Source organism: Ceratotherium simum, chromosome 6 (genome assembly GCF_057802395.1).
Source record: "Ceratotherium simum simum isolate JZ-2026a chromosome 6, ASM5780239v1, whole genome shotgun sequence".
NCBI lineage: Eukaryota > Metazoa > Chordata > Mammalia > Perissodactyla > Rhinocerotidae > Ceratotherium > Ceratotherium simum.
The window spans coordinates 18692366-18764454 of record NC_141905.1 but is presented as its reverse complement, the minus strand read 5'-3'; the positions used below and the strand labels follow the sequence as shown (position 1 = coordinate 18764454).

General features: G+C 42.7%; 1 pseudogene; it reads left to right on the top strand.

Annotated features, from left to right (window-relative positions):
- Nucleotides 1-54096: 54096 nt before the first annotated feature.
- On the top strand, nucleotides 54097-59398 carry LOC101399399 (splicing factor C9orf78 pseudogene; annotated as a pseudogene).
- The last annotated feature ends 12691 nt before the right edge of the window (nucleotides 59399-72089 follow it).

Below are 72089 nucleotides of genomic sequence, written 5' to 3'. Positions count from 1 at the left end.
TATTTTGTGGAGAATTTTTCCATCTATATTCATATGAGATATTGGTTTGTAGTTTCCTCATGATGTTTTTGTTTGTTTTGTTTTCACGATAATACTGACTTCATAGAATGACTTGGAAAGTGTTCCTTGCTTTAGTAGTTTTGGGACTAATTTGTGGAGGATTGGTGTTAATTCTCTTCTAAAGGTTTGTTAGAATTACCACTGAAGGCATCTGGATCTGGGCTTTTCTTTTTGAAGTTTGTTTTTTCTTACTAACCCAATATCTTTATTTATTCTAGATCTGTTTAGATTTTCTATTTATTTTTGACATAGAAACACAATGTTCCCCCTCCAGGCTGCTGGGCTACTGATTTTCATGGATATCTTGATTGAACATCTGTTGGCTTTCAAGGCTACACAGGGCTGAGGAGAGGGTTCTGGGAAAAGGTCAAGTTAAACCACCATAAAGCTTACTGTTTTTATAGTAATTCAGTGTTTTTCCTGAATAATTGCTCTTCATACTATTGCAAGCCTTTAATTAATTTCCAGTGTTCTCAAAAAGTCTATGTGACATTTTTTCCAGTGTTCTGATTGTTTTGATAGAGGAGCAGATTTTGGTATCGTCTTACTTGGCCATTCCTACTTACATCATTCCCCCCAATTTTTTTTTTTCATGTCATAGCTGGAAGTAACTTTAGAATTTCATCCACTCTACCTCTCTAATTTTACAGATATACAGCTTAAAAATAGAAGATGTGATTTCTCTCTTCTGAATTTAAAAGGTTGCAAGATTTGCTCAACTTTAGGATCCATAATAGCAAGGACTTTTTCTTGCTCATTGTTTATCCGTAGATCCTAGTACCGGGTGTGGCACATGTCAAGGATGCTGAAAACATGTTGACCTGGTTGTTTTACACTTGAATAGTCTCCTCTGCCCTGTGCCCTGCAGTTTGTAATTCAACTGGAAAAGGGAAGGTCCCTGGTGCCAACAGTGGGCTGTGCCCGGGGTTAAATTCTGTTAGATACTAGGCAAACTGCCAATTATGTGTGGAAATTTTACAGATTAATATTAGCTCAATTTCCTAAATCTCTGAACCATACATTTGCAATAACAGTCACTTTAATAATGAGGTTGAAACCCTTTAAAAGCCTGAAATACATTCTGAAATATATTTTAAAAAATAGTAGAGGGAAACTATTTCTTTCAAGATATGGTTTGTTATAATTGTCTTATAATTGTTTGTGTAATAATTCTTTGATAACTGTTAAACTATTCACTCATTATTCATTTATTTATTTAACAAATGTTTATTGAATATTTACTCTGTGCCAGGTATTATGCTAAGTGCTGGGGATATAGTGGTGACTAAGACAAGAATGGTCTTCCTCCTTAGGAAATAAATGGCAACTCGAATCCCGGCAGAAAATGAAAATGGAATCATCAGTGCCTCATTCACAGCCATTCTGGACAAATAGATATATACTCCAGGAATATCACTAGAATATCCTCTGGCATATGGCAAGTTCTTAGGCATACACCTCTTAGGAGAGGTAGAAAACATTTTCAAATAATTTCTCTGTGTTCCTCTCCTTTTTGTTGGTCACTTGGTATCTCATTTCTCCAAGAATTCAGGCGTGGACTTTCCACACCTTCTGTAGACTCTTTTCACTTTTCCCATCTTTTCCATTTATTTTGTTCTCCCTCATTCCCTCTAAGAAAACCCTGATGGCATGTTTCCTTGTTTAAGTGGTTTGTTCCTTAAATGTGGAGTGCAGAGTAAGATGTAGGAAAATATAAAGAAAGCCATCAAGGGAATGTACAATTTCAGAGATTCCAGGACTTCCCTTCCTCATCAATGCCTGATATTTCATGGTTAGAGATTTTTGTTTCAGAAAGGCATGGACTCTGGCTAAAATGTAAATATTCCTGGGGAAATAATTGTGGGGATTTAAAAAAAAATTTTTTTTTTTCTGAGGAAGATTCACTCTGAGCTAACATCCGTGACAGTCTTCCTCTATTTTTTAGTATGTGGGCCACCAGGACAGCATGGCCGCTAACAGAGTGGTGTAGGTCCATGCCTGGGAAGTGAACACTGGCTGCCGAAGCAGAGCTTGCTGAACTTAACCACTAGGCCACCAGGGCTGGCCCGGAAAATAATTGTTTTGAGTCTTATAAGTCATTTCTATATTGGGGTGAGTGAGTTTATTTAAACCTTTTCCGAGAATAGGTTTTCGGTGGAAAAGAGAAAAACCATGAGCAGTAGGTAACTGAAATTTACTGGAGGAGGAAGTAGAGAAGAGAGGTTGAAGATACCACCATTACAAAGGAGAAACAAGCCAGCTTTTCAAGCTGAACTAAATTACCTTACTTTCACACTGTATTGCTGAGTTGCTTTAAAATGCTTTTGAAACATGAAATTAACAATTAAATTTAGCTTAATGATAAGTATTCAAATTCCACTGAACATAACACTTGGGATAGAATGAAAGGGGTTATACGAAAAGATTTGGAATTCCTTGCTATATATGCAGTGCCTCTGATGTATTCCTTCCTGGAAACCCCTTCCCACCCTAATCTTAAGGGTGAGGATTCTTGGCACTCTGAATACAGAGCACTGAAATCAGTGGACTCAAAATCAAGATTAAAGAAAAACATAAAAAGGGATTTTGGAATGATCAAAGAAGCATTAAGATTTAGAGACAGATCACTGGTTAAAATGGGATATAATTGGTATATATTCTGCCCTTCTCATGTCAATTCCTGCCTCATACACGTGAACCTAGATGTTTCTGTACAAATATTCTCACTCTCCTCAAGAACACAGCTCAGGTTTTAGTCATTAATTATTCTCTAGTTTCAGTAAGACTGTTTTAATAATTTTTTCAATTTTAACTGATTAATTTTAATAATAGATTTTACAGTCATATTAAACAATAAAGTTTTTAATATGAAAGAAATGCTTTAAGTGAACGCAGCATTTAAGTGAATAGCAGTTGTGTAAAATTGTGTATGATACTATCCAATATAGAATATGTGGACATAACAATTACAGACCATCTGTTAGACTGGCATCTTCCTTGTACAGGAATGAAATTTCAATTAAGTTTTATTATCAGGAAGTGTAAATGACAGATCCCATACAAAAGTCCATAGCCAGTAAACTGTCTAAATGAAGAGTGGGATGTCACACAGTTAATGAGTTGGATCAGGTTCCCTGATTACATACTTTGTAAATAATGTGTTTGTTCACCAGCTCTTGGAAATGAGTACTGCTGCTAAGCGTGGTGGTTGTTTTTAAAGTGATGCCCATATGGAAGGTAAATTGGAATGGTTGTACAGCACAGTCCAGAGTCATCTGGTTAATGTTGATTCACCACTTTAGCTGGGGAGCTGAAATTAAATCATTCATGTGATAAAAGGATGATGTGAAAGGGGAGAAACAAAATTCTTATCTCAAAAGTCACTAATAAATTTTGATTTGCTGGAAGCCATATATCCATGGCCTGAAGATCAATTCACAACTCTAAGGAACTGATGTCATGATCCAATGGTGGTTCAGCTGGGGTTTTGAATTATCCCAGGAAGGAGAACATCTAACACTATCAGCAGGTCTCAGGACGAGGGTGTGGGTTATTAACAGGAGAATGAATGGGCTTATAGCTTTTAACAGTGAAATGTATCTCATAACTCATAGAACAACATCCTCATTTTCTAATCTGTCATCATTATTATTATCTATTACTGCAGAGGATAGTCAAGAACGAAGAAATCAAAGCAAAATTCTACTTGCTCAAGTAGTAACTTGGAGAGTTGTCAGAAAGAAGTCTAATTTTCATTCCCATAAAATAAACTAAAAATAATCTCAAGCCATTTCTCTTCAGTGCACTTCTGAAAAACATATAATTAAGTAGAGCTCTAATTCATCATAGAAGGCATAATCTACAGCTGCAGACCCTTGGAAAGTTATTCAAACTCTTCCAGAACTTTTGCTGAGTAATGTCTGTGTGATTCGGTAGCCACAATCCAGTACTGGACAGGATTTGCCGGAGGCATCTGCAAGCTGGGTGACCTGTCCCCTCAGGGCCCGGATACTTCCACATTTCATGGTTACTGAATGGGTATCATATTTCAGAAAGTGAATTCATCAGTGACTTTTACTGTTAATTCAGCTCGTCTAGCTTTTAATGGAGAATGGCTTTTTCTTTTTCTTTTTGGTATTACCTTTTGAAAAAGAATGGGCAGACGATAAGATCAGGAAAAGTAAGCTTTTATTTGGATTAAGGCTAAGTCCACATGTTTTTTTGGAGGCAGAGTAGAAAAAGTCTTATGCTGTATACGTGGCACTAAGGCCATGACTAGCATTGAGGTGCACCAGAATAGCAGGCGGGTGTCAACATCGCAGATGAATTTTGACTTGATTTTTAAGGTTTTTTTTATGGAGATATAATTTATAAACAGTGAAATGCACAGATCTTAAGTCTACAGTTCAATCATTTTTGACAAACGAAACACCCATGAAATTTACACCCTATCAATATGTAGAATATTTCCATCCCACCAGAAAGTTTTCTTGTGCCCTTTCCCAATCAATCCCTCTGCTCCCCCCGCCAGGCAACCACTGATCTGATTTTTATCAACACAGATTCTCTTTTTCTATTGGAGAATGTCAGATAAATGGAATCATACAGTATGTACTCTTTTGTGTAAGGCTTCTTGCACGAAGAAGGCTTTCCTTCTATGAAAGAGGTTTTAGAGATTAGCCTATGTTGCATGTGGCATATATCATCATTCATTCGTTTTTATTGATGAGGAGTATATTCTGTTGTATAAATATAACAACAAAGAGTTCATCTATTTTTATGCTAATGGACTCTTGCTCTGTTTCTAGTTTGGAGCTATTATGAGTAAAGCTGTTATGAACATTCTTGTATAAAATTTTTGTGGACATTTTATTTGCCTTGGATTAATATCTAGGAGTGGGATTACTGGGTTACAGGATAGATGTATGTTTAACTTTCTAAGAAGTTTCCAGTGTCCAAAGTGATTGTACTGTTTACATATCCAAAAATTGCTCCATATCCTCACCAACATTTGATGTTGCTATTTTTTTATTTTAGTCTATCTAGTAAGTAGGTAGAAGTTGAGTTACTTTCAATGCATTAAAAAACAACAACCCAAGAACTCTAAGGTCTAGAGTCTGGAAATAAAGGACCTGGATTTGAAGTTTGTACCATCTCTTCAGGGGTCAAGGCCTGGGAAGTCCATGGCTGTAAAACAGGAAGATTTGATTCATGCAAAGACGTCTAGAGTTTTCATCCATATCTAAGGCAGAGACCCAGAAGTCATCTCATACGTCTTCCCTCACTTTCTCACTCCCTGCGTCTATCTGGACACCAAGTCCTGTTAACTGCCTCCTTCACATCTCCCTTTTCAGTTTCCAGTGATCCTCGCCCAGCTTTTATGCTTTATTTTGGTCCTTTGTTATTTCTCATCTGTATTACCGCAATAGTTTCCTAATCACCTGACCTACCCACTGAGCATCATCTTTCTAAAATGTAGATCTCCTCATGACACTTTCCTGTTTAAACCCCTTCAATGGCTCTTCATTTCCTATAAGATTAAAATAAATAGCAGCTGACATTTATTAAGGATCATGATGTGCCAGGCACTGTGTCATGTACTTTATTCTGTTATCATGTTACATTGCCATGATAACTCTTTGAGATAGAGTTATCATATCAGCCCCACGTACATAGGATGAAACTAATGCTCAGAGAAAGAGTATCTTTCCAGAGTCACACATTGAGTCAGTGATGGGAATCAAACCCAGATGCATGAGACTACCGAGCCTATGACCTTAACCAATATAGCATGATAAAGTAAATCTTCTTAGCATGGAGTTCTCCTTCTGGATGGCAGAGTGAGGAGCTCTGTGGGCCCACTCCCCAGTGAAACAAGCAAAACTGGGGAAAACTATGAAAAAACTCAGCCATTTAAAGTCTGAAAATCTCCAGGAATTTTCTTTGCCTTTCTTTATGGGCAGGCAGAAGACTATTTCTTTCTGTAAATGTTTGAAGCTATTGAAAATTATAAAAGAGCCCTGTGTGAGAAGAAATACTCCATGGGTTAGATGAAAACAGCAATGAGCCTGGGAAATAATGAATTAATTTTGGCAAACCATTTTGAAAGTAAATGTTTAAAAATGGCAGAAAGGGAGTGAGTGGGAGAGAGTGAAATAGAAAATAATATAGTATAATAGAGGACTGTGGATTGAGCTATGAAGATTTTATTTTAATTAATATATAGGATGCATTTTAGAATGCAATGATTACTATAGGATTAGGTATTTTATTTCATGTTCTGTATTGAACATGCAAGCCTAGTCTTAAACCAGGGGTACAGACATAGATTGTTTAGTCTATATCAAAAATTTGAACAATTGTACCTAAATTGCATAGAATTTACTGAAAAATGCTAAAAGGTTGTTATTCGATAATTTTCTGCTTTTGTTCTATTGGGACGGATTTGAGGATGTTTGCCAATATTGACGGAAATCACTCATAATGGTACTGGGAGAGGATGATTATGCTGTAATGTGAATGTGGTGGCTGTAACGCACTGGGTCAGCAGGCTGCCCCGACACCTGCACGGCAACTGCACCTGTGAGTCCTTATTCTGGAAAGATGCCCTAAGGCTGGGTTTCCAAACTCCACTGCATGTTAGAATCACCTGGGGAATTTTTACAGCTATCAATGCCTGGGGCTGACTCTACAGCAATTAAATAGTATCTTTGGGGATGGGGACCAGACATAGCTATTTTCTCAAACCTCTCCAGGTAACTGCAATTTACAGAAAATGTTGTGAACCATTGCCCTTGGGAGCAGAACAGCAAATGAAATTGCCTGTGGAACTGACTGTAACAAAAGAGCAGAGATGAGACTAGTGGAAAAGGGGGCCAGAAAAACATAAATACAATAGAGAAGGACAGTGTAGGTTTCAGACTGAGTGTCCGAAGAATACTCACATTTTGTCCAAAGTGGGAAAGAGAGCTAGAGCATCACTTTTTCCAACACCCTGAAGCCCAGAGACACAGCAAAAAGAGCTGGGGTACTGTTGGAATTCCTTGAGCAGAGGGGATCCCTAAGAAACTTCAAACGATAGTGGACAATGGTTTCTTCAAAGATTTTGAGAGTCTTACTAATGCTAAAGAACTCTATCAAATCCAAGGGCAAGATAAGCTTTAAAGAACCAGGACTTCTCCATAGGGTAGCAATGGCTGCCAGGCAGGGAAGACTGTGTTCTTCCTGTAGGAGGCAAAGAGAAGGATGGTAGAGCCAACTTCAGTAAGCAACACGTTTAGCAATGGAACAGATTCCAGTGGCTGCAATCTTCAAAAGGCACGTATGAACTTGACATGGCATTCCAATTAGGTTTGCCAGATAAATCACAGGACCTCCAGATAAATTTGAATTTTACATAAACTATGAAGAGCTTTTTATGATTGCACGGGACGTATTTATAAAAATTTGTGCATTGTTTATCTGAAATTCAAATTTAACTGGGCATCCTCTGCTTTTATTTTGTAAATCTGGCAATTCTTATTCTCAGTGACTCTCTAGTAATATTTTCTAACACGCTAGTCTGGGAAGTGGGAAATGGCTGAGTAATGGAACCAGACCCACCTGGACACGCAGATGAATGGAGCCAGCTAAAAGTGCTGTACAGTGCTGGTCTGATGGAAAAGACAGGATGTCCACTAAGCACAGCCATCAATTTTCACTGTAAGCACAATGTTCAAAATGGTTTTCAAAAGAGATACTAGTGTCTCCCAATAAGAAGTCCTCATAAAAGGAAGGTACTCTGGAGTGTGCAGTACTAGAAGTTTCCTGGTTGGTATTCAGTACGTAGGACAGTAAACAGGCTGCATGCTCTGGTCCCAAGAGAAGCCCTAACAAGATCCAAGTAGAGACCCAGAAGTAGGTGTACTGAGATCCTAGACTGGAACCACAAATAATGCTAAAATAGAAGCTTGGTTAGTGGAACTTGGGTACCACAACATCAGATCCAACTAGCAGCAAGGGCAGACTAGTACCAAGCAGCAATACAGATATATTTCTATCTATCTGCTTATCTACCTATCTATCCATCCATCCATCCATCTATGTCTGTAGAGTATTACCGTAGAAACTGGCCTAACGCTTCCTGCCTCAGACCAGAATTGATTCTGAGGACAAAGCACATTGCTGAGGCTGCTGATGAGGATGGCCTGACTTCAGCCATGGGGGAAGGAACAATTGTAAAGATTTGGAGTGGAGACCCACAGCCTAGGCTGGCAGTATCTCTGTAGGATTTGTGGGCATCTCCACAAAGCAGGCTGGATAAAATGTCATGAGTCTTAGTGCCAGTTTATACAGTGACAAACCAAGGTTTGTTTCTCCCAGCTATCCCCTGAGAGGGCAAAAATGCCCAGCTACAGAAAAATGTCTGAAAGCTCTGACTGCTAAGCCTCATTCTAGTGGTGGTTGGTGAACCACTGGACGGAGATACTGTCTGTGCAGGATGGTGCATGGATGATTTCACTTAAAGAAGCCAGAGAATATACTCAAATGTCCAATCAGGAAATGTTCTGTTTAGGAATGCTATTCTTCCAAAAAGTGTAATCCTCATTTCATTTGTAACTGTTTAATATTTAAGACCTTCAGTAGACTGAGAATTCTGTATTCCTCACACTGAATGCAGATTCTTGTCATCGGTCAAACCTGTAGAAGTGTTGGAGACTTGACCCTGAGAAATGGTGGCAAGTGGATTCTAATAACAGTATATGGTCTTTTAATTTCCAACGGCAGATATGTAAGCAAAAACTTCCTTTTTAGCTCTCTATGCAGCTAGAACAGAACTGAGGGTCTATGATTTGCTAAATTCTATATAAAATAAAGCAGGGTCATGATCATTTAGGAATCAATCCTGGGGTCTCTAAAATCTCTAATATCCATGATGGTTTTTAAGTTGTATCTACATGGCTCTCCTAAACAGGTCATTTCAGTACAAATAATCATGTTGAAGGATCAGCTAAGTCAATGGCTTTGTATAAAGGTAGAACAATCAATGTACTGATTGAAGCTTTCTGCTCAATGAAATGTCTTGAAGAGGGTATTTGGCATCCATCTAGGTTTAGCTTTGTAATGAAATATAATAGTGTTGATCATATTAGACTTCATCAGCAACTTACCTTCAACCTCTAATTAGGTACTTAAACATAAGAGATCCACTTAAGGTATGCTCTAGAAGTAGATAAATTTGTTCCAAAGCAGTTCTTATCTTTAAGAATGACACAGTTCTGTTCTTTTTATAATTAATGAGAATTAAATGATTGACTGGTTTCTGATGTTGTATGCTGAGCATAGCACAACTTCCATGAGCATGGGTAGCAGAAAGGCTGGGCAGCACAGGCTGATAAAACACTGACTTGTAACCAGGGCAAAGATGACCTTAGAATTAAGACAGCCCTTGAGTTCTATTCTTCTTTCTTTCACTTTTATACACCCAAAGACAAATCTACAGATTATTCGTACTTCTTTTATAACCGAAGTACCAAAGAAGCAAATTCTGGCAACATCAGAAACCACCTTGTTAGTTTATTGTGCGTATCCATCATTGTATAAACCAATTTAATAGGGTACTATCATTGCCAAACTGTCTGATCTCCAGATTTTCTCAGCATTTCCCATCTGCTCACACAATAGCCAGAAGACGTTTGCTTTCCTGGACATAGAATAATGCTTTAAAACTACCTGAAGGAATCTACTCACCCAAGCTGTTTTAATAAGATTAAGTATATAAAATATTCATCTCACAGGATATATGGCCATATGCTATCATATCATTAGTCACAAAAATGGACATTTAATTATTCTGGTCTCTAAAGTCCATCTTGATGGTTAAAATATGAGGGACTCCATGAGTCAGGCTGTCTTATTCATCTATGACAGCGTTTTTACCTAGTGCACAGGGCTTTCTCCATGTTGTCGTGGTATTTTATTTGTCTATCCATCCTGTAAATGGTTATTCCTTGTTGTCAATCATCTCAACATATATGGAGGCAGATGGGTCCCCTGGCATTCTACATAATACCTTTAACCATCTCCTTTTAGGCTCTCTTATGTTCTTAAAAACTCCTATTAAACATTGAAATTCTGTTCTCACTTCCTCGAGAGCCAGGAAGGAAGTTGTTGCTTAAATATCTGCAATAAAAAGACCATAAATTGTTGATTGGAATCCTACTTTCCACTCTTTCTAGACTCAAAAGTTCTAGCCGTGTTGCAGGTTGGCCAATAATAAGAAAACACATTCTCTGTGAGGGAAGAAAGAATCCTTGGGCCACCAAAAGGCCATAGTAATTCTTCTCTCATCTTTCCCTATGGAAAGTCATCACTTGGATTTAGCATTTAATGGAGAGAGAATAGGTGAATGGATCATTAAGATTAAATTTTCCCAGAAGCAGAATTGTTTGCACTTCTTGTTTGCAGTATTTTTAAATCAGCATACACATCAAATAGCACATACATATTTCTACGGCAGATATTATTATGTCCCTACTTAGATGCATGTCTATCTATATTTCTCTTTATACATATATTTTCGAAGGGTACCTACTTAAATATTAAAAGTAGTTCTTTTTAGGTAGTATAATTATAGGTACATTTTATTTCCTCCTATTTGCTTTTTGCTAGTCTAAAGTTTTTTAACCAAGAATATGCTTGACTTGTGTAATAATCTTTTAAAAAGTTGTTAAAACAACTGTTTCTAAACTGAAAGTGGGATCTACTTGTGAGCATAAATGATGTATGTCTACGCCAACTATAAGAGCCAAGGGAATTCAAAATAGCCTTCTGTCCATCTCTCCCGTGGTGTGAACGAACAGCAGGAATGCACTGATGTGTTCATTTTCACTGCATCGCTGCTCCTCTGAAGAGCCCTAGCCAGCACTCATGAAGGAGTCATATTGGGGTCAGATGGAGCAATTACAATCCTTACTTTGATTTCCTGAGAAAATAGTGGTGGGCAGGAATGTAGTATAAAAGAATAGAAAGAAACCAGTGTTTAGGAAGTGCCTATTTAGTGCCTAGGTATTTGATGTGTGTTTTGTCTCCTTTTCATAACGTAGTATCATTGCTACTTTGCAGATAGGGAAACTGACACTGAGTGGCTCCTGGTGACTCACTGACCTATGGCAGAGGCAGGGCTTGAACTGATCCTAAAAATTGCCTCTCCTTCCACTCTACCCCACTGCATTATGTTTCCCAATTTCTAGAGAAGATTAGGCAGATCAATGTGACATAGACAACCTGTCAGTCACCCGTAACCACTGTTTCTCTAGTACTTTCCTATCAAGATTTCCCTTTACATTGGGAAGTAAATGCCCCCAAAACTCTTTATAAGGCTATCCTTTCATTACCCTTTTAGTCGCAAACCCACCGAATTAATAAAATCCTTTGGATCTTTGATAAAACCTCAATGTATATAGTACTGAGGTTCCAGCATATAGCATAGTACAGTATGTGTTAACTAACTTACTATCAGGGTAGAAATAGCCATTGAAGGCAAGTCAGAAAATCTTGGCATGAAGTCACTGATGGATCCTCTAATTCTCCTTGCCTGACACCATTGACCATAAGTGGAATGAATAAGTATGAGATGAGTCTTTGATCCACTTTTCAATCGGCCAACTTATTATGACCTGATGCACACTGATGAGAAGCTTGACTTGGAAGGTGCCCTAAAAACAGGCTGGTCCAAACTGCCATGCAATAGCCCTGATGGGCAGTCGCCATGGGAGCCCTGTTAGTGATGGAGATGGCAGCATACTGTGGGAACTCACCACAGGTTTGTAAATCCTTTCCACTTGCAACCTACTTTCCTGCAACCACCACTCAAAGTGGGCAGAAGACAACTCTTCAGATGTTTGAAAACTGTTATCAGGTCTCCCACTAATACTGTCTCTTTTCCAGGTTAAATGTGTAATTTGTTTAAACATATCTAAGCGAACTGTTATTGGGTGCTTGCTATATGTTCTCGTATTACCTCTTGTTATCCTCACCCATCCCTTCTCCCAACCATAGAATGGTTTCCCAACCCTTCTCCATCCTAGTCACTGCCTTTCAATCATATTATAATTTGACAAAATCTCTTAATGCATGGTGCCTATAATCTAAAGTTAACCATGAAAAAGATTATTAACCTCACGTGTTTCCCCTGCAGTCTTACCTGAAGAGATCACGTTGGTGTGCATCCTTTCATGACTTTACGTGTGTAAATCTTTGTCTCTGCATTTCTCTCTCTCTTTTTAATGATTATAAGTTCTCCCATCAGACACAATGTAAACCTCTCAGTTCATTTTAGCTCTTGTTTTGTGTGTCTCAATAAGATTTTATAGCTTGCTTCCATGAGCGCTGTCTCTTTCCCGCTAAATGTTAATAGTATACTTAAAATTAAAAAGTCTTCCAAGACTCGCTTCAGTTCTAACATTTTGGAGTCTCTACTCTTTAGTGCTTCTTAAACCACCTTCATTGGACTCACATGGTAAAATACTTGTAAAAATGCACATTCCTATGTCCCCCAAAACCTGAATCAGAATCTCTGGGGGTGCACCAGAAGCTCACATATGAATGAATTCCTACAGATGGTGCCTGTATAGACTTTGAGGCTGAAGACACTGCTTTGTACACTTTTCCTAAATAGAACCAGACAGGCAATCCCTCCCCGGCCCTGTCTGACTCAGGTAGGACAGATCTGGCTCCAACACCTCTCCACCTGTATTCTTCAGCAGGCCCAAGCCACTGTCTTAGGGCTACAAGCAGTGACACGTGCACCTCACACGAAGCACTCCAGTACATTTCAAGATACACTTTAAAAGTGAGCCTATATGGCTAAGCCCATCATTGTTTATTCTGGCAAGGCTGAAAATAACAGCAACCAATAAATATTTTGCCCTTCCTGTGGCTTCTTGCCACTTTGCAGCTGTTGCCTCCTCTAGTGAAAGTGCCAGGCCTGAGGGTGAACAGACCTTTAATTAGGTTAGGGTGAGCTCCAAAGACTTGCAGGCAGGCAGAGCAATAACACCCACTGTGCTTTCTCACGGAGAATACTTATGTGTGCTAAGAAGTAATTATCCCAAGCCTGGAGAGCTGTGGTTTCCTTCCTCCCCAGCACCCCTCTTTTGACAGTTTTGTTTGAATTCTATGACCTGATAAGGTGTTTAATCACAAGCAGTGCCGTGGTGCCATTCCCTTCAACCGTGCGGTAGGAGCGGGTGAGCCACGGAGCACTTGGAATTCAGTGTTGGTCCTCGGGTTCAAGTTCCAGCACAGGACAAGCTTCAACAACCCTTGGTATCAACAGCAGGGGCTTATTAGCAGAAGAAAAACAGTCCATCCCTCGCCCGGCAGAAAAACCAAGACAAACGGGCTTCAATCAGAAAGAGATGCAGTTTACTGAGAAAAATTCATGCTTGGTAGGTAGGACCAAGCCCAGTGGAGCCACTGTGGACATTTTCAATATGTTTCACCATGTATTTTATGGTTATTGTTGTACAAAATGACAACCATCTGCTGCCCAAAGGCAAGGCGTCCAGATGGTCGAGCTGGAGTTCAGTGAGCCTCTTTTGCCTTCTGAGAGTGGCCAGCACAGCGGCCCTCCCATCTTCACCTCAGCCACAGGCTGAGGGGACCCTATTCCTTTAAGAAGCAGAGGAAACAAGATCACAAATGCATGTGCACACGTGCACATTCATCCATTTAGACTCCATTCATTTTGATAGGGCCTCACGTTAAGTTAGGGAAATTATCCGTGGTGGGCCTTACTTAATCAGTTGGAAGGACTTAAAAGAGAACTTAGGCCTTCCCTGGAGAGAAAGAGAGATTTCTCCCTTTGCACAATAGTTTCATTCCATGCCCATGGGGTTCCAGCTGCTCCTGATTTTCCTTTCCTGACAGCCTGCCCTAACAGACTGGATTTGCTTAACCAACCCCAACAATTGCATAAGCCAATTCCTTGTAATAGATCCATAGATCCATCTGTCAGTCTGTCCATCCATCTGCCTATCCATTTGTCCAACCATCATCCATCCACGCGTCTATCTATCTATATCTGTCTATCTATCTGTTGTCTATCTATCTATCTATCCACGCAACCTACTAGTCCTGCCTCTGGTTAAACCCTGGCTGATACAGCTGTCAACTTCTTAAGGTCAAGAACTATGCCTCTTTTTTTTTTTTAAATCCATCATAGCACATAGTACAGTGCTCTGTAAACACATGACACATTAAAGTTTCACTCTTGGATTTTTTTTAAGTAGTTACTGTGTGATTTATCATCAGGTAAATATCTACTTGATAACTCACTCAGATTGTTTCAATTTATTTGTAATTACTGAGTACCTGACTAAGGGACAAGTTGTGTGTGTGTGAGTATGTGTGTGTGTGTGTGTGTGTGTGTTGTGCACACACATACACGCTAGTCCAGAGATAAAACTAGATTTCGTTTTAGGACCTCTTCCCGATTAAAGCAGTTCCTGTGGACTTCCTGGTTCACTCCCAAACTGAGTGCTAGTAAATGCAACAGTAACACAGAATTCAGGTCACTTGACTTGGTATATTGTTATTCATCTGATGTTCAGTTTATCAGTCACTCAATTTTCCAGTCATTGTAGCATAAAATGCAACCTATCCATGCAGAAATATTCACTGAATTCAATAGATCTTGGAATATTTCATCCATTCAGACTATCACCTATCACTAGTACAACAGATCCATTAGGCTATTTGCAAGTGAGGGAACTAGATCACATATTAAAAGGTACCAAGAGAGGATCTTGTCTGTTAGGAATGAATTTTAAGTAATGACTTCTGTGGAAAGAGGCTGATGTGTTCAATGGAGATTGATGAAGGAAGCCTAAATTTAAGGGGAAGGCTGACAAATTGGCCAGGTAGTCATCCAATCTGATCTTGGGAGTATAGGCCACCATTCCTAGAATGGCATTCTGCAGGACTGAGTGGCCTTTGAACCTCCAAGGAAATACCCAGGCTGCTGTCTGTGCTTGCTGGAGCTTGCCACTGAAGGGAAAGTCTCTGTGTCTCATTTCCCTAGATATATAGAGGGAGGGCTCTTTTCGATGATGATTGACCACACACGAGGTCATTTTTTCTAGACCAAGAAGATAATGTTGGCAGAAGGTTTTAGCCTCTCATGAACAAAGGTGATATGCAGACACAGACATGGATTAACAACCACAGGGAGCTGATCCTTGCTTTTCAGATCTGATTTGATTAACTCATTAAATATCATGATGTAACTGCTGGCTCCCAGTCATAAGACACAGATCCCAGTTAACATAGCATAATAAGCTAATTTTATATTATGATACGATCTTTGAAATGAATTTTTAATGATTATTTTTACAAAGCATCTACAGATGTTCAGCCCATCACATTGACCCATTAGCTGAGCAATCCCAAACTGGGATGATGATGATGATGATGATGATGACGACGACGACGACGACAACGATGATGATGATGATATTACTACTTTGCTAGAGGAGATTGTGCCTTCTTCACCAAATAGAGATCATTTCAACGAGAAATTATTTTGAGTATGTTTAAGTGCGAAGTTTTCTTTTTGCTCCCTTCCTCCTCTCCTACCTTAAGCTAAAATCATTAACTATCCAGATAAGACTGCCTCCTCTAAGCTACATTAATAGCTGCATCTTCAAATCATTTCTCTCCAGACTGGAGGTAGTTCTCTCCTGTCTGTTGAGGTGACTCCCTGGGCCATTACCTGGAAACACAACCCTACCTGTTTGGTTGGAGGAGGGTGGCTCTAACCTCAGGAGGCTGGTCTTGGCTCTACATGGATATGTAGGGAGGGGGAGATGGTTGTTGATGGTATCCCCAGCCTGATGAGAGGGTTCATTCATTTCCTCATCCTTTTTTTCCTTTGATGGCTATTGAAGGAATTGAGGGATGAAAAAGCAAGTGTGCTCTGGGGCTGCAGGTGTTCACAGTCATCCCTGAGGGAAGTCAGCACAGTGCAGAAAGCCCAGGGTAGAATGAGGGCTGTGATTTTTCCTCCCAAAGCCACTGCAGTGACCCCATCTAAAAACAAGCAGATGTCTGTGGACAAGATTTAAAATGTCAAGGTGGCAGCATCACAATTCAGGGATTGGGGAGGGAAGAAAAGTACAGTAACTGCTTGTGGAGTTTAATCTATAGGGTGCAAGAGGCAGCCTGTGGGCTATGTGTGACCCATGGACATATTTCGGTTTCCCCCACACAATTGGACCACATTGTATTTTTTAAAATATTCAGTTGTGCATCCCCATATAAAAGCAGATTTCACATAACATTTGCAAATTCCAGACTATCTCAAAGAATCAGAAAACCTGGTCACCCTGAGCCCCATCCCCGCATACAACAACCCATATGCGCTGAGCTGCAGCTGCCCCTTTCTGTGGGACTGGAATCCTCCAGGGAGTGCAAATCCCATTGCTCTCTGTGGTCTCCCCAGCATGGAGCCCAAGACTCTGTCTCTATTTGTCACTGCACATGCACAATTATGTGTCTCACCCTGAAGATCAGGGGGAAGTCACCTTGTGGAAGTGACAAGTAATCATACATGTTAATATGCAAACAGAGAATGTCGAAAGAACACAACTTAAGGAGCTTTTATGAAACAAACTTGACAACTCTACCCACTTCTTTTACCTCCCTTCCCTTGTTGGTATTTGAGTTTGTGAACCATATTTTTAATTAGTTTTGAGGACTTCTTAAGCTGTCTGGGGCAGGACAAGTTTCTGAACTTACAGAAAAAGAGCTTCTGGAACTGGGAAGGAGGTAGGGTAACTAACTGTCCCAGTTTTCCCGGATCTGAGGGGTTTCTTGAGATTAGAACTTTCAGTGCTAAAACCAGGAAAGTTCCTGGTCAGTCACGAGGAGGAGGCTCAGCAAAGGTGGTCAAGCGATCACCGAATGAGTCCCGCCTTCTCACGACTTTCTCCAGAGTCAGCCCTGGGAAGCTGCTCTTGCACTCTCCTGAACCTAGAAACGCCTGGTTCCCCGAGACCTCACTCATCACTGAGGACTGTACACTCATGACACTTCCTTCCCTCTGTGTTCCTGGGACAGGTCTGGCTATGGGTTTAAGCTTAGGGTTCCTTTGAGAAACTCCCAAATTGCTAGTCCATTTAGTTTGCTTCCAGCTCAGAACCTCACTCCAGTCTCTTTCTGAGATGGAGAAAGAAGGGCTGGGAGCCATTTGATGGGCACTTTGGGATGTGGGAAGGGCAGCAATGACATAAAAGAAAGTTGCTTGGCCTGTTATTCGTCTGGTTTCCAGTTGACCAGTCACTCTACTTGAATATCCCCTGAAGTCATCTTGAAGAGAAAATCATTAGTCATCTTTGCCAGAAGAGGAGAGGATCTGCAGCAGCCCCTCTTCGCAGGGTCCTTTTCTCTCCACAGACGGGATGTCCCCCAAGCTTCCTTCTGCCAATCCCTGTCCTTCTCCATTTCAACTCAGCACCACACTTACTTTCCTCGAGATTCTTCTCGTGTCCAGCTCCACCTGACTCTGTCACCATGATAAGCCCCTCGTCCCCTGGGTCCCCTGCATCCTGATGACCCAGGACTATACGCACATGTGATTCAGATTTCACTCATTTGGAACTCTTGATAATTCCACCTGGGCTGAGCCAAATTTTATTGTGGCTTATACTTTATGAAGAAAGGTTTTCACAAAACAAATGAATACTGACAACAAAATTACATGGACGTTTAGTTTAATAAAGAGGACAATCTGCCAAAAGGCTCTCCATGCTTTGGGGCCTGGTTCAAATCCCTCGACAGATGTAGGGTCTGGCGCACAATACCTGCTGGGCCTCTTCTCTTTCCTGTCCTGGAAACCTTCCCTCATCATCTCCCTGGGCTGACCTAACTGACCTCTCCCTCCTCTGACCCCCATGGCAGTTTTGTGCCTGTAGCTCCTTTGCCCTGCATTTGCCACTTTTGTAGTCAGTTCTCTTTACCCATGTGAATCAGACAGCTCTTGCACACCACTTTAGATGTCTCGGCCTTCCTTCCTCTGGGGCCTTGGGCCACTGTTCTGACCAGTCGCCAGCTGGTCAACCAAGTGTGGCAACCAGCTCTGCACAAACTCTGACCAACTCCCACAGCACAATCCCATGGTGCCTCACCTGTGTCCATGCCCTGCATCACCTTCCCAGTTGATGCTGCAGCGTGAGATCCTACACGACCCACTAGGTAACCTACATCTTCTCAAACTAAAGTGTGGGAGGGTTAACACCTGTGGGGCAAATTATGACCAACAGGACACAGAGCCAAAGAATAAATTCTCCTCCCTTCCCCTCTTCTGGAGCGATTGCCCTGAGACATGTTTATTCTTACAGCCTCTGGGAAGATGGCCCCCTGTGACTAAGCAGTCAGGAGAGGTTGATTGGTAATGCACCCTGGTATGGCTCTCCATCATTCCCTGCCTCACCCCGCTCTCCTCTCTTTCCTGCTTCCTGGGAGTAGAATGCCTAATGAAACAGTTGCATATTAACTTTGGCCTCAGGCAGTGCGTTCTGAAGAACCCAAGCTAAGACACCATTTATCTGTCTTATTCCCCCATCTGTCCCTTTCTACCTACCCTGCCTCAGAGTGTCTTGGAGCCAAGCCAAGATGGAAACTTGGAAATGAGTCCCAGGAACCAGCAAATGGGCAACAGGTCAAGTCTGAGTATGGCTCATAGTTCAGGAGGAAGAGTCATGAGCACAGGGTAAAGAGAGTGCAGGGGCTGGCTGTGGTGTTAGTGGGTCTCTTCTAAAGGTACTTACAGTTTTCTTTCTGTTTTGTTTCTTGACGTAAAATGATCTTTTTTCATTGTTGCTGACTAGATAGAACACATAAATTTTATTTCCCAGTATATTATGCATGGTTCACGCACTTTTCCTCTTTTTATAAGAGCTTAAAGCTTATCCAGTGTAGGGTTCTGGCAGCATCAGCTGAGCGCCTGCGCCAAGATGCGACTCCAGCACGCCTTACCCTTAGCTCCCAAGTTACACGAGAAAATACGTCACCTTTTATTGTCCTGAAGCCAAGCAAGGTCAGGTTTTCCAGCATCTGCAACGGAAAACATCCTAATTGCTGCACAGAATCTGTGGCAGCGTTTTGCAACTAGTCAGTAAACTTAAAAGTAGTAAAATACTTCCTTTAAAATATTTTAAAATGTTGATTATTCAAATAGGATAGACCCCAACTAATCTAAAAAAGATTTTGTATTTACTAAATATCTTCGTAAAATAATGACTTTTATCCGTGTACCACATCCCCATCACATGCATATGTTTGTAGTTTACAGGTTATGAATTGTTAGAAACTGGGGACATATCTTTTCCCTGCCCAGAAGTCCCCACAGCCTGATGTCCAAAGCTCTACATCAGGAACACTCAGGGACCACTGCTGACTCATCACAGGGAGTCTTTAAAATGTTTCTAGGACAGTCCAGAGTCTGGCCCTGTGATTTAAGAACCCAAGTTAGGGCAAGAGCTGTGGTGACGGTGGCGGGAGGAGACATGGGGGCGGAGCACAGACTTCCATCAGCCTCTGAGTCAGGGGGCTTACTGTCAAACGACTGCTATCAACAGTTTCTGATTCAATCCCAGAGTGCCTTCTCCAAACCCAACACTGTATTTGAGAAGAGAAATCTAAGAAGGAAGAGAACAAACACAGGTGATGGGGTCATGTTTGGGGCAGGGTCACTCTGAGCCTCGCCCACGTCGCAGCTGCACCGGGGTGGAGAGTCCTCTCCTTAGGACGTGCTTGGCCCTCGTGCCCGGGGAGAGGAGGCAAGGGGGCATGGGTCAGCTGACAGCACGCAGGGCCCACTGGACCACTGCAGCCAGGCCTTTGGGAAGCTTAAGAGGAGGCTTGGCGTCTTCAACAAAAAGACAAGCTCTAGGTCACTGGTTTCAGTTCTGAAAATGTCACTGGAGGGAAAATCTCAAGGGATATCATAGTTGTCACTCCTTTATCTTCTTCACCAGCTATTAATCATAGATTTTGTTTTATTGTAGGAAAATACACACAACATAAAATTTAACCATTTTTAACCATTTTTAAGTGTACAGTTCAGTGACATGAGGTACATTTACATTGTTGTGCAACCATGACCACTATCCATGTCCAGAAGTTTTTCATCATGCCAAACTGAATCTCTGTACCTAGTAGACTGTAACTCCCCCTTCCTGCCCCCTCCCCAGCTCTTGGCAACCACCATTCTACTTTCTATCTCTATGAATTTGACTCCTCTAGGTGCCTCATATAAGTGGACTCATACAGTATTTGTGCTTTTGTGACTGGTTTGTGTCATTTAGCATCATGTCTTCAAGTTTCATCCACGTTGTAGCATGTGTCAGAAATTCCTTCCTTTTTAACGCTGAATAAATCAAAGAATTTTAAAGCTTAAAATTCTAAATATGTTCCTCTTTTCACTAAGAGAAAAACCAGCTGAAAACCAGTGGGTGGTCAGCTCTGCCAAGGGCTGGCTGAGATCCCTCAGAGGCTGCTGCCGGAGTGATGATTGGGGGTCACTGGTGGTGGAGGCGGAGGCAGAACCTTTCGGTTCCTCACCCGGAGCAGCTCTGTCTTCGTCAATCCAGTACCGGGCTTCTGCGTAAGACCTCACTGTGGGGAAAAAGGATTCGGCAGCTAAAAATAGCTTGAAAACCCCTGGAGTCACCTCCTCGTTATCCTCTTCCATTCTCCTACATTTCTGCCCCCACCATTTCTCTCCCCAACTAATCTTTACTAAGTAAATGTCAAAGTTTCCACCTTACCCTGGCTCTTTGAGAAGAGGCAAAGAATCTACTCCTGTTCAGACCTCACCAAGAATAAGAAGAAGGATCCCACTCTCTCCTGGTTGGGATGGATGAGTATTCACTGGCACCGGGAGGGACTGAGTTCAGCTCAGAGCACACCATCCTACTAAAGAAATGATTGTGAGATCTGTTACTATGAGATCTGTTCAGTGGTCTTGAAAACTAACTTCACATGCTGAAATTAAACTTAATACTTTCCCTCCCAATCCCTACCTGGATCTCTCTCATGTCAGGTAGGAAACCAGAGATTGTAATAATTATACATAGAAATGCCACTCCCTACATTCCATGCTCTCTGAATCATATCCAGACTTATGTCTTCCCTCATAGTCTTTGTGGGCTATGTAACTAGACTCCTTCCTATTCTTCCAAACACATCCTGAGCTTTCCCACTTTTTTTCATTGCTAAACACCTTTTCTCCATCTGGAAAGGGCTTCATTTCTCAGCATCAACCTGCTGCAGCCTGCACCAAAGGCCTCAACTGATATTTGCCACTTGGAGGATCAACTCCACCCAGGTCCTGAAGCCTCAGGGCCAAACTGGTGGGTCATTAAAAGCCCCTCTTGACCAGTAGTGTCGGGGCTCCTGGAAATAGTCACCTTCCCCTCTGCCCGGAGTCTGGTGAGCACTAGGGAAGGATACGGCACCTTGGGTTTCTAAGAGGGAATTGGACTGCAGCTGGCCAACTCCACCCAACCTGGGGGTAGCTTGTCTCCAAACTGGCCTTTTGGTGCAGATTCATGGCAACTAGAACCAGCTCCGTCCATCCCTTGTAGGGACGTGCATCGTGCTAATCAGAAACTGATGATGGGAGGAGTGTATGGTTTGGTCCAAACACATAGTTTCTGCTAGTTGCTTTCCTTTATACTCTAATTCTGACAAAATGTACTGCTGAACAACCCCACCCGACCGGTCCTGGGAAATAATTGCCACAAACTTCAATTAAAGATCTGACCACCGTGCAATCTTAATTCCAAGGAACAGCTTAACCAAGGTGGTTCACTTTGTCAATGTCTATTTAATGAATGAATGAATATGAGGGGCGTCAACCACAGTCAAGAGAGAAGCTCTCTTCATTAGGGGATTCCTATAGCTCCTGGACTTCCAATGGACTCCAGCCAGTACTTCTGCGTCCAGGTCCGATGACCCAAATGAATGTACTAACTGGATATTGAGTTAACAAGGTGTCACTCCATTTACCTGCAATACAGCTTGACATCAGATCCGCCATCCACATTCCACTCCAAATTCTCTCATCTCTAGTCATTATCTTTGGCTCCATTTGGCAATGCTTCCCCTGGCCATGTCGCCTGGTAATTGCAGCCAATACCTGCATATTTGATCTCCAGGCTGCTTAGGTAGAGTTGCAGGATGTCTTTGCTTGGTGCTTTGGGCTGGCAAATGGCAAGCTGCAGAAAACCTTCCTAGTCTCTCCCTAAGGAGCCATCTGGACTACTTCCCTAGTGCTCTACATCCCTGTTCACCTCAGGTAGCACCCAGGTCCACGCTTCCTGGGTCCTCCACCAACACTTGGACTTTTATCTCCATGTGGCTTTGTGCAGCCCTCCTCAATCCCCTAAACCTCTGCTCTGAGCCCTGTGGAACACCAGGTAAGTTCTCTCTACTTGTAACTGCTTCCATGAAAGCTCTCTCCTTGCTCTAACTGAAACACCACTGCCCTCAGAGGACACTGCTCCCCCTGCAGACTCCTAAGCAGTGCCTCTTTGTTTGATTCTCACACAACTCACGTGGTACTTGGGCCTGGAGTAACATAAGAGCCCTCCTTGTTCTTCATTGCCACTTCTATAACATCATTTCTCTGTCCTCAAAAACAAATAAACAAAACAAAAAATAACCCAGCTCCTTGGAAGAACGCCATCTGATTATGCTATCTGTCGCTACTCCACCAACTTCTGGCCGTGTACCCTTATTCACTAATGATGTTACACTGACCCACCATCCTTCTCTCTCGCTGATTCCTCTCTGCTTCTTGGCAACTTCAACATTCATGTCGACAACCCCTATCCTGCCCCCCACCCCCCGCCCCGGCCTCTCAGATCCTTCACCTCCCACCTCATGGTCATATTCTATCTGGTCATCACCAAAACTGCACCAGCTCTAAAATCTTGATTTCCAGCATCCCAGTCTCAGCCTCTCATCTGCCCTAGCTTCCCACTCCAACAATTCTTTGCTCTGGTAGGACCTCTGATCAAAGGGCCCAGCAACTTTCCATTGTCTGTTGGGCCCTTCCCCTAATTTCCTCACTTCCTTCCTACCTCGCATAGAGTCTTTGGCCCATTATTATTTACCTCAGCTCCCTTACCACTCTCTTCCCCTCTCACACTCACCAGCAAAAACCCCAGATGTAGTTAAATCCAGCTCTCTATCTACTGCATCTCTGTGTCTGAGCAGCTGAAGGTAGCTGCAGAGAGACACATGGCCATGCTGAGGGGTCTTATTTTTTAATTGAGGTATGCTTGACGGGTTTTACTTGAATGTTAGCCAGCTCTGGTGGTCTAGTGGTTACGATTTGGTGCTCTCACCACTGGGGCCTGGGGTTTGTTTCTTGGTCAGGGAACCACACCACCCTTCTGTCAGTTGTCACACTGTGCAGTTGCATGTTGCTATGATGTTGAAGTGATGACACCGGGATTTCAAATACCAGTAGGGTCACCCATGGTGGACAGGTTTCCGTGGAGCTTCCAGACTAAGACAGACTAGGAAGAAGGACCTGACCACCCACTTCCTAAGAAACTGGCCATGAAAACCTTATGAATAACAGTGGAGCATGATCTGATACAGCGCCAGAAGATGTGAGGATGGCGCACTATGACCGGGCAGGGTTCCACTCTGCTGTACACAGGGTCACTAGGAGTCGGAATCCACTCCACAGCACTAACAACAACAAAAACTTTAACATTATGACCGTGAAGCTCGAGTAGGCCCTCCACATACCTCATGATCCGGCTGCACTCCCCTGGCCACACGACCCCTCCTCTCATTGGTGTTCTTGCTTCTTATCTCATTCGGAAAGTAGAAGCTCAGAGGAGAAAATTTCTTCATCCACCCATCACCAAATCCATTTGTACCCTCTGGTCCCATCTTCTTCCTTCTCCTGTTTCAGTGGATAATGATGGTAAGAAGACAAAGAACTAACACTTATTGAGTGCTTACTATTCCAAACGCAGTTCTAAGTGCTTGACATGCATCAACTCACTTCATCCTCGTCACAGGCCTGTGTGATAGACACATTATCACTTTTATTTCACAGATGAGGAAACAGAGGCACAGGAAGTTTCTGATACTTGGAGGAACTCTGTGTGCTTTTATATGAGAGACTGCTCCTCCATTTGTCCCCTAAATCATGTACTGTCACCTACACGGTGATGATGCTCCTGTGCTTCTCCCTTCCTGCTTCTTCATCATCACTTCTTCTCTGCTAGATTGTTCCATTAGCATACAAACTTGCTGAAATATCTTCCATCTTAAGTAAAAATATGCTCTTATCTTCCAGTTATTGGTCCTTTCTCTCCTCCCTTTAATAGCTAAAATTGTTGAGGAGAAATCCACTCCTCTCTTGAACCTACTCCAGTCAGACTTTCACACTCATCACTTCAGTGAAACCCTCCTTTCAAGATTGCCATTGACCTCCATATTGCCAAATCCTGTCTTTCTCAGCTTCTCAGCACCATTTAACACAGCCACCATCCCCTCATAAAACCCTTAACTCTGGGAGACCACTTTCTCTTGGTTCTCCTCCAGCCTCACTGGCTGCTACTTCTCAGATCCCTTTGTAGGTTCCTTTTCATCTTCCTGACCTAGAAATATTAGACAATCTTACAGCTTTCTCTCTTTTCTTTTTACACTCACTCTCTAGATAGTCTCTATGCTCAAGTTCCCTATCAGTTCCCAAAGCAGTATTATTGTCTTTTGCAAAGATGGGCCACTCCATGTCTGTCTGCCTTCAGCTTCGTCTATGTTGAGGAGTCACTCTGTATTTTACTGTTTTTCCCTGAGCTACATCCACTAACGCCTGGAACTTTGCCCAGTGGCAACCTCACCAGCATAATAACAGTGGTCAAAAAGAGGCTAACACTTGAAGTCTGAGTGGTTCTAGACATGCTTAGATGTCCAGGTCATTGCTAAGCTCCCTTTGCCTCACTAGGGGTGTTCATCTTGACTCTCCTCCTGTTGGCCTCATGTAGTTTCTATCCCTAAATAACTAACCATTCTGGTGTTAAGACCATGGCTTGGATTTTGGTCTCACTGTGAAAATCTGCTTCTACATCTATTTTGATGCCCAGCAAAGGGCCCATATATAGCTCTAAATCTTCACTTTGAGGCTTTGTCTGGTCATTAAGTCTCTCCTCCTGATTGACCAGGGACCTATGCAATACTCCATCTGAGCCCTCCATCTCTCTCTCTTGCTGTCTGTTCTCCCTGGCCTGGCCCATCGGCTGTGAGTTGGGGTGCAGTTTCTAGAGTCATACGTTGCACATAGCAAACATTCAAGAAACATCAGTTGAATTGAATGAACCAGAATGGTGTTTCAGTCATCTATAGCTATGGGAAAAGAAATAAACACCCCAAGACAACAATTTAACATTTCTCATGATTCTGTGGGTTGACTGGGCAGTTCTGCTCTGTGTGATTATGTGGTTTCTACTGGGGCCTGGTGACAGCTGGAAGGTCCACATGGCCACACCCCAGCATGAACTGGTAGCCACCGCCTGGGCTCTGAGCTGGGGCCATGGCCAGGGCTTCAGTTTTCCTCCATGTGGGCCTTTCACTGCTAGGGATTCCTCAGAATAGCTGAGTTCAAGGCTCTACTTGCATCGTGCTATCTGATGTCCCATCGGCCAAAGCTGGGCACGTGGCCAAGCCCAGAGTCTGTGTGAGGGGACTACACAGAGGCAAGGCAACTGGGAGGCCTATACACAGGGGGCCCTACAGTAGCAGGTAAAATGGCACACCTCTAATCCCTGAGGAGATTCTCTCTCTTCATCCAACACATACCTCATTCCAGGTAACTCTGCAAAGTGGTCTAATGTTAGCAGACTTGATTCAGATGTCAGCACACTGTGGCCCAGGCACTGCCCTGCTGACGTGTCATTAATGGCATCACATGGGTGGATACCCAGCCTCCATGCCCATTTTAACTTCATACTATAATCCTTCACATTCACGTGGTCCTCTGAGGAGCCCCCAGATCTCCACCTTCTCACCCTCATTAATTCTTATGCCCATGGAAGACAGGAGGGAAGGAAGTTACTCTGCTCTGTTTTACAGATGGAGAATTAGATCTCCACTTAGGGTGATCTTTATAACTACTGTAGGGCAAAGAAGAGTTGTCATCTTTCCTAGACTCTCTCAGTATATGGACTGCAGGTTAGTGACAGATTGTCATTAATAATAGTGGCAGAAAAAACTGAAAACCCATTAACTAGGAAAATATTTTGGAACTAAAAACATATCATCTAATATGAGCTGGGCCACCCAGCCAGGATGGCAAGTAGGTGGAGCGCCTTTTCAACTAACGTGTTTTTACTGAGAGCGAAGACAGGTCCAAGAAAGACTCAAGTGCTTCTTAGCCTGATAATGCTGAGGTGTTTGTTTCACAAGGGGCAAGGTCCCATCCATGAGAATGAAAACAATATTCTTTTCCCATTGCAAAATTAGACTATGCTATCTCCCAGAGAGAATTAAGCTGGCCTTGGCTCCACGTGCATCTTCTGAGACTCGTGAGGAAACTGACATCCAGTCTTGCTGGTCAGGAAGCAGATGTAGAACTGGTCCCTTTCCTCCAACTCCTGGGACTCAAGCCCTCCCCCTCCTCTCCACTTTCCTAGTGTAGAACGCCTGAGCAAGGGCATCGTGTGCATCAAACCTGAGGCTCCAGCTCTAGAGGGAGCCTCTTCCTTTGGGAAAGGGTAGAATTTCCTGAGTGAGGGGCCAAAGGCACCAGGCTGAGGGACTTGAAAGAAAGGGCTGTGGAAAAAGGAAGTAGTGTTGGAGAGAGAGAGAGAGAGAGAAAGAGACTTGAGAGGTGCCCTTCTTTCCAAACCTGCAGAGTATGGGTCCCAGCTCTCAAGTGGTACAAAGGAATAACTGTAATGGACCAAGTTACAACATCTGCTTGGAGATTTGAGAATTTTGAAGTAATTGTAGTTGGCTGGGTATGGGGCTAAGAGTGCAAATGGAGAGGACAGGGCCGAGCCAGGGAGACTGGTAAAGCCGAGGCACCCACGAATAGAGGGTAGCATGTACAATCATCCTTGCCTAGTGATGCTTGGCTAAACTTGAGGGGCAAAACTGTATTCTTCTCCTAGATAACATTATAGAGTGGTTGATAATGAAGGGGCTACTTCATGCCAGGGCCTCTGCTAACCCATATAATGCTGTTGTGCAAATTTAGAAAAAGATGCTCCACATGAGGAGATCACAGGCAGCTGGGCAGATGGCACAGCTCTGGGAATGGAGAGGGCCAGCTGGATTCCAGCCTCACTTTCTTCTTAATGGAGCAGGTTGTAACTTGCATAACCCCCCACCTCCTGATTGTTCCCCATAAGTGACCAAGTAACCACTTGGAGACATAAAATGAAGGACCCTGTCATAGCTAGGTTATAATAATCATAACTACCTTTTCTGAGAGCTTCCTCTAGGCCACGCACTCGGCTAGTGCTTTCCTCTCATTACCTCGTTCAATCCTCCTAATAAGGAGGTCGTTCATATCATTTGCTCCTTTGCAAATAAGGATTCTGAGGCTTCATGAGTTAAATAACTTGTCCCAGGACAAACAGCTAGTAACCAGTGAACCTCTGCTTACCAGCTTCTCCCTCTCTGGGCGCTTTGCCACCTCGCAAGCTCTCCTCTTGTGTCTAGAAGGCTGGCTCCTCTGACCAAATTGATGCCAAGAGGTTTTGTTTGTTCTTCGTTATTTTTATTTTATTTCACCCGTTCTCTTCAAACTACCTGCAGATTTAGGTAGGGTCAAACTGCTAGAAAGTACTAGATCCAAAAGGTCTGCCCCCCCGGCCAGGATTCATTCTGCAGGCATCACCCTCTCTCCTCCAGCACCTCCACTTCTCTTGCTCTTGCCCAAGTCTGGTGACCTTAGCAAAAGCCTCCCGTCCTGTGTGGCCAGGCAGGACAGAGCACAGGGAGCCATGCCCTCCTTCCTCCCACACGCCCAGGTCAGCCTTGTCTCCCCCACTGGAGGCTGCCGCTGCTTTTCCTCCCATGCAGCCCTCTGACTCTGCCTTCCCCAAGATGTCTCATGTTAGCCAGGCCCTCATGGCATCTTGACTCCAGGGACACCCCAGACAGACCCTGTTACTTTTCTTCTCTCTAGTCTGAGTGGGAACTTGCTGTGACAGATCTCAAGAACAGCTGCTGCTCCTGTATCCTCACCAACGAAGAACTAACCACCCAACCATTTCTCTTTTGGTCTCTAATTTTCACTCTCAAGAGTCATCTGCATGTTTAGGTAGAGGAATTTCCCTCTGTGGGTGCTGTGTGTGGCTTCCTCAAGTTCCTGTCATTTCTTCATCTATTGAATGAACCAACTCAGAATCAGGTAATACGTATGCATATGTGTCTGTTTACATGTATATCTCTGTGTAGCTTTTTGTCTCAATTTTGAGAGCTTTTGTCTCATTTCTTCCCACTAAGATAGCAAAGTGATGAGCCTAATAGTCTTTTATGCTCTTGCCCAGCCCTCCACATGGAAGTTAAGAACACGAGAGATTTCTAGTAGGAGGTTCTTCTCATCTTGAGGCCGTGTACCCCCATGTGTCCTGGGCTGTGTGGAAACAGCCCTGGGCACCCACCTCAAGGTAGAGCAGAGAGCTGCTAGGTGCATCCCTGTGGCAGGACTGCAGCCACCAACTGGAAAGACGCTGGCAAGGAGACATTCTGTACTTCTTCAGAAGCTCAGACACTTCTACATATGTGTGCTTTCAAGTTCAGATTATGGAAAAAAGAAACAAAAATCATGGTGTTTAAAAAAAATACGGTTGCGATGATTTATGTGTAACATTATGTCATTTAATGAGATGCAACTTTTCTACAACTGCTAATTATAAAGGGCAGGACATTCTGCAGGAAAAGCAGAGTGGTAGAAAGGAAATATTTGTTCCCCAGGTTGCAAGGAGTTTTGCCAGGTTTGCTAAGCCTCTGAGACATGGGGGAGCCCCTCTGAGTCTGAGGGGCTGGCCACGAGATTCCAGGTGAGGAGCTCAAGGACATTGCCAACTATAGTCACCTGCGGAGGAAAGCCTTGAAAGGGCTGCAGATTTAGCAAATAATAAGACACCCAGTTAAATTTGAATTTCTGATAAACAACAAATACTCTTTTAGTATAAATATGTCCCATATAATATTTGGGACATACTTACACTAAAAGAGTATTTGCTGTTTATAGGAAGGTCTTTGCACCCCACCTTACCTCCCACCCCAGGCCCATAATAATCAAGAGACACAGGATAAGAAAGAGGTGAATAAGGAAGGTCATCAGGGAAATTGATGTCATCTTCCCGGATACCCGAAGTTAAGGAGTTGAAAAGGCTTTGATGTTAAAGATACCTTAAAAAAAAGACTCAGAACTGACTCAAGCCTGAGTCCAGTGGACTTTCCAGCATAAAATGTGGTTCCAATAAAACTGAAAGCTGTTTTCTTAAAATAATACCCAAGTTACATTCGATAGTGATCTGAAAGCAGTTACATTTAGGCAGGAAGTTCCCCAGGTCTCTAGCTCCTCCCTCCTTCCTGCCCTCCCTCTCTCCATTTTTCTTCCTTCCTCTTTGTTTTTTCTTATCAAATTAATAAACAAAAACCTCATTAAATTGGAGTTGGGAGGCCAAAAGTGGGAGCTCTCATGCCCTACCTCCATAGCAGAGCCCAACAAGAAAAAGAAAGACATCTTTTTTTTGGTGAGGAAGATTGGCCCTGAGCTAACATCTATTGACAATCCTCCTCTTTTTACTTAAGGAAGACTGTCGCTGAGCTAGCATTTGTGCCAATCTTCCTCTATTTTGTATGTGAGATGCTGCTACAGCATGGCTTGATTTGCAGTGCATATGTCAGCACCCAGGATCTGGGCCCCTGAACTCTGGAAGCCACCGAGGTGGAGCATGTGAACTTAACCACCACACCACCTAGCTGGCCTGAGACTTCTTCTTCTTGTTGGGCAAGAAGCTCAGACAATGACAGACCGCCACAACTCAGCCAATGAAAACCCACTATACATTGAAGTCTCAATTCTTCCAATGGACTCTTTGTTTACAATAGCCCTTCCAACTTCCTCTTCCCCTCTGTAAAAGAGTTTCTCTTCCCTTGCTGGTGGGATCTTGCACATGGCTCACCATTGTTGCAGACTCCAAATTGTGATTCTTTGCTGATCTGGAATAAACCCATTTTTGCTGGAGAAATAACTGGCTATTTTTTTAAGGTCAACACTTTGTTTTCTCTTTCTTTCCTTTTCTTGTTTTCTTTCATTGAGTAAATATTGATGATCAACTCTGTGTAAAGCAAACCTTCAAAATGTTCCTATTCTCACTCTTATCCAATTGCATCTTTCTTTAAGAGTTATTAAAAATGAGAATCACATAAATAAACTTCTATGCATCCCAGGGGACTTAAGGAAGAAGAGACTAGAAATAAAGAGGCCAATTTTGTTGATTCATGCCATCCTTGAGCAAGCTATAAGCTTCCTGCTCCTGCAACAATCTAATGGCATTGCCAACCCAGAAAAGAGCAGATGCAATTGTTTTAGAAGTAAAACTCTAAAATGTGCTAAGCTGTTTCTAGATCTCCCTTTGGAAACACCTCAACAAAAATGAAAAGCAACAACTTGGGTCATAGAAAAGGCAAAACCCAAGACAGGGAAATATAGGTTGTTTCTGTAATTAATTCTTATGCTGACATTACCTTCAGAAATAATTCTAGTCAACTCCCTATCATTGCTAGACGGAAGAGAATTAGAATGAGATGTAGAAGGAAAATTATAAAATCTGCTTTGTTTCTCTATTTTTCAAAATCTTTGTCCGGATATAGGGCAGGTCATTTCTGATACCAGGGCCTCCATGTGGGACACTGAGAGACAACCCAACAGGGCTGATGCAATAAATTGTCTGTAAATATTTATCAGCCAGCTTTTATTGTGCATCTCTATCAACTAAGAGCTCTGGTTTCCCAAACGACGCAAGTCCCACTTTTATGACAACCTCCTCTCTATTTGTGGGTATCGGACATGGACACTTATTTTCCCGGAATTTCGGTTTGCTGGTTCTCCCATTAGTACTCACACAAACAGATGTCAGTCGTCCTCCCCAGGTTCATCTTGCCAGCCCTTCTCATTCCATCAGGGAGCTGTCACTGTGGGCAGCCTCTAATTCACAGCCTGTCTCTTTTGGCTGTTTCTGGGCTTGATCTGCCTGAGCTTTGTACTTGAGCCCATCGCTCCACATGAGAGGACTTTCCTGAGAAAGAGTACATTGCCACCTTTCATCCTTTTCTTCAAACGGAAATTAGTTTTGTTATGAAATCATTGGTTGACATATAATTTGTTCTTGCTGTGATCTGGTAGACAATTGGACATTAAAAGAAAGCCTTGAATACAATAGCACCCAAGCTGAAATCCTCCTATTATTTCCCAAAGAGAAGGACAGAAAGCAAAATGTATCAGAAAAAATCAGGAACGAACAGAAGATTTTCATTAGTGTTGGGTGGCCAGCTCGGCAATGCTGGAATTCCAGTGGCTATAATTTAGCTCCATCCTCAGTCAATTGTATTAGATGCTTCCGTTTTGGCCTATTTTCGTGGCCAGAGCGACTGCCTCCTATGGGTTTTGTGTGCAGTTTCTCTTCAAATCAGCTGCTTGCCATTTTGTTCCAGTTCACAGCGCCTTTTGGCCCAAAGACACATTGTGAGTCCAAAAGAGAATTTAAAAGTGATGTGGTCGAATGTAGTTACGTTGTTTGCAAGGTCCTGAGGTTCATACTGGACATGATAACTTTTCATTCTTTGCACATAAGTTTGGGGATTCATACATAGCCAGCACTTTCAATTGGTGAAGTTATTTCATGGGTTGGTCATATTTACCAATGATAAGGATGCTTCTGAGAACCACAGAATGTCAGCACTGGAGGAACCTTTAAAGATCATCTAATCTAGTTGATTATTTTTTTAGATTAGGAAACTGAAGCCCAGAAAAACAAACTGATCAAGCTCATATGCCTCCCTTACTTGTTTTCAGAGAGTTGTCATCATTATGGACCAGCTGCCTCCCATGGCAGGTCTTGTGGTTTATACTTCTTTGAACTCCTTACAGAGACCAGCAGGGAAGTTGGCCATACTCTATTGAGTGCACATACATACTTGGAGGAGCAGTAGTAATAATAGCTACTATTTGTTAAACATGGACTATGAGAAGTGGTTAATTATATCATCTATAATCCTCCTAATAACTATGCAGTGTATGTAAAAATACATGTTACAGATGAAGAAACTGAGATTGAGAGTGCTTAAGTAACTGGCCAAAGGTCACGTAAATAACAAATCACAGAGACGGGTTTCCACGTAGTTCTTTCAGCCTCAAAAGTGCATGCTTCCTCCAAAATATCACCCTGACTTGCAAGCACCATAGGTTTTACACATGCAATTAGAATTCTTAAGATTTCAATAGAAGCAACCTGTTTCAATTTGTGTCTCCCTACTGACAGTTATGTGAGCTAGACTCTAACACTAGCTTGAGAGAGCTGAAGACACAGCTTGTAAACAGCTTGCCACAAAGGGTATCAACAAACCAAAAAAATAAGCCTTACAAGTCTGGGGACTGAAGAATTATGAGTATTGGAGGAAAATATGATTTCATCTATACTTTTTGTGTGGGTTGTACTTCGCTATTACTAGAGTTACTTAGAATATGGAAAACAGAATTATAAGAGCCAAATAATACAAGAGTCTTGAGGACTTATTGGTATCTCCTATAGGGGTACCTTGACAAAAAGGAATGGCTCTCTGGCATTAAAATTCCAGGCTTCGACTCATGTGAGGAAGAAGGGGTTCTTAAAACAAGGGCATGGGTTGTCCAACGTGGTAGTCTAAATAATGGCCCCCAAAGATGTCCATGCCCTGGAATCTGCGAATATGTTAGGTTACATGGAAAAGGGGAATTAAGGTTGCAGATAAAGCTAAATTTGCTAATCAGAAGATTTTGAGATGAAGGGATTATTCTGAATTATTGGGGTGAGCCCAATGTAGTCACAAGGGTCCTTATAAGTGGAAGAGGGACTCAGAAAAGGAGAGTCAGAGGGAGATGTGATGTTGGAAGCAAGGTTGGAGTGATGTGATGGGAGGCCTCAATCCACCATTGCTGGCCTCCAAGATGGAGGAAGGGGCCATGAGCCAAGAAACACGAGTAGCCTCTAGAAGCTGGAAAAGGCAAACATCTTCCCTCAGAGTTCTCAGAAGGAACGCAGCTGTGCTGAAACCTTGATTTTAGGACTTCTGACCTCTAGAACTGTAAGATAATAAATTTGTGTTGTTTTAAGCCACTGTGTTGTGGTAGTTTGTTATAGCAGCAGTAGGAAACTAATGTATCCAATCTCCCTACTTATTCATAAAACTGACATTAATTATGAGAACAATGCTGTGTTAGTTAGGATGTTGGTTTGGCTGTCAGAGACCACAAAAGCACTGGCTTAAATAAGGGAGTAGTTTCTCTCAGATAAAATTCTGAACTGATAGGTGGTCCTGAGATAGCTCTGCTTTGCTCCACAAAGCCCTCCAGAGACCTGGGATCCTCCTGTCTTGTTGCTTTGTTGTTCCTCAAGGGGACTGCCCTCAGTGACATGGGTGAATACAGCTCACCACTCTACTCTGAACTGTAACATGTGAGAGGGGAAAGGGAAGCTGTCTTTCCTTATAAGGGCCTGAGGGGGACAGAGAGATTAAGCAGGGAAACAACAGGCAACTCCATCTCTGGAAGTGGAGGGATCAGGGGTCAGATCCCAGCATTCTTAGAATGATCCCTGCCCAGTCTCTCTGTACCAGACTAATGAAAAGGTACCAAGTAACTGGGAGATTCCTGGAATTGCTGCCACTATCCTGAAAAATATAGCCATACACAAGACTTTAAATTGTCCCCATTAACGTTTATGATACAGAGCTATCAGATGGTATCACATGATGCTAAATTGCGGCCAGGACCATAAGGAATATGTTGCACATCTCATCGCTCAGAATCCCGGTCAGCTTTCTGCATAGGCTCCCCTGTTATTTCATTAACCTTGTGAAAACTTTGACCTGTAGATCACGTGACTGATTTTTTTTGGATACCACTTACTGTGAAATGGCAAGCTTTTACTATTTTATCTCCTTTAATCCGCACAACAACCCTATAAGGGAAATACTACAATTATTGCTATTTTACAAATGAGGAAACACAGGCATAGAGATATCTAGTAATTTGCCCAAGTTTACGCAGCTAATAAGTTGTGAAATGACATTTGAATCTCCAAGCAGTCTGGCTCTAGTCCTTGAAAAGATAAGAATGGATCCTGGGGAAAGATTAGCAGTCTCTTCCATAAGTTCTTGGATTGATGTGAACCAAAGAAGACTGTCGTCATATGTAATTTTCTACCAAATAGAAATATAAACATTACCCAAAAGGTTGTATCCAATTGTTCAGAGATGAAAGCCTCTACTAGAAGAGGATGCTGGGAAGATGGTAGATTAGAAACACCACGATTCTGTCTCCTCACCTAGGCAACAACTGGAATGGCAGATTCTGTCTGATGTAAATATTTTGGCACTTTGGAGTCTATTGAAGGCTTGCAATTTCCATGGAAAGCCTTGGATGGTAAATTGCAGTTAATTTTGGTCAATTTCAGGTCTTAACAGTAGCAGCTACACATCTCCCACACCCAGCCCTGTGGCAGGAGGCTATGCATGTGTTCCAGGAGCAGCTGGCACACAGCTTGCAGGACCTGGGGTTGGAAAAAAGAACCCTGCCCTCCAAATATCAGGGGTCTGTGCTCTGATTTCTGATTGCTGCTTCTTATCACAGAGGTGCAGACAAAGAGACAGGCCGCCATTGTTATTGCACCTCATGCCCCCCCACCCCCGCCATGCCCCATTGTTGCAAGCCCCTCTCTCTCCAGCTGAAGTGACTTCCAGGGAATTTAAAGGGCCAGTGCATTTCTCCCCCTCTTCATTTTATTCTTTTTCCCCTTTTGAGAGCCAGACATTACATACTAGGACATTCAAAAGCAATTCCATATGTAGGGAAAATTAGAAAATGACCATGCATGCCAAGGGAAAGGCACAGGCTCAGAAAAGACCTGGGAAGACCTTAAGTTTATACCTCAGGCTAGTCCTTGGCACAGAGACAGCCTATAACAATCAAAAACAAAAACAATAAACAATTTAAAAAAACCCAGAAAACCCTGGGGAAGGAGAAGAATCTGATTTCCAGAGTTACCACATTATTAGATTCAAATGTCCAGTTTGAATCACAAGTCATACAAAAAACCTGAAAAGTACGGCCTATTCAAAGGAAAAAAATAAATCAATAGAAACTGTCCCTGAAAAAGACCTGATGGCAGACATACTACACAAAGAATTTAAAACAACTGTATAAAAGATGCTCAAAGAACTAAAGGAAGATGTGGAGAAAGTCAAGAAAATCATGGATGAACAAAATGGGAATATTAATAAAGAGATAGAAAACCTAAAAAGAAACCAAAATGAAATTCTAGAGATGAAAAGTATAATAACTGAAGTGAAAAATTCATGATTCAAAGGCAGATTTGAGTGGGTAAAAGAAAGAATTCACAAACTTGAAGATAAGACAATTGAAATCATTGAGTGTGAAGAACAGAAAGAAAAAAAGATTGAAAAAAAAAATGAACAGAGACCAAGGACTCCTTGTAGGCATCCCAGAATGAGAAGAGAGAAAGGGACAGAGAGAATATTTAAAGAAACAATGGCTTAAAACTTCCCAAATTTGATGAAGGACATGAATATAAACATCCAAGAAGCTCAAGGAACTTGAATTAAGATGAACTCAAAGAGGCCCACTCCAAGACACATTATAATCTTAAACTTTTGAAAGACAAAGACTAAGAGAGACTCTTGAAAGTAGGATCCCTCATAAGTGATGGGATCATAAGTGATGAGGGATCTTCAATAAGGTTACCAGCATATTTCTCATCAGAAACTTTGGAAGCCAGAAGGCAGTGGGCTGATGTATTCAAAGTGCTAAAAGAAAAAAAAAAAAAACTGTCAACCAAGACTCTGGTGAAATTATCCTTCAAAAGTGAGGGAGAAATTAAGATATCCCCAGATAAACAAAAGCTGAGGGATCAGCTTTGTTTCCACTAGATCTGCCCTGCAAGAGATGTTCAAGGAAGTTCTGAAGAATGAAATGAAAGGACGCTAGAGGTAACTCAAAACCATATGAAGAAATAAAGATCTCAAGAGAGGTAAATACATGAGCAATTATAAAAGCTAGTATTCTTGAAACAATGGTTTGTAACTGCATATTTTGTTTTCTACATGATTTAAGAGATTAATATACTTAAAGAAAAAAGTTATTATTAGTCTAAAAGCTAGGATTAATGTAACTTTGGTTGGTAACTCCAAATCTTGTTTTCAATGTAATTTAAGAGACTAGTGCATTAAAAAAAATGATTACTTTATATTTTTGGGCACACAATGTATAAAGATGTAATTTTGTGACATCAACAACCAAAAGGGGTGGGGACAGAGCTGTAAAGGAGTAGGGTTTGTACGTCATTGAAGTTAAGCTGGTATTAATTCAAATTAGAGTGTTACAACTTTAGGATGTTAAATGTAATCCCCCTGATAACCACAAAGAAAATAGCTATGGAATATACACAAAAGGAAATGAGAAAAGAATTTAAATGTTTCACTACAAAAAATCAACTAAAACACACAATAAAAGACAGTAACACAGAAAATGAGGGATAAAAAATCTATAAGGCATACAGAAAACAAATAGCACAATACAGAAGTAACTCCCTCCTTATCAGTAATTACTTTACATGTAAATGAATTAAACTCTCCAATCAAAAGACAAAAATGGGCAGAATGGATAAAAACACATAATCCAACTATATGACATCTACAAGAGACTCGCATTAGATCCAAGACACAAAAGTTTAAAAATGAAAGGAAGGAAAAAGATATGCCATGCAATTAGTAACCAAAAGAGAGCAGGAGTGGCTGCACTAATATCAGATAAAATAGACTTTAAAGCATAAAAGCTTACAAGAGACAAAGAAGGATATTATATGTTAATGAAAATTTCAATGTAATTATAAATTATTTATGCACCTTTAAGAGACCATCAAAATATATGAAGCAGAGGGCTGGCCCAGTGGCATAGTGGTTAAGTTCGTGCACTCCGCTTCAGTGGCCCAGAGTTTGCAGCTTCGGATCTTGGGTGGAGACCTACACACCACTCATCGAGCCATGCTGTGGAGGCATCCCGTATACAAAATAGAGGAAGATGGGCACAGATGTTAGCTCAGGGCCAATCTTCCTCACATACATACACACTATATATATATATGTATATGAAGCAAAACCTGACAGAATTGAAGAGAGAAATAGACAGTTCTATAATAGTAGTTGGAGGCTTCAATACTCCACCCAACTCTTAATAATGGATAGAACAAGCAGACAGAGATAAGTAAGGAAATAGATTTAAGAAAGATAGATATACAAAGTTTCCTCTCCAATAACAACGGGATGAAGTTAGAAATCAATAACAGAAAGAAAACTGGAACACTGACAAATTTGTGCAAATTAAACAACACATTCTTAAACAACCAATAGATCAAAGAATAAATCACAAGGAAAATTAGAAAATACTTAGAGACAAATGAAAATGAAAACACAACATACCAAAACTTATGGGATGCAGTAAAAGCACTGCTTAGGGGGAAATTTATAGCTATAAATGCTTTCATTAGAAAAGAAGAAAGATCTCAAATCAACAACCTAACTTTGCAACTTAAGGAATAGAAAAAGACGAACAAAGCAAACCCAAAGCTAGCAGAAGGAAAGTAATAATAAGGATTAAAGCAGAGATAAGTGAAATAAAGAATAGAAAAACAATAGAGAAATCAACATAACCAAAAGTTGTTTCTTTGAAAAGATCAGCAAAATTGACAAACCTTTAGCTAGATGTACTAAGGAAAAAAGAGAGAAGACTCAAATTACTAAAATCAGAAGTGAAAATGGGGACATTATTTCCAATTCTACAGAAATAAAAAAGATTATAAGAGAGTACTAAGAACAATTGGATAACCTAGATGAAATGGACAAATTCCTAGAAACACAAAACCTAACATGACTAAATTATGAAAAAATAGAAAATATGAATAGGCCAATAACAAACAAGGAGATTGAATCAGTAATCAAAAATCTCCCAATAAGGAAAAGCCCTGGACCTGATGTCTTCACTAGTGAATTCTACCAAATATGTATTTTATTTATTTATTTTTTTAAGGAAGATTAGCCCTGAGCTAACATCCGATGCCAATGCTGCTCTTTTTGCTGAGGAAGACTGGCCCTGGGCTAACATCCATGCCCATCTTCCTCTACTTTATATGGGACGCCGCCACAGCATGGCTTTACAATAGGCACATCGGTGTGCGCCCGGGATCCAAACGGGTGAACCCCGGGCTGCCGAAGCGGAGTGCACACACTTAACCACTACGCCACTGGACCGGCCCCTCTACCAAACTTTTAAAGAGGAACTAACACCAACTCTTCTCAAACTTTCCTAAAAAATTGAAGAGGAGAGAAGACTTCCTAACTCATTCTATGAGGCCAGCATTACCCTGATACCAAAGACACTACAAGAAAATAAAGTTACAAACCAATATCTCTTATGAACATTGATGAAATATTTCTCAACAAGATACTAACAAACCAAATTCAGCAGCATATTAAAAAGATTGTACACCATGACCAAGTGAGTTCTTTCCTGGTACGCAAGGATGATTAAATGTACAAAGATCACTCAATGTAATACATCACATTAACAGAATGAAGGGGGAACAAATCACCTGATGATATCAATTGATACAAAAAAATGCATTTGACAAAATTCAACACCCTTTCATTATAAAAACACTCAACAAACTGGGAATAGAAAGAAACTATCTCAACATAATAAAGGCCATATGTGAAAAACTCACAGTGAACATCACACTCAATGGTGAAAGACTGAAATCTTTTACTACAAAATCAGGAAAAAGGCAAGGATGCCTGCTTTTGCCACCTCTATTGAACATAGTACTGAAAGTTCTAGGCAGAGCAATTAGGCAAGAAAAAGAAATAAAAGGCATCCAAATTGGAAAGGAAGAGATAAAATTATATTTGTTAGCAGATGATATGATCTTATATGTAGAAAACCCTAAAGATTCCACAAAAAACTATTAGAATTAATAAAGGAATTCAGCAAAGTAGCAGGATACAAAGTCAATACAGAAAAATCAGTTGCATTTCTATACACTAACAATGAACAATCTGAAAAGGGAATTACAAAAACAATTCCATTTACAATAGCAACAAAAAGAATAAAGTACTTAGGAATTAACCAAGGAGGTGAAAGACTTGTACAATGAAATCTACAAAATATTGCTAAAATAAATTAAATAAGACATAAATAAATATTACAATATTACATACTCCACGTTCGTGAATTGAAAGACTTAATATTATTAAGACGTCAGTACTATCCAAAGTAATCTACAGATTCAGTGCAATCCCTATTAAAATCCCCATGATCTGGGGCCGGCCCGGTGGCACAAGCAGTTAAGTGCGCGTGCTCCGCTGTGGCGGCCCGGGGTTCACCCGTTGGGATCCCAGGCGTGCACCAACGCACTACTTGGCAAGCCATGCTGTGGCGGCCTCCCATATAAAGTGGAGGAAGATGGGCACGGATGTTAGCCCAGGGGCAGTCTTCCTCAGCAAAAAAAGAGGAGGATTGGCAGATGTTAGCACAGGGCTGATCTCCTCACACACACACACACACAAAAATCCCAATGATCCCTTCTGTATAAATAGAAAAACCCGGGCCGGCCCCATGGCTTAGCGGTTAAGTGCGCGCTCTCCATTGCTAGCAGCCCGGGTTCGGATCCCGGGCGCGCACCGACGCACTGCTTCTCCGGCCATGCTGAGGCCGCGTCCCACATACAGCAACTGGAAGGATGTGCAGCTATGACATACAACTATCTACTGGGGCTTTGGGGGAAAATAAATAAAATCTTAAATAGAAAAACCCATCCTAAAATTCTTGTGGAATCTCAAGGGACCTCGAATAGCGAAAAGAATCTTTAAAAAGAACAAAGCTGAAGGACTCACACTTCTTGATTTCAAAACTTACTACAAAGATGTAGTAATCAAAACAGCGCGGTACTGGCATAAAGACAGACACAAAGACCAATGGAATAAAATTGAAAGCCCAGAAGTAAACCATTGTATATATGGTCAAGCTATTTTTGACAAGTGTGCCAAGACCAGTCAATAGGGAAAGAACAGACTTTTCAGGAAATGGTTCTGGGAAAACTAAATATCCACATGCAAAAGAATGAAGTTGGACCTTACCTAACACCATGTACAAAAATTAACTCAAAATGGATTAAAAAGCTAAATGTAAGACTTACAACTATAAAACTCTCAGAAGAAAACACAGGACAAAAGCTCCAAGACATTGGATTTGGCAATAATTTCTTATATATGACACCAAAGGCACAAACAACAAAAGAAAAAATAGACAAATTGGACATAAGGAAAACAAAAATTTTGTGCATGGAAAGATATTAACAACAGAGTAAAAAGGCAACCCAATGAATGGGAGAAAATATTTACCCACCATTTATCTGATAAAGGATTACTATCCAGAATATATAGAGAACTCCTAAAACTCAACAACAAAAAAGCAAACAACCCATTTCAAAAATGAACAAAGGACTTGAATAGACATTTCTTTAAAGAAGATATACAAATAGCCAACAAGCACATAGAAAGATACTCAACATCATTAATCATTAGGGAAATGCAAATCAAAACTACAATGAGATACCACCTTACATCCATTAGGAGGACTACTATTAAAAAAAAAAGAAACAGGAAATAACAAGTGTTGGCCAGGATACAGAAAAATTAGAACTCTTGTACACTATTGATGGGAATGTAAAATGGTTCAGCTGCTGTGGGTAACAGAATGGCAGTTCCTCCAAAAATTAAACATAGAATTACCATATGATCCAGCAATTCCACTTTTGGGTATATGCCCAAAAGAACTGAAAGCAGGTCTCGAAGAGATATCTGCACACCCATATTCATAGCAGCATTATTCACAACAGCTAAAATGTGGAAGCAACACCAGTGTCCATCGATAGATGAATAGATAAGCAAAATGTAGTGTATACATAGAATAGAATATTACTCAGCCTTAAAAGGGAGAGAAATTCTGACACATGCTACAACATGGATGATGCTTGAGGACATTATGCTAAGGGAAATAAGCCAGTCATAAAAAAGACAAATACTGTATGATTCCACTTATATGAGGTACTTAGAGTAGTCAAAACTCTAAAGACAGAAAGTAGAATGGTGGTTACCAGGGGCTGAGGGGAGGGAAAAATGGGGAGTTATTGTTTAATAGATATAGAGTTTCAGTTTTACAAGATGGAAAGAATTCTGGAGATGGATAGTGGTGATAGTTGCACATATTATGAATATATTTAATACCATTGAACTGTACACTTAAAATGGTTAAGATGGTAAATTTTATGTTATGTGTAGTTTATCACAATAAAAAAATTGGAAAAAACCTCAGCTGAACCATTGTACTATCAGATGAGCCCCTGAATGACAAAGAGTGAGATACAATAATTTAAATAATATTTAAATATCACTTTTTTGTGCCAGACACCAGAGTAGACACTTGATATGCTTCTGTGAAGAGAGCCTGGGTATCCTTTAGCATGGGGTTAAAAAAATTCATCCTGCAATTTTCTTTTCCATGTGAGAGCCTGGATATTTTAATCAGTCAACTTTTTCCATGTTACAAACCACTCCAAAACTCAGTTGTTTAAACAATAACCATTTATTAGCTCATGATGTTGTGGATTGCCAATCTGGGCTGGGTTCAGCTGCTTGGTTCTTCTCTGCTGGACTTGGCTGGGCTCACTCATACGTTTGTGGTCTGCCCACTGCCATTCAGCTCACAGGCTCTATTGCTGGAGGTGGACTGCTGTAGGCTGGGCGACAGGAACTAAGGGGCTATATCCACAACATCTACCATCATCTGGTAGGGTAGCATGGGCTTATTCACATGGCGCAGAAAGATTCCAAGTGCAGCAACAGGGCCAGCGCTTTTCAAGTCTCTGCTTCTATCATATTTGCTACTGTCCTATTGGCCAAAGAAGGCCACACGGCCAGCCCAGACATAAGGGGTGAAGGAAGACTCCACATCTTGGTGGAAGTTGCTACAAAGCCGTATGCAAGAGTGTGGAGCATAGAGGGGAGAAGACCTTGTGACCATTGTGCAATCTACCACAACATTAAAAGTGAAAATAGCCATGGCCCAAGAACAAGGGAGTGTTCCTCGGCAATATTTCACATTGAAAGTGATTTTTATCGATCTAAAATACAAAGAACATCTTAAAATACTATCCAAAGCACTCATGCCTAAATAACCAACCATATGAAAAATAAAAACAGAGAATTCCCTCAATATCGTTTTACTAAAAAGAACTTGGTCTCATTTATAATGGAAATCTAAGATGCTCTTAAAATAAGACAATGGATGGGCCAGCCGGGTGGCGCAAGCGGTTAAGTGTGTGTGCTCCACTGCGGCAGCCCGGGGTTCACCGGTTCAGATCCCGGGCACTCACCGATGCACTGCTTGGCAAGCCATGCTGTGGCGGCATCCCATATAAAGTGCAGGAAGATGGGCACAGATGTTAGCCCAGGGCCAATCTTCCTTAGCAAAAAAAAAAGAGGAGGATTGGCAGATGTTAGCACAGGGCTGATCGCCTCACAAAAAATAAAATAAAACAATGGATAATGGTAACTGGATCAAGATCTCTGTTCTTATTATTTCCCCCCTCTTTTAACATTTAGATTCACTCTTAAAATCCCAGCGTCTCAATCATCCGTTTTGAAAACCCACTTCAGTTGCAGGGCCACTTGGCAAAGGGGGTGACTCCAGCGGCCTGAGGCTGCAGCGATGCTGCTTGGCAAGACTCCTCGGCTCCATCTCTAATCTCTGAGCCCCAGCAGTGGGAGTTGCCAGGTGTCAGAGAGGCACTCCACTGATAAGAGAAAGAGTGGTTACCTGCAAACCAACTGCCAAGCTCTGAATGTTTAGATTAGGTTGAATGAGAAAAATAATTGCCTGTCAAAACACTTAATTGCATTTGAGAAACCTTGTGTCCATCTTTCTTTTTGACAGGTATTCTCCGATTTCTTTTCCTAGATCCAGGACTCAGCTGATGCTGGCTTCAGTCTGGGTGAGCTATGGACAAGCTGTCAGGACACACTAGATTTTGGATGGTGCCTGGGGACTCTCGTAGGTTTGAGGAAAGTTGGCAATGGGAAAAGGAGCATTGGAGTGAGGAGTAGTCAGTGAAGTCCTGAGGTGAGTGAAATTTTATTTATCTACATACCACGTTCACAAAAAGGGAATTTCAGGTGGCCTCCAAAAATATACGTATAACGGAATTTTAAAAATAAATCGGAGTGAAGGGAAAATAGGGGCAAAAAGAATTAGTGAAACACTAATTGGGCATAGAGTTTCCTTTCAGCAAGTCAATCAGGAAAATATAACCAGTTATATGAGTCCCAGTGTTCATGAGCTAAAATTCAGTCTGGAGAAGAGCATTTCTTCCTACCGTTAGGCTTTGAAGCATATTTCTCCTGGGGGTCCTTACAGAGAGGATACCCTGTAATGTTGTGAACAGGTTCCTCACCGGCCTCCTGGCTTAAATACTGGGGTGACCAGTGTCATAGGGCTGGAAGTCAGGAACCCCTGAGGTGTGGTATGACAGGTGGGCCTCCTCAGCCTAATTTCCTGATAGGGTCCAAACAGACAGACAAGGCCCAGTGGGTTTGAATATGCTGGCCTATTTCAAAGAACATAGAAAGATCATCAGCAAGGGTTCTGCTTGCCTGTGGACCCCTGAGGGGTTTTTGAAAAGGTACTGTGAGATAAAAGAAAATATATATATTGGTCTCTGTCCCCAGTTCCTGGCAAGGAGCTCCCTGCAATTTCCTAAGTGATAAGAGCATGAGTAGCATCCTTTGTTCTAATGAGGCGACTCTGGATGGGCTCCTGGATAGCTCCTGGATGGAGGCTGGTCACCAGAAAGACCAAGCCATGATTAGAAGCTTGGAATTTTCAGCCCCACCCCCATCCTCCAGAGAGTGGAGAGGGGCTGGAAATGGAGATAATAACTGATAATCCCTATGTGAGGAAGTCTCCATAAAATCCCAGTAGTAGGGGGTTCGGGGAGCTTCCAGGTTGGCAAACACACCCACACCGGGAGGGTGATGCACCTCAACTCCAGGGGGACAGAAGCTCCTGGGCTTGGGACCCTCCCAGACCTTGCCCTATGTATCTCTTCATCTGGCCGTTCATCTGTATCTTTTACTATATGTTTTAATAAACTGATAAATGTAAGTAAGCGCTTCCCTGAGTTCTGTGAGCCGCTCTAGCAAATTAATTGAACTCAAGGAGAGAGTCCTTGGAACTGCCAATCTATAGCTGGTTGGTCAGAAGTGCAGGTGATAACCTGGGCTTGTGACTGGCATCTGAAATGGAGAGTAGAGGAGTCTTGTGGGACTGAATCTGTAACCTGTGGAAACTGATGCTATCTCCAGATAATGTCAGAATTGAGTTGAATTGTAGGACACCCAGCTGGTGTCACAGAGAATTGCTTGGTGTGGGGAAAAACCCTTACACATCCGGTATCAGAGCATGGTGAGTGTGGTGGTAGTGTGAAAGTAAAGAAGACACACGGGAAAGAGAAACACACCAGCAGGGGGAACTGTAGGTTTTACCAGTACAGGTACCAAGAGTTCTTTCAAGGTAACCGAACACTAGATTCCTCTCCTTAGAAAAGAGACATTTACCTGAAGGCCATACACAAGGTATGCCATGAGATTAGTAAATGGACCAGGGAGACTGCCCGCTGTAAGCCTGGCTGGGACTGGGGGCATGTGTCTTCTCTAGGGCACACTGACAGGGAGATATACACCCAACCAACCCTGAGAAGGTCTAGACTATATTTCCTTGGGGAAGCTTACATCACAGGACTACGTGGGGAACAGGGAGGGAATTGGTGAGGTTGCTACAGGAGGCTCCTGAGCCCCTGGATAAATCAAGATGCCAACTTCTTAAGGCGGAAAAGAGCGTGCTGGTCCAGCACATGTGCTGGGGTTGGACACACTTGGACCCCAGCATTACCACTGGTGGGCTGTGTGGTGCAGAGCAAGGGACAATCTCTCAGACCCTGGACTCCTTCTGTGAAAACGAGTTATGTATTTGCTACTATTTATCTGCAGCCGACAGAACACTCAACTACCCCAGCCTTAAACAGAAAAGGTGTTATTCATCCCACACAGCTAGAAGTCCCAGGATGTGTGGTCCAGTGCTGGTAGGACGGCTCAGTAGTGTCATCAAGGACTCAGAAGAAATTTCAGCTTATATTGCATTTGTCAGGAGTATGTCACATGGTCATCCCCAGCCGCAAGGAAGAATGGGAAGATTGCTCTGTTTGCAGCCCACCTGTAAACCAGAGAAAGATGGGAAAAGGATCATATGGTAGCCACTTCACATCGCCTGTCCCAAGCCAGTAACAATATACCCGTCAAAGCACTGGCTTTAAAGCATTTAGCCCACTCTCCTGAAACGTGGAAAGTACACAGTAAGTGTTCTTATTACTCATGCCACAGGGCAGAACCCCCAAAACACGGTCTTGGCTAGCTGGACCCAAGGAATTTGTCATCCAAATGTCTCAGATTTTCCAGGTGAGTCACAAGTAAACTATTGTCTAAACATGCATTAGATGACGAATCCTGATTTGGGGCTCAGAAAATATCATCACCATACTATGAGCTGGTGATAGGAGTTGAAGTAAAAGTTAATTGATATGGTTTTCAGGGAACCAACTTAAAAGCCCAGGAAATGCAAGAAATATACCCATGAGGGATTTCTATATAGAAATGCAGCAACGTAATAACTGTACTGTACAAAAACAGAGACTTTAAACCTCTTGGGTAAATCTAGGCTTTAAGGAAAGATTTAAAGATTTAAATCTAGGGTGTCTTTTCTTCACCCATTGAAAATTATGGAGAGAAAAAAGGATTTTCTCATGGATTTTAATACTAATATACCAGAGCTAGGATTCAGAGCTCTGACCTTCCCCACCCAAGGAGACTGAATACAAGCCCTCAGGGCACACACACTGAGGGGCCCCTTAGAATGCAGCCCCTGAGGGGACAGGGTGGTGACCACAGTTAGTCCTGGGAGCCAGGACGATCTTCCGGCAGCTCCCTCCCCGGGATCTGCCTTTCCTGGAGGGAGCTAGACTCACCGTACTTGGTGGCTGGAAAGCAAGAAGGAAAACAGGAATAGGGAAAGTTTCTATCACCACCTACAAACAGTGTGAGCTGCCGGCTCTGCTGTGGCTCTCTGCAGTGTGTGAGCTTCTAATGAGGAAAGACGGGCTGCTGAATATGACAGAGGGGGCGGTGCTCTGGGACCGTTTGTAAGAAGATGGAGTCTCTGTTCAACTTGGAAACTTGATGTCTTTCCTTGTTGGTGCAACAGTGTCCTTTTCTCTATGGAATTCCAGGTCTGTCCTGCTAATTCTTGAAAGCTAAGGGGCCCTCTCTGTGTAATGCACACACAGCAATTAGAGAACAAACTCACAAGGGACGGAGGGATGTTTCATTGTTTGTCAGCCAACTGTCACAGAGCCCAAAGCTTCAGCAAAGCGAGAGAGCCCCTTCCAGGTGCTCCATGACCTAGAAGCTGCTCTTTCTGTCAAAGGTCAGAGCAGACCATGTTACCATCCCAACTGTTAAAACTATGCAAAGAGAGAGGAGAGAAGACAGGAGACCATTTCCTGCTGAGAAGCAACTGCAGCTTTCACTGTGGAGAGAATGCACTAGAGAAAAGCAGATCTTCTTAAATGCCAAGACTGCATCTATTCTAGCTGCTAATTTAGGAATAGAAATCACCAGAATCTGCCCTTTCTGAGGTCCTCCAAGCCAGCCCACCCCTTCCAGGCATTATAACCTGCATGCCTCTGACAGCGAGGTGGCTGGAAAATGTTACTTTAAAAATGCCACAGCTCCCACTTCCCCTCTTTTGAAAATATGGAAATAGCATGTTAGTGCCCACTGGCCTGGACACGGTTTCCCAGAGACGCAGAGGAGAGTCACTGAGACAAAGAACTGTGATGAGGAGAAATAGGAATATGGAAGGGCTGGCCTGGACTTCATCACATCTCATTAGAGGTCTCAGTGATTCCTTAGTGAGAAGGGGAGGCAGGGCCTGCTAGCTGTCCCTTTCTTCCTTTAGTAATGGAGCCACAGAATTTTATCCTAGCCCATGTGGCTACCCAGAGTAAAGATTACATTCTCCAGTGTCCTTTGCTGCTCAGCGTGGCTATATGACTGAATTCTGGCCTATGGAATATAAACAAGAGTGGTGTACAACTTCTCAGACGGGTCCTTAAAATGCTGAGGAATGATTTTATTCTTCCCTTTCATGCTTTTGCTGTCTGGAATCAGTTCGTGATGCGATGATTGGAGCCAGAGCAGCCACATTGGACCACGAAGTGGCTTTGGGATTGAGGGACACATTTGATATAGCAGCAAAATAGAAGGGTCACTGAGGATTTCAGGAAGTAGAGGAAACATACCAGATCTGGACTGCCTACTTTCAGACTTGACATAAGAAATAAGCTTCTGTCTTAAGTTATTCTTGTTGGGGGTTTTTCTGTGCTTGCAGTTGACTCTGTTCTTAACTAGTATAGAAAGGAGTAGGCTTTATGCTAAAATCACATCATATATTCTTTGTTGTATGTGCACATATATCTACATATAGATATATAATTAAGAAAGAAGCTTGAGAAGCTTCTTTAACTTAAACCTCTATAACCACAATAAAATGAATGAATAAACTCACAATACACAGTCTTCTATGCATATATTCATGCTGACATTAATACTATAGTAAACGTCATCTTATTACATGGGTAGAAGTTGTCCATTCTTGGTCATTTTGCTCTGTTTGCAGAATGTCAAGGTATCAAACTCCTTCAGAAGTTGGTAGGAAGTGGGGTCTGACCTGGGTGTACCCACTGTATAATGTCCCCACTGCCCGAACCTGGAGACCGTGGTAGGTAAGGCCTGTGCCCCGCCTCTCTGCACACCTCCCTGTGGGGAACCATGCTTCCTCTGCTACCCTGGGCTCACCTGGATGTCAGTGTGTCTATTAGGCCATCCAGTGGGGTGAGCAGAAAGACAAAGAGACCCCAGATGCTAGTTGGCACTGCCAAGCAGCTGCACCAGCTTTGGACATCCTTCCTCCAAGCTTACGGGGCAAGGAAAATACAGACTATCCCTCTGTATTCAAGGCAGGGCAGTTAGGTTGCCTATTACTTGCTCTTGAACACATTCCTGACTCAGAGTCTCCTAGAGGTATCCCACTTTATTGAGGCTGACATCTTCTCACTGGGCAGAGACTCCCTGAGGGCCCCTGCCCATCTGGCCCCCCGCCCCAGCCCCTTGCTCAGCACCTGCACAGAGGGGCTCTCCAGAGCTGTGTGCTGAGTAAGGAATGGCGGAGCTGAGAGGACTGTCCAAGTCTGCACAGGTGGATGACGGCAGTCGGGAGATCTGGCTCATTCCATTGCATCATTCTCTTACCACACAAAGCCCAGCAGTGGTTAAAAATCTGGCTGTACCCCAGAACCACCCAGAGAGCAGACTCCTGAACCCTCCTCAGACCTGCTAGATGAGCATCTTCTGGCATGGATGCTCAACTGAACTGGAGAAAGCCATGTTTGGGAACCAGTGTTCTCAATGACAGAATGGATTTTTCTAATTTCAGGTCAAATAGTCATAATTTGTCTATTAGTACCCACTATTGGTTGCAAACCCAGCATTGATTTTCTCTTGCTTCCTTCTAGTCAGAACTTCAATTTTGTTCAACAGTCTATCCCTTCCTCACTCAGCCTCCTGCCTCAGAAGAGGCAGACCCCAGCCCCAGCTCCAAAGAAAGGCCAGTTGAGAGTGAGGGCAATGATGTCATTTCCTGTTGCCCAGGGTTGATTCAAGAGTGGGCATGTGACCCTATCTGGCCAATGAGAAGTGATGGAAAGATCTCCAGGGGTTCCTTTCTTCTAAGAGAGAACGTGGAGAGAAGAGGTGGCTCTTTTCCACTGGGTGCGGTTGGATCTAGATATAATGTCTGGAGCAGCTGCAGCCCTGTGGCTACCAGCCGAGGGCCACAGGGAGGAGGGAGGGAAATCATTGGGCCACTACATCAAGCAATCCTTCAGCACCCTCCCAGCCTTTCCTCACACGTACACCCCTCTGGACCTCCTAGTAAGTGAGAAAAATGTCCTTATAGGTGACGTGGGTTCAAGTTAGGGTTTCTGCCAGAAGCATCCTAACTTATGGCACATTTCTTTGACTACCTGATAAAGTGAAATTTTTTTCTCTTTAAATACATTCACCTTTTCCTTGATGATTTAATGAAGCCACTGCAGCACAGATGATGACAGACACAAAATGGCTAGAAAGAAGCTACGGCAGCCTGAGAGCAGGTAGAGGGGCCTCCAGGCAGTTCTTGGAACTACTTAGCAGACCCCTTAGATTTCCCCCGAAGGGAAATCTGCTCCGTTGTATTTATCTCTGCCATCATGTGCATTCTAAGGGAGGTATTTTAAAATGTGTTATTATTCAGGCATGGCAAGTCCAACAGATCAGGAGACAACTACCACTGAAAAGATAGCTTGTTACTCACAGTTCCCGAGAGGAGGGAGCATGCCACACCACAGGGGGCCACACGGGGAGGCACCAGGGCCAGTCAGGAGGTAGAGGGAGCAAGGAGAAAACGTGGGCAAGAGCCTTTGTTGTGATTTCCGTGGAAAGGAAGGAGTGAGGTGGGGTCAGCAGGCTCAGGATTGGCTAGTTTGAATAATTTCAGGGCTCTGGGTAGAGGGGCTGTCCCTAGTTGTCTGGCACCTGCCCTGGGCTGATTAGGGCAGGGGGAGAGTGGCCTCTAGTGAGAGCCCCATAGAGGAGGTGGTTGGGGTATGGGCTCTGGATTGGTCGGTTGGCATATGAAAGGCTTTCTCCTCATTGAGTTGTTTATTACCTGTAGGAATTGGCTAGCTCTCAGAGGGGCAGTCCCTCCAGGGTCAGCAGGGCCCCAGATGTCAAAGCATCAAATATGGAAACTAGGAAACGTGGTTATTTTGCTAAAAATTGCAAAAAACTTTTTCCTTGATCACCTATACTTGCCATGCCCACTCACATCTCAAATTCCTACTCAGATCGTGCCTTCTCCATGGGGCCTGTGGGAATCTGTCTCCCCCACTGCACTTTTATTTCCCCTGAAGTCCGCATCACTGTTTGTTTGTGGTCATTTCTGTATGTGTCCATCTCCCCTTCTATACTGTGAGCCTCTGAGAAACAGGGACATGTCAGTCACCTCCACATTGCCTCTAGATACCTACTCCAGGCCTGGCACAAAGGTGGCCCCCAGTGGGTGCTTGTAGAATTCATGGAAATCCAGCGCTGGGCGGCAGGAGGTGAGCGGACACACACTGCCTGTGTTTGACAGGGTTTTCCTGCTGTGGTAAATCCCCAAGTTAATATCCATCAATTCTTCCCAGGGTGGTGACGGAGGGGTCAGATAGAGCCACTCTACTGCCTGTTATTTCCCCTCAACGCCCTGCACTCCTAGGGAAAGCTACTTTCACCAGATAATTTTAGGGCCAGGATTTCTTGTTCTTTGTTAATGTTGAGTTATTTGCATTTCAGGAATCTGCATTTAAATGGATGCAAACCACAACTTAATTTGGAATAAACCTGGGTGGAAGCAGCATACTCAAAAAAACTGGGGGAGAGTGGGGTAGGAAAGAAGAATCATTCTGTGGAAAATTTAGTCCCAAATTGGATTTTGTTTTTTGCTGAGTCTTTAATTTGCTCTTTCCATGCCTTTGTTATTTGACTTTTAAAAAGCAACTTTAAATGCTGCCAATAGTGCCTACAAGTTAACTATTTCCTTTCCGCTTAATAGTATCAATCGTGGTGGCAGCTGCAGTGTAGCTATTTCATTCCTAAATTAAATGGTTTCTAATAATTCAAGATCAGTCTATTTTCCAACAGCTATTTTCTTATGTCCATGTTTTTTCTTTGCAACTCTTCTGAAAAGTTTTTGCCCCTAATCAAGCCGATCAACTTGTATTTCTCCTCTGTCTCTCTCTTACTCTCTCTCTCTCCCTGTCACTCAAAAGAAACATTCTCAAATGCCTTAACCTTCAGGTCTCATTAAAGAATAAAATGATATATTATCAAGGATAGTCTTTTCTAAAACTGTGATTTTAAAACTGTTTCATGTTTTCTTGGTGGCAGCCAGCAGTGTAAGCTGGTACAAAGCAACAAGAATTGCATCTCTGTAGTCTACCTCTATAAATGGTGCTTTTTAAGTCTCTGACTAAATCTGCCAGTGAGGCTTAGTATAGGGAGCAGTTGAGGCTTTATTTCTTTAAGACATAAAGTGGAGCCTCCTGCCTTCCCAAACAACCAGCCAGGAGCAAAGCGGGGAGAGGCCACCGAAGCTTATTTTCTGTGTCTCTCTTCTTTTCTCCTCAGAGGCAAAGAGCCCTCTGAGCATGTTGGGGGCTTTGTGACTGTCCCTGTAGCCCAGGGCACCTGGGCAGATGTTGGCTGAGCAGTAAAGTGCAGCAAAGAGCAGCAGTGACAACTACTGTTATCAGGAGGCATTTAATTGTGTTACGTAAAAAACAAATGATGGCAGTCTGTGGGGACCCGCCTATGGCTTGGACACTGGGCCGGAAGTGCGTGGCACACGGCACTCAGTAAATAGTTGCTCAATTGAGTGATTGAATTGAATTGATTCTTCTTCTAAATAGGGTTTAAAATACCACTCCCATCGTAACAGCATAGGACAGAAAGAAATGGAGATCAGCCACGTCACCTATAATTCCATTAACTCATTAAATAGACAGCAGCCTTTTGCAAAGTACATTAGTGAAAAGCAAACTTTCTGGAAATCATCACCTGGCAAATACTCAGCTCATAACGATTTTGTTTTCAACAAAGGTAGAAGCAAAGAAAGAGTCCTGAAGGAGGCACTGAGGCAAGCACTAGACCTCCCAGGCCGACACCTTTCCCTTCTTCACTCTCCGCTCTCGTCCTTGCTCCTTATTTCCCTGAGAAATGGAAGTATCAGAGGAGAACTTCCACACATCTTGTCACGAAATCCCCCACTCTGCCTGCCTCTGTCCCCGTTCTGTACAACCTGGGGGCCATAACTGAGCCCTCCATTTCAAGGACAGCGTCCTTCAATCATGCCCCTCTCATGTTGTTCTCCTTTCCCTCTATCTTATAAACATGCAGTAACAGCTCTCATATTAACAACAGTGAGGACAGAACAAGGATCACAGTGAAACTCGTGATCCCACATCCTCTTCCCACTGCAGCATCTTCTCTTTGCTTCCCTTTCCAGCTGCATTCCTGAAGAGTTAGTTACAACACCGGCCTGTTCCACTTCCTCTCTCTCATTGTCTCAGAAACCTGCTCTAACTAGGCCTTCATCCCTCCCATTCCTCCAACTCCGCTCTCATCCAGATACCTGGTGATCCATGCATTGCTGAATCCAGTGGTTGGTGTCTCAGTCTCTGATGACTCCTGCCTTCTAGAAAGACTTTCTTCCCTGGGCCTCTAGGACACCCTGTCTTGGGGTCCCCTACACCTTCTCAGCTTCCGTCTCGTTTGCCAGTTTCTCCTCCTTCTCCCAGCTTCCAAGCACTGGCTCTGCAGGAATCCGTTGTTCTTTGTCCTTTGTTAAAGAGTCTTCTGTTCTTTCTGCGCTTACTCCCTGTCCAACAGCTTTAAAGGCATATAGAGGAGGAAGACTTCCACATTTCATGTCGCCCTGTTGGACCTGTCTTCTGAATTCCACACTCACACACTTAATATCTCCCCTGAGGTTCTATAAGCCTCTCAAATTTGACATGTTCAAAGCCAAACTCTTGATTTTTATCCATAAACATGTTCTCCCCATAGTCCTTTCCTGTTTCAGTTAATGGCATATTCACTCTTCAAGTTGCTTAGGTAAAAAATCCTTGAGTCTCCATGTCCCGCACTCTACTTCCCAACCATCAGCAAATCCTGTTCATTCTGCTTCAAAATATATCCAGAATCTGATCACTCCACTCCCTGCACCCTCATCTCTGCCATGGATTATTGCAGTAGCTTGTAACCAGCCTCGCTGATTCTATCCTTGCACCTACCCCTCCCCTTGAGAGTGGCACTGGCTCTCAGTCAAATGCTGGCAAGAGAGCTGAGGTACCATATAGCTGGATTTAATGAGGGTGACCTACAGGGAAATGGATGGATACTGTCCCAGCTAATTTCTGACTGCTAGACCAAAAGGAAACCACCACAATGGTGAAGTTTCCTGCAATAAATGGCTCAATTTCCAGTTCCTTCCTTCTTCTCTCTCATTTTCAAGTCTCTGACCCGGAAGGTATCATTTCCTTCTTCCCTTTATCTGGGCTAAAGAGTTTGAACATGGATCCATACAAGCATAGACAAGGACTTAAACAAACATGGACCTTCCTGTCAGGAGGACCAAACAGGAAGCCCACCAGACACACTAAAAGATAATGCAGTTAAAGCCAAGAGGCACATTCCCAGGAGTTAGGACAAAGGTTTGTTTCTAAAGATACTACTCATGAGAAACATAAGAAAAATTTGGAAATTTTCAAATTCGCGTTCTCAACAAGATTTAAGAGAACTTTATATCTATAAACCTAGGGAAGACAACTCTCTGAAATCATCAAACACTGAATGGAGATGACAAACATGATCGCTAAATGGGGAACCCCCGCGGAGGCAGTGCAAAACAGGTGTGGCATAGGGAATATCAACCAAGTGGCTCTAAACCAAGAATGAGAAACAGCACAAGAACATATACACACAAGAAGGAAAAACTAATACAAAACTGAGGAGTAAAACATAAGCAAATATAGAGAAATCCTAGAAGAAGAGAAGAGAGTAAATGTAAGAAAAGAGATAATTAGTAACTGCAAGAAAGGCTTCCAAACAAAGGAAAGACTTAGCGAATGAAAAGGCTTACTGAGTTCCAGAGAAAAACAAAAGAGACTAATACTTAGTCTCAGCTGGGGTGAGAATTTGAATTTCAAGCATAAAGTAAAAAATACTTATATATCCAGGCAGAAATGCCTGAGGAAATCCAGAGAATCAAAAAGCTATCTGCAAAGGAATGAACAGACTTTTCAGTATTCCGTTCCAGAGTAATGGCGCTACAATGGAATGCTCTATCCAGCCAAAGTGTCATCGATGGGTGAAGTTAATAGGAAGACGTCTCAAAACATGCAAGGATCCAGAAAGTACATGACCTTGGACTCTCCCTAAAACCATCATCTCTTTCAACACACCAGCCAGTTCATCAATGAATTAAAATAAACTTTAAAAAAAGAGAACTGTGTTAAGCTAGTGAAAGAGAATCAGTGAAATAGGGTTAGTTCAACCCAACCAATTCTTTTGATTATGTTATAATATAATACAAACATCAACATAATTATTGAAAGAGATGCTACAAAAGTAACAAATTTTTAAATAATTTTGATTGTATTATATTCCTCAGGTTATATTCAGAAGAAATAGAATGAATTACAAGGGCAGGGAATGTGGCTAATCCCAGGAAAAGACGATCCACATCCAGGTGTGGTGCATGTGCAGGTGGTGTGTGTGGCGCATGGAGTAAATGGCTGCAGTGGTCCCATTCCTGGGTGCGTGGTGAGGGTGGCAGTTATCAGTTTTCAGATAAAAGGAGTTTGGGAAAGGAAGACACCTCAAAAAATAAGAACTGCAGGGGAGATAGATGATGTTTTTTATTCCAGTTGTTGATAATAGGGAAAAAGTAGTTTCTGACCTACTTCTTGAGCGTCATCACTAAAAGAATAAAAATAGGATGGATAATTTCTAAACTTGTAGGTATAATAGAAAAAAGTCCAGTCATTTTCCAGGAACCTTTTGTTGACTTCAAAATAACTGAATTGAAGAACCCTCTGAGTATTGTTAAAATGGCCACCTGAGCCATGAAGTCACTTTGTGACTCTGTGATGAGTCCAACACCCAGTAAGGACAAAACTAGGTGAGCAAAACCTGTTTCTTTTATAATTGTAGCAAGAGTATGGACATTTTCTAGTGAATGTGTAAATTAGGTTGCTCTTCTCATTTTGGTCTGTTTTTAAGCCCCTGTGACAAAATCCTAGCAGACAGTGTCCTCTGAATGGACAGACCACAATAAAGCCGAATTATGATTGCTAAAAAAAAGAAAAGAAAATTGCAAAATAAACATTGCTTTAACAAGATTTATTTCTATCAGAGTCTGCTACAGATTGCTGGGTCCAGGACTAAAAATGCGCATGGGTTTGTTTCTGGTCCTCCGGGGCAGGCATGTCTCAACTTTCTATAAGTTGCAACATCCTGTTGTTTATTTGATTTTCTAACTTCCTCTCCAATTCCCTCCACCCAAATTAAACATGCTTTATTTATTTAAAATTTAATGGACGGGAATTTAAATTGTTATTGTTCTGAAAAGCTTTAGAGACTTTTACAATATCCTTTTACATGATGGAAGTTATTACCAGAGACTGAGAATCACAGGTTTCAGGCAATATTCAACGGTACAAACACAGAGCCAGGGGGGCAAAAATAAATCAAAAGAGAAGGAATGTGACATACAGTCAGGAAGAGGAAAAAGCAACAGAGAATTTAATTAATAAAAGTCAGTGGAACCCCCGGATGTTGCTCAGAACATGGAGGGGGGGTGGGGTTATATTCACGTTATTGCCAAGGGGACTTAGTTTACTCAATTCATTAATTTGAAAAGAAATTATTATTTTTGTGTGTGTGTGAGGAAGATCAGCCCCAAGCTAACATCCGTTGCCAATCCTCCTCTTTTTGCTGAGGAAGACCAGCCCTAGGCTAACAACCATGCCCATCTTCCTCTACTTTATACGGGACACTGCCACAGCATGGCTTGACAAGTGGTGCATCGGTGCTCGCCCGGGATCCGAACCTGCAAACCCTGGGCCACAATGGGCAATTTACTAGGCATTACAGGAAAAAATGAAGATGAATAAAATAATGTTTATTCCCTTGAGGAACTTCAAACCTATCAGGGAAAAGAAAGGGTAAACTGAGTCAGGGAACAATTAACAACTGTGTTCATTAAGACAGGACCAGAAACCAGGCCCCAGTCTCACCTTCAGATTCCCGCAAAATGGGGCTCCCTCTCTTGTTATCAATGCTATTAGGTGACAGAAAGAACAGCTGCTCGGTTAATTAACCTTGTTGTACCAAACAGCTTGGGAATTGCTCATGAAATAGAATTCCTCAAGAAATGAACAAAGAGTACCCAAGAGAGCCCCCTTTTGATGTATCCACATTTCTCTAGAAAAGTACTTGTTAAAAAGGTGTCGGTATTGAACGTACAGCTCACGCAGGTAAAGAATGAGTATGTATTTGGGAAGGCAAAAGCAAAGAGAATGATGAATTCTCACCATCTCATAGCTTATACCCTTACCTTATATCCTTATGTCAGAAGGTGAGACTGACAGGGCCGGAAGGGGAGCCAAAGAGAAGTTTAGAGCTAGGTTTCAAGGCTGCCCCTAGATTTCATTTACCAAAAGTATGGCCCTCAGCAAATGTCTGCCCAATAGCTGGGGCTCAAAAATGTTGCATGGCTGGATGGCTGCCCAGATGGATGAACATGAGGGACTTCTGCTAGTTAGTTTAGATGCGGGTTAGTGAGTAGATAGGCCAACTCCCCAGGAAGAATCCTATAGTCTGAGCTCTCCAGTTCCTACAGCTGTTGGGGCATACTGCTGGACAAGGTAAAGGATGCCCTCAAGGAAAATATCCTAACCCCAATGCTCTCATGTAGACCCCTACCTGTGTCTTAGGCTACTTCATCCTTGTAAGTTTACCTTCTTTTTTAGTGATTCCTTTTGGTAGAAAAGACCACTTCTGCCTTTACGTGGATTCAAGCTTTCACCAGCCCGTGGACAGAGCCCATCCAGGCTTCCTCCCATCCCCTCAAGCTGTGTCTCTCCCTGTGTCGGCTACTCTTTCTTGCTGCAGCTACTCCTATAAGACTACAAAGTGAACTTCTCCAGCTATCTCTCCATATTAAGACTTCTGTGTATTCTCTTCCGTAGGCAAATGCCTTCCATAATTGTAGTATAGTGCTTATAGCTGCTTGTACCCAGTTTCTGGATTTTTATCAGTTATAACTGCTCCTAGCTTATAATGTCAAATAGTTCTACAAGAAAACCAGCAGTCTCCTGCCATGCGCCTCCTCTCTCCCAATTTTCACTTCCCCCACTTAACCATTTTAACTCTTTTGCTGTTTTTTATACTGCCATTTCCTGATATTTTTAATAGCTTAGAAAGTATTGCCATTTACTATTAAAAAAATAAAGATTTCACTTTCTTACTTCCCACACCACTCACATCTTTTTCCTTCCACACTCATATTCCTTTCCATCCAATTTTGTTACATAGTAATTTTTAGATTTAGTGTTTACATTATGACCCTGTAAATATTTGCAGCTTAGCTATTTATTGAACTCAAATTACATTTCCTTTCTTGAACAAAGTATGTTTTCCCTGGAGTTAGTAAATGTCTCTGGTGCAGGTATACATCTATCTCAATACTGAAAAAGAGATAATCTATCAGTTTCATTCTTTTTCATGGAGCCCTTCTTCCTGGACCCCCCACCATCCTGCCAAATATGCAGAGGTTGCTCTCTGGGTCTGTTTTACAATCATCTCTTGATTTCTCTTCAGCATCTCCTGGAGATTGCTTCACTTCTCTCTTATTGGAGTCCTCATTTATGGAGCCAATATCTTTCTCTTTCTAGATTTATTCCTTTGTTTTCAAAGAGTACATATAGTAGTTCTTAAGAAAGTGTACATGACAGAGTTTTCTTTTTCGCTTTGTCTTTGTTTTTTGAGATCTTTCATGTCTGAAAACGTCTTTACTGCTGCAGCTGGACTGAGAGGGCCAGTGCCACTGGGAAGACTTTCCACCCGCACTGGACTGACTCGAAGTTGTAGGAGATAAGCCAGACTCAGAGGAGACTCCATCAAACCAGACGAGCCCTCAGAGGTGCAGAACTTAAGGAAGAGGCCCCATGGCACATCCTATGGCCCTGATGGTAGAACAGAAGATACAAGGGGAGACCACTCAGATGAAAATAGGAGGTGTGGAAGACATGAGGAAACTGAAGGACAGGGGCACAGAAAAGATCAAGAAAGAGGAAGACCCCACCTAAGGATGTCATTTTGCGCAGAAACCAACTGAAAGCACAAGGCTGCACACATGATGAAGAGTGTTAAGACAGAGGTGACGAGGAAAGAGATCGTGGAACACGAGAGCAGAAAGTCAAGCCCAAAAATGCCGACAATTGTCTTCAGGAACTTGCAGAAAACATCCAAACTTCCTCAGCAAAGAAGACCGTGGAGATGCCTTCCAACTGGATGCTGAGTAGCATCTCCATTGTGGGCCTCCACATGATGCTAAAATAAAAAATATTTCCACAAAGGCTGCTAAGGCTCATCTGCTGGCAGAGCAGCAGGACAAGAAGAAAGACAGAAAGACATCCTCCATGTCCTCTAGAGTGGCTGTAAATTATGGGCAGCACAACTGATCTTATCACGAGGCTCTCAATGCTCCCAGATGGAGAACAAAGACGAGCCCAATGCCTGGCCTCTGACAGTGGGTTCCCCTGACCACAAGTGTCCTGCGAAGGAGAAGGCCACCAACGTCCATCACTATGAGAAGTTCGAGAAAAATAACAGGTGGTACTGAGCATGGCTGAAGGGGAGAGGGGCAAGATGAGATGTAAACAGCACCTTGTTCCCAACCCCCCCATGAGAAAACGATTCTTGGATAGAGGGCTGCTAGTTTGTGGGCAGACAGCTCCAAATACAGACTCTACTAGTCCTGCTCCTTATCTGCTGGATTTCTCAAGCACTGAATTTCTAACCTTCTGAAACAAGACAATATGCAGTTTTCCTATTTGGGAGAAAACTCTATTTGTGTGAGCATTATTAAATCTTATTTGTTTAAAAAAACGTCTTTATTTCTCATACTTAATTGATGGTTTTGCTGGGTATAGAATTCTATATTTATTTGAACTCCCAGTTTATTCAGCTCTGTCTCCTCTACTCAGGGCTCTTGCTTATCCTTCATTGTAGTCTCGCACACGGTAGACATTGAGAAATGCAAGTGAGGTGACCTTTACATCACTCTGATCCTTCTCAAAGGAATAATTGTAAGGAGAGAAGCAACAACATTCCAATTGTGCCATCTGATTTAGAGCACGAAACTGTTAATCAGAATGTTCAGTTTTCTCTCAAATTCAAGAATAGTTGATTGCAGCACCAATGCCCACGCCCCAAAAAAGAATTCTACATTGAAAATTGTTTTCTCTCCAAATTTTGTAGGCACTGCTCCTATACGGAAAGGAGAAAGTGGATATTATTTCCCTTTGAAAGATTTTAGGATCTCCTCTTTGTCCCCAGTATTCTGAAATTTGTCCAGGATGTGTCTTGGTGTAGTTATTTTTTTCACCCATTTAACTGGGCACTAGAAAGCTACTTTGAATTTCAATTCTAGGAAGTGTTATTGAATTATTTTTTGGATAATTTCCTTCTCCACTTTTCCTCTATAATCTTTTTATGGAACTCTTAGTACCTGGATGTGGATCTCAAGATTAATCCTTCAACTTGCTTAGCTCTTTCTATTTTTAAGTTGGGATTTCTTCAACTATTTCTACCAAATCATTTAAAGAATTTAAAAGTTTTTATTAAAGTATAACATGCAACCATAAGTATTTTGCTTGATGAGTTATCTCCAAGTGAATACATCTGGTCACCACCACGCATATCCCACATCCAAGAAATCTCCACGAGTTCCTCTCAGGCACTTCCCTCCCCTCCTCTCCAAAGGTAACAGCAATTCTGAATTCTGACACCAGAGTTTAATTTTGCCTACTTTTGAACTTTATATAAATGGAATTACACGGTATGAAGACTTTTGTTTCTGGCTTCTTTCACTCAACAGTAAGATTGTGAAATTCCTCCATGTTGTTGCATGTAGCAGCAAATGTTTGTTAATTCTCATTGCTTTGTAGTATTTCACTGTATAAATACATACCATGGGTTAATTATCTATCCTGTTGACAGACATTTAGCTTGTTGCTAGTTTTTGGCCATTACTAATAGCATGGCTATGATGATCCTTGTACAAGTCTTACTCACACACACATACACGTATATATGAATTTGCTGTCATAGGTCATGAGTTTATCGAACTTTATTAGATAGTGCTAAACTGTTTTCCAAAGGTTGTACAAACTTAGCCTCCCACTGACAGTGTATGAGAGTTTTAGTTGCTCCATATCTTTGCTAATACTTGGTATTGTCTGTCTTTTTCCTTTTAGAATGTCTAAATGGCAGGATGTAGAGGCATCTCCTATGGTTTTAATTTGCACTTTGCTGATTACTTTTCATATATTTATTAACCATTTGAAGATCTTCTTTTATGAAATGCCTGTTCAAGTCTCTTGCCTATTTTTCTACTTGGTCTTCTTTCTTAATACTTTCTAGATAGGAGCCCTTTGTTGTATGGGCTGTGGTTATGTTCTCTCATTCTGTGGCTGGCATTTTCATGTTTTTAATTGTGTCTTTGATAAATAGGAGTTCTTAATTTTAATGTAGTCATTACAATTTATCAGTCTTTTCTTCATGGTTAGTGGGGTTTTGGTTTTGTTTTGTTTTGGTTTTTTTGTATCCCATTTAACAAATCTTTTCCTATCCCAAAGTCCTGAAGATAGTCCCCTACATTAACTTGTTGAAGTTTTATTGTTCTAACTTTCACGTTTAGTTCTAAAATCCACCTGGAGTTGATTTTTGTGTATAGTGTGAGGTGGGAATCAACTTTCACCTTTTTCCATGCAGATATGCATTTGATCCTTCACCATTTATTGAAAAGACCACCCTTTCCCCAGGGTGCTACAATGTCTTCTTGGTCATAAATCAAGTGTCCATACATAAGGGGGTCTCTTTCTAGATTCTCTTTCCAGGTCCATCAGTATATTTGTCTCTCCTTGCCCAAATACCACTCTCTTAACTTACTACAGTCCATAATCAGTCTCAAAACCCAGCAATGAAAGTCCCTCCACTTTGTTCTCTGAGATTGCCTTGGCTATTATTGGCCATTTGCATTTTCATACAAATTTTAGAATCAGCTTGCAAAATTTCACAAAATCCTATTGGAATGTTGATCTTGATTGCAAAAAATTTGGCAAAAATCACATTTTACCGTATTGTATCTTCTACTTCTTAAACTCGGTTTGTATCTGCATTTATTTAGTTCCTCATTAATTTCTCTTAATAATGTGTTATTTTTTTTTAAGCCTGTATATCCTTCACTGGATTTATTCCTAGGTATGTGAGGCTTTGATACTGTTTTAAAACAAAAGACCCTGAATAGCCAAAGCAATCCTGAGAAAAAAAACAAAGCTGGAGGGATCACACTGCCTGATTTCAAAATATACTACAAAGCTATAGTACCAAAACCCCATGGTACTGGCACAAAAACAGACACACAGATCAATGGAACACATTTAAGAGCCCAGAAATAAACCCACACATCCAAGGACAGCTAATTTTCAACAAGGGAGCCAAGAACATACAATGGAGAAAGGAAAGTCTCTTTAATATATGGTGTTGGGAAAACTGGACAGCCACATGCCAAAGAATGAAAGTAAACCATTATCTTACACCATACACAAAAATTAACTCAAAATGGATTAAAGACTTGAATGTAAGACCTGAAATGATGAAACTTCTAGAAGAGAACGTAGGCAGTACATTCTTCAACATCAGTCTTAGCAACATATTTTCAAGTATCATGTCTAACAGGGCAACAGAAACAATAGAAAAAATAAACAAATGGGACTACATCAAACTAAAAAGCTTCTGCACAGCAAAGGAAACCATCAGCAAAATGAAAAGACAACTTAACAATTGGGAGAAGATATTTGCAAACCATATATCTGATAAGTGGTTAATATACAAAATATATAAAGAACTCATACATTTCAACAACAAAAAACTAACAACCCAATTAAAAAATGGGCAAAAGATCTGATCAACCATTTCTCCAAAGAAGATATACAGAAGGCCAACAGGTGCATGAAAAGATGTTCAACACCATTAATTATCAGGGAGATGCAAATCAAAACTACAATGAGATATCACCTCACTCCTGTCAGAATGACTATAATTAACAAAACAGAAAACAATAAGTGTTGGAGAGGATGTGGAGAAAAGGAACTCTCATACACTGCTGGTGGGAGTGCAAACTGGTGCAGCCACTATGGAAAACAGTATGGAGATTCCTCAAAAAATTAAGATTAGAACTACCATACGATCCAGCTATTCCACTGCTGGGTATGTATCCAAAGATCATGAAAACAGGAATGCATAAAGATACATGTACCCCTATGTTCAATGTTGCAGCATTATTCACAGTAGCCAAGACTTGGAAGCAACCTAAGTGCCCATCAAGGGACAAATGGATAAAGAAGATGTGGTATATATACACAATGGAATACTACTCAGCCATAAGAAACGATGAAATCTGGTCATCCGTGACAACACGGATGGACCTTGAGGGTATTATGTTCAGCAAAACAAGTCAGAGGGAGAAACTCAAATACTGCATGATCTCACTCATAAGTAAAAGATAAAGACAACAACAATCACACAGAGACAGAGATTGGTGGTTACCAGAAAGGAAGCGGGGAGGAAGGAGGGCGAAAGGGATAATTAAACATGTGTGTGTTGACGGATTGTAATTAATCACTGGGTGGTGAATGTGTTGTAATCTATACAGAAATCGAAATATGATGTACACCTGAAATTTATATAATGTTATAATAAACCAGTGTTACTGCATTTTTAAAAAAAGCAAAGATGAAGAAAAATCTTGAAAGCAGTCAGGGAAAGTGACATGTCATATGTAAGAGAGCATCAGTTTGAAGGACTGTGCTTACTCCTCGGAAAACATAGAGGCAGAAGAGATGGAATCGCACCTTGTAAGTGCTGAAAGAAAAGATCAACCCAGGACATGACAGGGAGCAAAGATATCCTTAAGGGTCGAAAGTCAGACAAAACCAAAACCCAAACAAAGGCTGACGGAGATGAGAGAAAACTAGGAGAATTCATCACCAGACAACTGGCTACAAAATACTCTGTGAGGAACTTCAGAAACAAGGAAGAGCAAGGGAAATGGTCGTCTCTCGATGAATGTGGTGGCCCGTTTTTCTCCTCTTAAATTCTCTAATATATGTGTGACTGTGAACGAAAAAAGGACACCACAGTCTCAGAGGATGGCATGCAAGTCACATAAAGGCGACCCATATGACACCTATGACAGAGTGGAAGGTAAAGAATCCATATGGCTGGAAGGCCTCTACATCTTATTGGTAAAATGTTCTGTCTAATTAGACTGTGAAAGAATTCATATGCACAGTGTTTTTCCCAGGAAAACGAAAAATCATACAAACTCACTCAAGAAAAATTGGAAAACCTCAATAGTCCTATATGGGGAAATATGAATAAAGCCGTGAAAACATTCACCACACACAGGTTCCTGTGAGAACATAAGTTGTGACTTCTCTTGGTTTACTGCCTAGCAGTGGGTTTGTTGGGTCGTATGTTAAGTATGTCCTGCCTCAGGTCCTCATGCATCCTCTGCACATGCAACGTGCCCTCCAGAATCTTCCCACACATCCATTCTTCCCTCACACATCCAAAGCTGCATCCTAGCAACAGGCCAAACAGTGCCCACTTCACCTTTGGTCTAGTTGGGACCTGAAGAAGAAAACTCGGAGCCCAGCTCTCTGCAGAGGGACAGACCTCGCCCACGTGCTCTATGGGCAGTTCCCTGGGCAAGCTGTGCCCCTCACCCCAACCCCGGGCACCAGGGGGCCAGCACCTGCCAAGAGGGCTCCGCTGTCTCCAGCCCCCTCACCACATCCTCTGACTTCCCTTGGCTGACCAGGGTCACCCAGCTGTCCATGCCTCACCATCCATTCACAGGCCATCCTACAGGAATCCAGTGACTTTACATCCGCAATTTCTCATAGCAACTCCCAGATGATGGGCCATGATCCGGAAGACTCTGTGCTCCTTTATGGGGGTCCTTACCTCCATCTGCAGGCCTGGCCATCAGAGGAAGGCCGTACTGTCTGGTCACACCTCTGAGATGTCCTGCAGCTCAGTATCTGCTGTGGGCAAAGTCACCCTCAGTGTGGCCCAGGAGCAGGGAGTCACCCTGATGCTGCCCACAACACCAGGGTGTGCCCAAAACTCCTGCAGGAAGAAGATGGGAGAGAGCGGGGAAGAGATGGCCAAGCAGGAGGAAGATCCCCCAGTCACAGAGAGGCAGGACAATCGGGAAAGGGGCTCTGACAACCCTGGCGGGGCATCATCTGCATTGAGGCCCCTGAGTGTCCAGGGAGGCCTCTGTTCCTTTGTGTCCAGGCCTGGGCCTCTGCAGAGAAACTTCCACACCGTGAGCTCAGACAACAGATCCAACCAGAAATCCAGACCTCATGTATGAGCTCCTGCAACAAACGAAATGCCATCACAAGCTCATATAGCTCCACCCGAGGGTTCCCACCAGTGCAGGGGAGGAGGGGTCCAGCCTCATCCCACAGCCGGCTGCCCCAGAAGTCATCAAAGACAGTGATTGAGGAGGGCCCTGGGTCTCCCTCTGCAGCCTCGGTGCTTTCCCAGAGCGAGCCCCAGCATGGGAAGGATGCAGAGGCAACAACAGGGCAGACACAAACCCAGAGGAACTGCTCACCCACATCTGACAGTTCCAGGCCCGGAAAACTCTAAGATTCCTCTGCCACCCTCTGAGGGGACCCTCTGACGCTGCCACCACCCCCTGAGGTGGGTTTTCGAGTCACTGTGGAAGACCTAGACTCGGAGAAGGAAGCAGCACTCCAGACCGTCCACAGTGCACCGCAGGGTGAGACTGAGGCCATCTGGGACTGTGGCACCACACAGCCTTCCTGTTCTGTCCCGTGCCTGCTGCAGGGACTGCTCATCCACCAGCTGTCCCTCCAGCCCCCAGCATGGCTCCACAGCCGGAGAAACACAGGAAGATCCGAGACTCCCTGGGCCCAGAGGCCATCCTGGAAACTGCGGGAGGGGCCACCTCTGGACATCCTTTGTCTCAGAGGAAGTACAATTCACCAGGCCCCCTCATCTCCCTGTCACAGCCCCTTCCAGACACCTCTTCACACTCACTGCCCTCAGCCCCGTGCACCTTGCTGACCCCTGCTTCCTCCCCAGTATCAGGCAGGGCTGACCTGTCACCTAGGCCCCCAAAGCCCGTCCTCCCTGCTCCCTTCCCCCGCACCAGGCATGGAGCCTGCAATCAGAAGCCCAACTTCTGCTGGGCTGGCCCTGCAGCTGCTGCAGCGTCCCCTCTCTCCTTCATGTTGAAGTCCACCCGGGGGGACTTCTGAATGGGGGGAGGAGGCCATTTGAAACCCAAGGCCGCAGCGTCAGCTGCAGCAGATGCCAGCTCTGCCTTCCCTGCAGCTCCCAGCACCTCCAGAATGAAGTCCCCCTCACCCGTGTGTATAGACCCTCCTGTCTCCCTCTCACAGAGCCCCCCTCCCATCACTGATCCTAGTGTCCCTCCCTCCACCGGCCCGCCAATCACTTCTGCTGTCAGTACCAGCCCTACAACCAGCACATCTGCAGGCCTGGCTCCCCAGCCAGCTTCTGACACTGAGGTCACTGCCATCGACACCACTCCCCTTCCCCTGCCTCTTCTCTTGGGGTCTCCCCCTGGCTCCAGTGGGAGATTTTCTCCATCTGCCCAGGCCCTTCAGATGTCCCCCAGTGACAGCATGGCCTCAGTTGCTGCCAGCTTGTCTGCACTGAGACTCTGAAGCCCCACCCCAACTCTCAAACTTCCTGTAAACCCTGGCACCACTGCCCAGCCCATATCTGAGCCTCTGATGGGCAGCGGTGTGGAGCCATCACCTTACGCAGCTCTCGCTAGAATGGAACACTGGCAGCTCCAGCCCCAGCCTGGGCCCCAAACTCTGCTCCAGGCCAGCCAGCCTTGGGCAGGACAACAAGGGGAGCTTTTTGGGTTTCATTACCCACACCTTCCCTCTTATGCACCCATACCAGTACCTGGCCAGCCTTTGCTGCCATCCCAGCTGTATTCTCCTCTGGCATAGCCCACGCCTCTGGCTTTGCAGCTGCACCTACACGTGGAGCACTGTGACCAATGCTGGGCCCAGAATTAGGCAGCAACAATCAACATTTGGCAGCACAAGCCCAGCCTCCTTCAGGTTGCAGGTCTTGGCAGCACCTAAGGGCTTTGGGAGTAGAAAGGCTATCTCAGATGTGACCTCTTCTTTTGAAGCACTCAGCGTTACAACACAGACAAGTAAGGCCCTGAGCACCACACACCATTATGGGGGACAGTTGGGCCTGAACACTGGGGGTCCCCCTTGCCCAAGCACTCCCATGGTGACCACAGGACCCAGCACTAGGAAGAACCCTGGGTTTGGAGGCACTTCTGCCCCTTCCTTAAGTCACATCCCCAGGGGCCTGCCCAGGAAGAGACGCCTTGCTTCCAGCTGAGGACCCAGCACCACTGCCAGCAAGGTGCCTTTAGGGGCATGTCTGTCCCCACCTCCACTCCTAGCAGCCCTGCCTCTGTGGGGGCACAGCGAGGAGCAGCCTTGCCATTTGGGCCCCTTCATTCCCTGTTCCAGTGGTCAGAGTCCTCAGGACAATAGACAGGGGCACTTGGCCAGTTTCCTTCCAGTCCTGGAGCAGCAGGGACACCCCCTGCCACCTACAGTTGACCATTCCCCTCTCCCTGTCTTTCTCTCAGAACCTTTGTGTCTTCCTCATAACATAATAAAGCCCCGTTCTTGTTCCTTTAAAAAAAAAAAAGACCTTTATCAAAAATATAAATCCAAATCCATTTAGAATTATTATTATAAAAAATAAAAAAATAATCAGCTGACTTTGAATAAAGCAGATTAATGTGAGTGGGCCTCATCCAATCAGTGGAAGGCTTTAAGAGAAAAGACTGAGGTCCCACAAGGAGGAAAGAATTCTGCCTCCAGACTGCCTTCAGACTCAAGCAGCAACATCAGCTCTTTCCTAGGTCTCCAGCCTGCTGGCTTTGCCCTACAGATTTCAGACTTGCCAACGCCCAGAATCGTGTGAGCCAATTCCTTAAAATAAGTCTATCTATCTATATATATATAGGTTATATATATAATGTAGATAAATGTATATACATCTTGTTGGTTCTGTTTCTCTGCAGAACCATGACTAATACATACATCATGTCCACAGCTGTCTATGCTATCCGTGAACAAGGTTTGGCCTCTAGTTGGTTATTGTCATCATTATCCCCAGTTAGTAATACTAATCCTGCTTTCACTATTCTGTAAATAATTTTGAGCACCTACTATGTGCTGGGCAATCTACCAGAAGTCGCAAGACTTTTGCACAAACAAAAATAGCTGTCAGTGTTTGGGAGCCTCAATTTCATCTATTAGTGAAAATAACACCTTAGTGCATAGGGTTTAGTGAGTTATAAAATCTATTCATTTCCTTTACTAAAAAAGAGTTTTATATACATACGTAGGGAAGAGATGACAAAGAGACCTGAACTCATAAGCCAACTGAGATAAAATGATCGTGGCTGCCTGGAGCACTGCTGTGTGGAGAGGGCTCTGAGACGCACTTGAGTTCAGAGAGAAAGGGACTGTTTGTGACATCTTCTTTGGGCATGGAGAGCGAACTAGCATCATAGGCGCCCCATTTTTGCCATCCCTAGAATTCTGCTTGTCATCTTAAAAACTCAATGAGCTTGATTTTGAAAGCTGGTGCCTTGGCCAACTTAGTGTTTGGGGCTAGAGGTGGTGTAACTTCCTATAAATAATATCCTGAACAATCGGTCATGACCATTTGTATTGCTCCAACATTACCTTAGCACCAATTTAAATGAAGTATTGAAGGTTGTTTTCTGCAGCTTTTCCTATGACTTATGTTTGGAATTGGCCTACTTACATCTTATTGTGAATGGTTGAGGCTACAAGAAATGTTGTTCCATGGAAGAGAAAAAGAAGGAAAAATACTGTTATAAAACACAATATGATGACTCATGTTCACATTCCCTAAGGGGCTATCTACTATGAAAAATGGAGAGGAATTTATGTTTCATCTCACAATGCTTTTATTCTATTATAAAAGCTATTAATCTTTTGAGAAAAAAATATTTATAATATTTCCAATGAAGGTGCTAATTAGACTATGAAATAATACTGCTTATTAAAGGCATAAGAAACTAGCAAAAAGAAGAACTATTATATATTCATAAAGTTAAAGGAAATGAGTGGTGATGTGGTAAAAATCTGAAATTATTTACCTCTTAATAAATTTGCTTACAAATGTCACTTTTCTTACAATAAAATCCAGATACAGTTTTAGGGTCCCTTCTTGAATATAAAAATTGTGGTAAAATCTTGGGATCAATCATTTAATTTTTCTGGAAGCAAAAATAATTTTAATACAACTTACTGCACACCTCACTCTCTGCTAGAAGATGTAAAGAGTAAAAACTAAGAAAAATATACAGACCCTGACTTCAAGAATTTAGAATTTTACTAGAGATATTGAGGTATGAGTATTTAATTCTCAAAAGAATCTTGTAGGTGTCTACTCAGGAGTAGTAATTTGATATTTTGAATAAATTTGCCTGATGACTTATTCAAGTAAAAAGTTTAGCTGATTTTTTTATTTCCTGACTTAATTGATTATAGACTTAATTGACCAAATGAATTCATATTTTGGCACAATGGTGGCAAATTCTGCCAATCCAATGATAGATGATGTGTTCCGTTTGTACTTTAAGCAAGGTGAATAGTGCTCCAAGAGTATTTGCTTTCCTTCCTTGAAAAAATGGTGCCTTCCTCAGTAATAAGTGGACCCTGGGGGAACTTTTACTTCAAATATGTTATGTGAAAGCACTTGACAAGTCTTGAATCAGAGTCCCCTGGTGTGCGTGGCTGAAGCAGGAAGTAGAGTCAAGCAATGGTAGATGCTCATTAATTCTTCCAGATCGCTCTCTGGTCCCATGTAGTAAAATGCTACTTCAAACCCTTGGGTTCAGGGGAGAACCTGACTCACTCAATTTGCCCACTGAGAGTGGGCAGCAGGCTGGAGGAAGGGCAAGTAAGGACATGCCACCACTGCCATGGCAAAGAAAACATTCTAGCTCTCTTTCCCCACCCAAAGGTTACTAGGCCATGCTGAGCTGCTACCTCTTTCCCTGTTGTGGTTGTGAAGGGAGGGAAGACGGCATTTACTGTGAGGTTGAGGTAAAGGTGGAGGAATGCTCTCGCGAAACAGGGGCGGCTTTTGATGATGGGATCAGATTCCGTGACACTGATTGGTGTCACCTGTTAATTCAGGCACTGACATGATGTTAGGCATCAATGAGGTTAGAGCTCACCAGAGACCAACTCCAGGGTGTGCCATCTTGCCATCTATTTTCTTCTCCCTTGTGGACTGGGTTATACCTACCATTTCAGTCTTTGGAAGCTGGTGGTGATAAGCAAAACCATTCCTAATTCCTAAACTGTTCACTAAATCAAAACACAGTTCAAGGGCCAGCCAGGTGGCATAGTGGTTAAGTTCACGCATTCCACTTTGGCAGCCCATGGTTTGCAGTTTTGGGTCCCAAGCATGGACATACACACCGCTCATCAAGCCGTGCCGAGGTAGCATCCCATGAACAAAATAGAAGAAGGTTGGCACAGATGTTAGCTCAGGGCTAATCTTCCTCAAGCAAAAAGAGGAAGATTGGCAACAGATGTTAGCTCAGGGCCAATCTTCCTCACCAAAGAAAAACACAGTTCAGAAAGGAGGAAAGAACCAGGCGCTGAGTGGGCAACTCCTCGTTGGCTGCCTGAGTGGGCTCAAGGCCCCACCCAGTTGACAGCGGCAAAGGAGCCTTGACCTCAATGTCACCTTTAAGCCCCAAAGACTCTTCACAGGTGTCTATAAATGCAGACACTGTAATTAGTATCTCCCAAAACAACAACATTGGGCTGATGTTTATTGTAGCAGAGTGAAAAATAACCACAAACAAGCATCTTCCATTTTAATGGAACTATTTTTTAAATGGCATTGCTTGGGCCATTAAAGGACCCCCATAGAATCAGAAAGGGGTCGATATTTCAAACATTTTCAAGTTGGTTCAGGACAAGAGAATATAGACATGCGTTCACCCCAGTCACATGGATACCAAGAATAGCCAGGGTGGGAGGTCACAGGAGCATCTGTCTGATTGTGTCTCCATGAGCAAGGATAGAGCATATGGGACTGAAAATCCTGTTTCGTTCATTTCTGTATTTGTGGGTTGTGCCTCCTGCATGATTGCAAAGACAAACTGCAGTGAATTGGAGTGACCTAACGTTTCTGTGACATCTGCTTTTGCACCTGAATTCTCCCAGAGACCACATCACACAAGGGAAATGTGTATGGAAAATATCTCATGAATGTCTTCAAGACAGACAATAAAAATGGACTATTCAGAGCTAGCAAAGGTCCTCTCTGGAGCCTTATTAACCCTATTTAGCCATTTATAATGAATTGACTAAATTTCCCAAATAATTGCTATAGCCCTGTGTTACCTCTTGATGAATAGACACCATGTCAGAGTGATGTGAGTGAGGTTGAAATTTGCTAATAATTTTCTAGCCCAGAGACATACATAAGAGAAAAACACCAGATGTTAGGGCTGGAAGAGACCTCAGAGACCAGTGGGTCCCACTGCTGATTTTTACAGATGCAAAGTCACGTGCAGGCAGGGGGATGACTTGCCCAGGACCACATGACTACCCACAGCAGTGCCGGGACTAGAGCCCAGGTCTGAACACCCAGCTCTGTGCTTTATTTAAAGACTGCACTGCCCCACTAGGAACAGTAGGTCTGGCCAATGCACTGTTGCCTGTATAGACGATGCTCCACTAACCAACTGAGATAGACAGAGACTTACTTCATCAGTCAGGAAGCCAGAAGGAGCAAGGAAACAATTTGGATCTACAGGGTGGAGACGGAATGGCTTCTTTCAATAGAATGCTAAGTTCTTCATTTCACAAGAGCCAAAGAACAAGTTCAGACCAAAACCATGTTACAAACAAAATCTTTCCTCTGTATAGACATCTGCACTTCTTCTGTGGGGGCTGTGGGCCCTTAGGGCCATGTGCTTGTCATCACACTTGCAGCAGATGTTTGCTGCTACTTGAAGACTTCCCCGTGATGTGGTTATTGTTTAACTCTCCTGTAAAGAGAGCCTTGCTCAAATTCAACAGGACGGCTTAAATTCAAACCAGGGTGCAACGCCCCACTGTGCATTAGTTATGGTGGCACATCAAAGCTCTAAGAAAGAAGTTTGGGGTTTCCTCGAGTTCTCCAAAGGCCCTCGAAGTGCTGTGCTGTGGGGAGTGGGAGAATCTGTGTCTCCTTCTCAGATGCATTTATGTTCAGCTATGTTTGGAGGATCGTCCTGTTAGGCCTATCGTGCCTTTTGTTCAAAAGGCTAGACCTTGCTTTGAAGTGAGCTGGCAAAACACAAAGACAGAGGGCCACTCAGGAAGGGCCCCTAGCCGGAGCCTGGAGAGAGGGTA